At 43.6% G+C, this 72,089-nt stretch overlaps 1 protein-coding gene across 1 annotated transcript; it reads right to left on the reverse strand.

The window, feature by feature from the left end:
• Positions 1 to 16,295: 16,295 nt before the first annotated feature.
• On the reverse strand, positions 16,296 to 42,618 carry ISX (intestine specific homeobox). The gene is made up of 5 exons (XM_075161269.1): positions 42,447 to 42,618; positions 34,495 to 34,737; positions 21,826 to 21,977; positions 17,193 to 17,309; positions 16,296 to 16,532 (listed from the first exon to the last, which is right to left on the reverse strand). Exons 1-5 carry the CDS (start codon positions 42,616 to 42,618, stop codon positions 16,296 to 16,298), a joined length of 921 nt encoding a protein of 306 aa, XP_075017370.1.
• Between the last annotated feature and the right edge of the window lie 29,471 nt (positions 42,619 to 72,089).

The following is a 72,089-nucleotide window of genomic DNA, read 5'->3' on the forward strand; positions in this document are numbered from 1 at the left end:
GGAACAACTCCACTCTCTAAGCACTGCTGCGTGAGGCAACTGGGTCAAAACAACTCCTGCAGCTTCATAAACAGCCAAGAAGAAGCACCACACGCACGATGGCTCATGCACTCAGGGCAAATGTTTATAGAACAAATTTAGCACCGACTCAAGCAGATTAACAATTGGTTGCAGCATTTTATCCACATCCTCGTTGTCCCCCAGGACATGAGCCAGTGAGCGAGCTGTTGACAGCACAAGAGATCAGACCTTACGAGCTCAGCAGTAGCTTTTACCACTGTGGACGTCAGAACCTGCAGGTGGAGATTGGCGGTATGCACGAGGGCAACCAGCGTTGTTGTAAGGGCTTGTGGGGGCTTTAACTCCTAGCCTGGCAGATGTCATATACAGGGGGACAACATACTGGCAAGGAGAAAACAAGAAAGTGTTACATGGGTGGGAGAGCAGATATCTAATCCCTTCGTCTGCGAGGCTCTTGGTGGTGGATTCCCAAGGAAGCAATTTGCGATAGGTCAGTTTAGCCTACAAAAATTAGCTCCCCCTGCAATCAGAAAAGACTCTATATGGGGTGGTTTAAAGCAACTAAAATGGAGCCCATGTCTTTGCAAGACCTGTTGAGAGAGCCTGAAGTTGTATCTAATATGTGAGGTTAAGTGCCAGCCACAGCACCTCCACGGGTCCTGGTGTCCCGATACTTTAAAAATACTAGGTAGATGAATGCAAATAGCATCACACTTATAGCAAATGCTAGGAATGCACAGTGCTGCTTCTTAGGGAATTGAAAAAATTACCTCTTTCTTCATTAAGGAAGACAAGAAAACTTTTCTTCATAGACATGGAAGCAGAAGTTGGAAAAGTTGGTCAGCTGCTTATGCTATATTCTTTGGTCTGGAAAGGAGATGGTAAGTGGGGTAACGTTTCTCATTTATCCCTGAAATAGTAGAGCAGTGGTTCCCATTGAGGCACTTGAGGGTTAAACCTTTTTATGGGCCACTTTATTTTTCCTTATTTAGCTCCATGCTCCATTTCAGCCCTGCCAACACCCTGACTGGTTTACGACCTCCCTCAAATAATGTCTTGGAACTCTGGAGCTATTAGGAACCGTGGTATAATTGTAAATGAGTTAAGCTAGTCGGGAGCCTAATTGCTGCTAAATGACTCGATTGTCTCATACAGATAGCAGGAAGGTCTCTCTGCTCCCATCCCACGTGTACAGTGCAGGACTGGGGTCATGTAGCAGGTGACTGATAAAAAAAAATAATGCAAAGGCCACTGGCCTGCCTTGTCAGTCAGATACCTGTTTCCAGTCTATGGAGCTAACCGGCCTTCTTGAGCTTTTTAATAGGTTGATGCTGCTCAGTAGGTTTGGGAGGCGCTTACCTTCGGGAGCAGGGCATGGACGCCAAGCACTCCCTCCAGCTCGGCCACGCTCCCCACCCTCTGTGGAAATCCACATTATTTGTATTTTGCAACCTTTGTTTCCTGATACCCTGGCACTGCCAAGGAGCTTTAAGTGCAGCTCCATGTGGAGTGTGTGGCACGTGCAGGTCATTGTTAAATTGCACTTTCTAATTAGCATCTGCTCTGCTGGCTGGGCTGGGAGGGAGCTGGGATCCTCCCAGGGAGTAAAGCCTGTGCAACGAGCAATTTGACGAAATGAGCTCCCTGTCCCCCATTTTCTCACCTAATGGGCAGAGCTGGGTAATGCTGTCAGCTACAGGAGCGGACACCTCCCGGGGAAGCAGTGGGCCAACTAGCTGTCCAGCTCCATGCATTGACCTGTGTATCTACCCTTCACACTACAGGGAAATGGTAAAAAATTGCAAGAGTGAAGCCAGGCTCTAAGGTAGGGTCACAGCTTGTAAGTGGTGCTGCTCAGGGAATGTAAAAGCAAGGAGCGGAGGGGTGTCTATCACACATAATGCAGTTCCTGGCAGTGCTCAGGGTGTGTGACTTTGCACCAAAATTCCCCAATGACTGCCAGTCCCCTATAAGTGTTCTGCCTCACCAGCTAAGATATTTAGGAACAGCATCTTTCGAGAGGTAGGATCACTCTGGGCCAGGCTGTGTTTGGCATGTTTCTTGGTAAGTGAGGAGACACAGATGTATCGCATACAACTTCTGCTTCCACTGAGGGGCAAATACCAGACTGAATGGTCTTTCAGATGGCAGGAAACTCAAGTTGTGGGGCAACACATGGTAAAGTATTTATTTTGCAAAAGAAAACTCCAACGCTCAGAAGACCATGGTTTTGTTTTATTTCTCCATGGCATTTTTGACTGGCATGTGAGCATTGCCACTCTGGTGGGCAATGCAACCATTGCTTAGAGCAAGTGTTAAAGTTATTGGGGTTTTTAGTTGAATCTTGTCTCAAAGGGAAAAAAAAAGTGATGTAAAAAGTAAGATAAAACTTTAGTCTATAATAGGATAAATGGGGCAATGCTTAGATGAAATCATATTACCGAAGCAGCATTGATTCTGGGTGGGAGAACTGCATGCAGTTGCAGAGCTCAGCAATAGGAAGGCAGCTGTGATGCCTTCGGTTAATGAACACCATTCCTGCTGTCACCAGCCCAGGCACTGCCTTTACACTACCCAACTAATAAGGGAGAACAAGGTTGCTTTGAGTTTTTAATATAGTTCCTACCTAATATGTTGCTTCCATCTGAGTTTGGCTTTGAGAGTCAGGTATTTTTCTAGCCTCGGAAGAAAACTCTGAGGTTTTGAAGCCGTTCCTGCTGGGGGAAAAGAAGCCATTAGCGGAGCCTCGTGCGGGAGCTAGCATTCACACAGGGTGGTGGCATTCTGCTCATTGTGATGCTGCGAGATGTGGCAAGATAAATCATTTTAATCACAGAGCCAGCAGAGAACGTTGCTTTCTCCCCTCAGATTTCCAGATGACCCAGGTGTAACAATGAAAGAAATAATCCCTTGAAAGGACTTGTAGCTGCTTCAGCAGCAAGATTTAATACACCGTAGGATGGAAATATATGGGAAGCATCTGTCAATGTGTCGGTGTTTTAAAATAAGGAGAGGAAAAAAAATAAAAAACAACCAACAAAGAAACCCCAAAGTGGACAAAATGGAGTCTGGCTGAGAAAGACCATCCAGAAAGGACATTGCTTTGCTTTTGCTTAGATTTCTCAAGCCATAAACTTGCTTTGGTGTCCCCGTGTTCTGTGCTAACTCCTCAGTGCTCCCAGGAGACTCTGCCTGAAACATCAGAGGTCAATTTACAGCAGGGCAATTCCAGAAGGCTTTGTAGGAAACCCTGAAAGTGCCCTGGTGGGTTTCAGGTACTTTGATTATTTTCGTAGGTGAGGCAGCTCTCTGTGGAGAAAAGCTGAGCTGAAGCAGTGCTGTGTAAGAAGGCACAGAGGGGTGGGTGGTAGTCCACGGCCAATGTGCCATGGATCTCTGGGGAGCCCAGGCGCTTGGCAAATGCTGTCCCGCATTTTCAAGGATCCTTGCCCATGTAGTGGTGCCAGAGTGAGATCGCCGGGAAGGGAACCCAGCATCCAAATTGTGTAAAAGTCTTCCAAATCTGTGTAGGTGGTTGACTTTCTTGGTGAATATGCCTTTCTGTAGGAAAGAGCTGGTGGGGGGAAACTCTTCCCAACATGCCCACCAGTCCCTCTCCCAGCCTGGAGCTTGGCTCTCTGGTGGAAGGCTTCCTTGATCAAGGGGATGATGTCCCATGAAAGCGAATACAAACCTGTTAAGAAGTAGTAGTTAACAGACCAGAGTACAGCCAGTTACCTCTCCTTGGAGTACATGCAGAGTAACTTGTAACCCTGAAATATCTATATACTCATCTCTTGGGCACGGTGGTTGCTGGCATTTCTGGAAAAATGTTCCTTTTCCTAAGCTTATCTAGATGATTTCTTCTGAATCTTCACCCGTGAGCAGGATGCAGGTGACCAGCCTGGGGGCTGAGAAACAAGATCATTTGAGGATCGGCCAAGGAAAAAGACTTTGGTTTCTGTTCAGAAGTTAGTGTGGTCTGGACACCACCAGAAGGTTTTCTGCTTGCATTATATTAAGCAGCGAAACTCATCATCGTCAACAGAGAAACTCCGAGGCCTGCCTGACCTTCCCAGAGTTTTGTCAAGTCGATCTTCACTGGCACATGTATCTCAAAATTGGCCTGTGCCGGGAGAGATTTTATTCAGTTCAAGTACAGGCGGGAGGGGAGTCAGAAAGGACGAATGTGTGACACAGGCACAGGCAGGCAGCCGTCTGTGGGCCACCTGAGCCGAGGGGAGGATACCTTTGCTCAGGTGCAGCTCCTGGGCGAGTGTGCCTCAGTAGCTTGCAGGCTGAACCTGGCTGGTGTCTCGCCAGGTTATTGCTCTGCGTTGGCCAAAACTAAGCATACCTCGACTGTCACACCAGCTTACTGTGAGGTGACATTTAGCACGACCGGTGCCTGTGCTCCATGCTGCGTAAAAATGTTGGCATGCCATTTGCCTATTTCGGAGCTGGAGGAACAGGTCCTATCCCTGGGAGATGTAATCTATTTGATTTATTTAGCACCTGCGCTCCTGCTTTTAATTTTTTTACACTGGGAACTTGTAATGAGTTTAGTGAGTTAAAATCAGATTTTCAAGGGTGCTCTTCACTGCCAGCAAAAGAGAAAAAAATTCATCAAGAGTTTCTTGTCTACTGCTAGAAAATACTTTCCATCACCCCTAGGGAACTGTACCTACTGGAGACTGTGAGTGATTCTGGAAGCAGCAGGCAGGCAAATCACTTATTTTATTAGCTATATTTTGCAGCCCAGTATGTTTGTACAGTAAATAACATTTTGCATAAAGTCAATGGCTGATGCTGTGCTTTTTATCATGGACTGCTATTTTTTACAGCTGCTCTTTTAAGTGTCAGCACTGAGCATTTGTTGGTGTCATCATCTGCACTTTACATTGCTATGTGCAGCGATATAACTGTTCCAAAGCTTTGTACTGTGACAGGGGTGTCACAGTTATTTGGGAGAGATGGAACCACACTTTGAACATTTTTCACTCTTTGCATGACCACATTTATGGCATTTGTAAAATTCTGTGAGATTTTATGGCATTTGTAAAATAGCGTAATTTTATGGCTGTTGGGAAGTGCTGTAACTTCAATGAAAAATGGACTACACTGGTTTCAGTGGGGGAGTTTTCCAATGCCACCAAGGGATAAAAAACACACCCAAACTTTCTGAGCATAGCAGAAAACTCTTTTGAGGATAGCAGCAATTAAAGTGTTTTCTGCCTTTGGCATGTAAGTGATTATTCTTTTTGTGGTAAACAGTATTTGCTGCTTTGCATGATACGTATGAGAAAAGAGTGCAGCAAGAAAACCTCTGTAGTTAAGAATTTAATAAAGCAGAACCTTAAGGAAATTCTATATTTATAGTCACACACATACGTAAAGGAGTAATCATGTTTGAAGGCTGCCAAGTCCCTTACGTCGATAATGGTAAAATCTAGCTCTGTGCAAAGGGCCGGAGAAGGTGCTTTGGGGCTTGTCTCTGCTTAGTATCCTCCATGTTAATTTGTCCCTATTTGCAGGGTGTTAATGCTCCTGTTTGTCAGAATTAAACAGGAGTGTCATTAAATACTGCAGTCATTTTTATTCTTTGCAGCTGTGTAACCTTCAATAACTGTGGACAACTCCCCCCACCTCACCTCCCCTTCTTGCAGGCTTTGCTCTTAGCCATAATTGGACAAAAATCCGGAGAGGGGCTGGAGGTGAGGTTTGTTAGAGCTGCTAATTAGCTGATGCCATCACATCAGAATTACAATCCAATTCCTTGGAGGACTCCAGAGCCTCTTCTCCCCAGCTCTGAGACACATGCTGAATTTACCCTCAAAAAACAGGGGCAGATGACTAGTGCTGACACCCTCCAGTTCCCTCACTGAACAGCCTGGCACAAGGTCATTGGTATAAGGGCCTTGGCTGGAGTTAAAGAGTTTTCTTTCAAGTTTTTTTTGGTTTTTTTTTTTGTTGTTGTTTTTTGTTGTTGTTTTGGTTTTTTTTATTAAAAAGATTCCCAGACTAATTCAACTGATTGTGAAATTTGATGAGGGAAATTTCCTCTCCACAGCTTCTAATTTTGGGAGGAAGGGAAAAACAACAGCAGCTCTGCTGATGGTAAAATTCAATTAGAGTTCCACTACCGTTGATTGTTTTGATTTAATTTGTGTTTATCTTTTAATTAAGCTATCCTCATCTGATTTTTAATTTTTTTAAAAAGATTTTTTTGTCCTCTTTCTTTACATGTGATTCAGGAGCAGGTGATTTGTGAGCCTGAATGAAAAGGTATAGTGCTGCATTCCTTATTTACCATGCTGGATGGTGAAGACAACCTTCTAAGAAGATAAGTATTGTTAAGATATATATGTTATCTTGAGGACAGTATCCAGACCATGCCTGATATAGCCATTGCGGAGCCATAGTTTTGTGGCCACTTCTGGGATGCCTCAATTAGGTAGTCTCCCTATAGACTCTATGGAAAGATTTAGGCATGCTTGAAGTCCAGAAGCCCCGGCCACTTGGTACATGGTACATGATCCGTCTCAGAGGTGGGAGCAGCCAGCATCGCTGAGGGTATCTGCCACCACCAGCACTGAGGATGTGATCTTTGCCACTGCTGCAATTCCCAGGCAAAAAGCCACGGCTGGACCTCAGACCTATTGATTACAGCTTTTATTCACCAGGATGTGTGCCCTAATTTTCTCTGCTGGAGGAAGATGGGATGCACAGCTCTGGTATGGGGGAAGAGGGTAATCCCTTTTCAGGCTGGGTCATGGTGCAGGCAGGAGTGCAAAGGCTGTGGGGCCAGAGGGAGAGCAAACATCAAAGAGCCCAGCCAGGACCTAGTGGTCAGGGTAGTCTGCTGGGAGAAGCAGGACCGGGGTTTGTCTCCCTGATCAGCATCCTCCTCTTGGAAAACAAAGGCACAAGATTAATTTTGTTTCTAGTAAATACTTATACTGAGTAAGAACCAGTTATTGCATAACAGTGCAATAAAACATTTCCTGGGCTAGTGCTGTGTGCTGCAACAGATCCTACAAGAGCTGAGACGACTTGGCTTCCCAGAAGAGGAGGAACTAATTTTCATAGCTCCTTCAGCACTATCGTTCATTGTAACATGAGTACAAATTTAACTTTATTAAAGCAGCATTTCTAAGGTAGCTCAGCTAAGCACAGAAAATAGGAGACGCCACCACATGCTGTTGTTTTCATAAGGACAGCAGCTTTAATATTGGAGAGCAATAAATTGCCTGGAATGATATTAAGTCCTGGAACGCTGTGCTAATGCTGGTCTGCACTTGAGTAACTCCCAGTGCAACATCAATGGGCCTCCGGCTGTAGTTTTGTTTCGTGAGTAGGTGTTAGCGGTTTTTTTTTCCAGCATACACCAATCTCTGGTTCTGCCAAAGATGATGGATGTTTTCCTGTTTTCCTGTTGATGATAACAACAGGGACTGAACCAGACTCCCACAGCCAGACTCACCATCCTTCCTGGAGCCCAGTTACAAAGAGCTGAACAGCAGATTTTTACAAGGTATGGATCAGAAGGCAATGTTTGCCACATAGCACCTTACTTGTTTTGTGACTGGTCATAGGAAAATCACTTATATGTAGTTTGGGGGTTTCAAGAGTCAGCAAAGGCTCGTGACACCTGGGGACCATTTTGGATATTTGGGGGTTGAAAATGGATCTGCTTTTTGCATAAGATACCTTGCATCCACCTCAGACTTCAGTCAGTCCTCAAAGAGTCTGAGTGAAAAGTGGGTGGACTCTGACTACCCTGGGTACTCTGTGACTACCCAGGAAGGCAGGTGCTTGTGCAGGTTGAGGAGATATTCTGATTTTTTGTTCTGAAATAGACATAGGGAGGAGGCTGTGACTGAGTGTTTTGCACAGAGGAGGAAAAGGATAGTCTCGGTCATGGAGGGTTTCTGGTGGCTGGGGAGACACCACAACTGTCTCACTTGACACAACTCTCACAACTTGATGTCACAAGATGATGCCAAGGACAGAGAGGCTGCCATTGAGAAATGACAGCATGGCGGGTTGTTTGCTTGAGCTGGATGAATGCACAGGAGTAACCTGATGCACACAACACAATCTGGAATAGCACATGCTGAAAGCATCCAGTGCTGATCATCTGAGCACTCTTTGGTACTGGGCTGGGTGTTCATTTGATCCAGTGTGGCTGTTTTTGTGTTCTTTTGCTCCCAGTTTCTGTAAAATAAGCAGTTTTATCAGTGGAGTTTATCTTTTGGCCCAGTAGACTCTAAACAGTTTCATTCAAGAAATTCACACATACATATACATCCACATTTAAAAACACACATACTTTCATCAGATATAGCTATATTGTTGTATTGCTGCCTTTTAGTAACGTATGATATAATTAGATAATAAAATACCTACTAGTCTGGTCAAGTTTTTTCCATCAGTCAACGAGAGTTTATAGCTCTCTGCTCTGCACGGCACAAAGGATTCTCACCCTCCTCACCATTCACACCTCTCCAGTGATGCTCCGCACAACACAGGCAAAAGCTGAGTAAAGAAAAAGCTATCAAGGTAGCTAAATCAGGCACTGAAAAGTGTAGGAAACCCCAAGAGGGTGGAGTGAATCCTCAGCTCTGCCCCCTTTTGTGCTTGCATTGTGACAGAGTCCTTAATTAAACGATTGTACAATGCTTTTTTCCCTGCGGGATCAGACTTCATTGAATGCACAGGATGGAAGGACTTACTGAAAAACAGGTCTTAGGTAGGACTTGTTTTATTCTCTTCATTATTAATTGTGAGCTTTCAGACCTTAGCTGCTGCCTGCTCTGGTGCTAGAAGTATTCTCAGCCCAGCGGGCTCTCTGCACTGCTCCACCTTGGGGGTGTCTGAGCCCCACAGACTCATGACTTGCAAGGGTGTGCAATCCCTATATTGCAGACAGGAACTGGGGCACAGGCTGGCAAAGGCTGGGAGCACTCCTGAGCTTGGCATGCTACTGTCAGATTTTGGGGATCTTATTTTTGTAGGCAGACAGTGCCGAATAGTGCTGTATTGTAATCCAGCCAAGCCAGGCATGTGGAAAAGGAGCCTTGCATGAGTGAAACCTGCAGCTCAGGCCACTAGCTGAGCATTCCATAGGAACAGGTAGGGCCAAACCTGCCCCTCACCCCACCTCAGATAAGCTCTTTGTCCCTATGCAGTCCACACACCCATCCTGGCTCCATGAACCCACTGGCATCACCTCTGGTGGCACCTCCCTGGCTCCCCAACAGAGTCTCCTCGCCCAGCCAGCCTCTTCTGCCTATGCCAGTCCTTGTCCTGTTTTACCTCTCCAGCTACAACCCCTCCCTGCCATCCCACCTCCCTTGGGGGACGTGTTCCTGCTATTAGGCTTGAGGAGGTTGCTCCACCGTCCTGATCCAGCGATTGAGGTGGTGGGGCATTCAAAAACCAGGGGAAAAGGGCTCTGGTAGCTATCATGATAGTCTGGGCCACATGTTGTTCACGGCAAGCCAAGAACTGAGCTTGTGGGGGAAGTCGTGCTGAGCCATCAGAATAAGCATTGCTAGGGAGCATCGATTCCACAAGGAATGTAATTGCTATAATCTGAAGAACACAGAATATACCTGTGCAAACTGATATTTTGGCCAGGCAACAGTAGTTGATGATAATGATGACAAAGAGCACAATTAACAGAAAAGGCCACCTCCATGCCAGATTTCAAGGTCCTGCTTCAAGTGCTGTCCTCAAAAGGGTACCAGAATTTTGTCACCATGAGCAAAAGAGCGCACTTTCCCCAGCCTCAAGGGCTGAATTGCTTAGATTTAAGACATGGGCCTGAGGCAGACAGATAACACAGAAAAACATTAAATTTTGAAAGTTAAAATTTGGTAAAATTCAAAGCATCTGAGAGCAGGGGAATTGCACTGAGGAGTGCTGTAAAATGCCATCAATAAAAGATTGCCCAAACACCTGTGATGCGGGCTTAGATTTAAGACCCCTTGGTGGGGACCTGCTTTTCCTTAACTATAAGGATAACCCTGGGAATCATATGAACACCGGACACCTACCTACTCCTCCTCCAGGCAAACGAAGGATAAAGCCGCTCCTGAGTAGCTCCCTACGCCAGCAACCATTTCATGGCAGTGAGGAGGTGCTTTGCGCTGCCTGGTGCCCCTAAAAGAGTGCGCACTTATTTCTGCCTGGGAAATCCTGGCAGCATTGTATGGGACAGCCCTACGTTCAGAGCAGCAAAAAGAGATTAACCGAGGGAATAAAGCAAAAGTAGCAGTAGCATTTGTTCTGTTAATGCGTGGGGGAGACAAAAGAAAGGAGAGGGGGAATAGCAAAGCTTCAGAGAGTGGAAAATCAGTGACAGGCAAGGTTGATATTGCTGAGAGCCCTAACAGTTTTTCTAGCTTCAGCAGACACAAACAAAGCAAAGGGTACCATCCCAGAGTCAGGAACATGCTTCCTGCAGAGAAAGAAAGAAAAGTGTTAAATTGGCTTTTCCTATTGTTGAGGAGCAGACGAAATGGCTCTTTTCTGCTATTGGAAGCATTTGAAACCATTAAAAGCTGACAAGGCCCAGGGTCTGTAAGGCTGTAAATAGCAGCATCTATATTTAATCAAAGATGATGAAGGATTCAGTGAATTTCTGTCCTGTAAGCTCGACATCAGCTGTGTGACAAAGACGAGGAATGCAATGGCAAAGAATGTGACTATGAGAGTTTTGAAATGCAGAAAAAGGGGCAGCTGCTATGAATTCCTGGCACGCGGTTGCTGGCTGGTACTCTTTAATTCTTTAAAAGGCTACAGATTGTTCAGGTGGCCAATACGTACCACTTGATATGCCAGTCCCAGAAAGGGTCGCAGTGCCAATGCAAGGTACCCCATGAGGGGGCATCCTCTCCTTCAAATGCCTATGAAAATGGCTGTTGGAGTAATGAATCATTTGCTACTTTGAGACACAGATACTTTTTTTCTTTGAGCTGATTAAAAAAAAAAATCTGTTTGGGTTTCCTTTTAAAGCATTTAATTTAAACCCACCTTGTGGCTTTGACACCAGGTTCATTTTTGATCAAACTCCAGAGTCCTTTCAGAAGCTCCAGCTCTGAAGAGCTGGAATGAAAGGCATTTTCCCTTCCCGCCCTCTCCATTCTGCTGGTCTTCAGGAGGTCAGCGGGTGAGTTTTTATTGCTAGCCACTTGAAAATAAAATTAGTCTGTGCAAGTATCTTTGGATAGACACTGTAAATGGTGGATTTCAGCAAAAGCAAGAACATGTCATGGAAGTGGGGTAAAAACTGGCCCAGGAACAGAGCAGGTTTGCATGAACACACAATCAAGGAGGAAGTGCCACAAGAGGCCTTCTTGGAAGAGCTCTTCCAAGTGGCTACACTTGAATTATTTCACCGACCATTATATTTTGAATTAAGCCCTTATTTACACCCAGTCTTTTTGGTTGATCTCCCTCAGATGCACAGATGTGGGCTCATTTGGTCTCTGAGCTGGAAGTGATAGCATTTTCTCATAACACAAAAATACACCAAACTACCAAGGGGCAAAAAGGGAGCAGAGCAAGAAAATAGAAGTAGGCACTTAGGCGAGACCTGTAGTCCAGGCTAAGGGGAGACATGAGGTAACGGAGGAAGGACACTTTGCAGTCATTTAGCAAAGTCAGGTCAGAGCACAGAGCAGGAAAAGGACGGAGAGCTTGTTCAACAAGCATGAAAAACCAGATGTTCGGCTGCTTTAAATCACAGCTTTTTTTGACCCAAGGTCTAGTGCCTACCTGTTTGGAATTGCAGAGCAGGCAGCACCCTCTCTGCATGCTCTCTTTCTGACTGTGATCACAGTCAGATCATGTGGTAATCACAGGGGAAAAAAAAAAGAAAAAAGAAACCTTTAAAAGTAAACAACCCCTTCAAACCCCAGCTCTCTTTTCTAGCCACCCTCACAAAACAACAGCAGCAACAATAACAGAAAAGCTTTCTAGAGGCCCCTGGGCTCTCTTACTGTGGTACAGTTAAAAGCCATCCAATCTGGAAACTCCAGTTAAGAGTAAAAAAAAAACCCCAAATGAGCTTTTGATCAGAAGAGCAATCATTGCACACGTGTCTTCTTGCTCTGCCCACTGGTGTACATTTCAGTCTGATATGCAGCAAGTTTTCCACACTAAATTGTCTGAGTAAGAGTCAAGTAGCCTCATCATCCATTTTTTATGTGGGCTCTTTTTTAAGCCCAGATTTCCTCCTGTACAATCATGCCCTCTTCCCCTTCAGCAGCACAGGGCCCCTTCTACCATGTAGCTGATACGTGAGCAAAGCTGGCCAACTTGCCGCGCTCCCCATCCCCTTCTCCCTGATGCATATTTACTACCCCCTTTGGACTTTGTCCCAGTCTCCGCCCTCTTGATTGGTGCTAATTTACATTGGTTCTCGAACCTTGGTCATCCATCTAATTGTTTTCAATCCAATGGAGAATTTTGCCCTCAATATCTCTGTCCCAGAAGGATTTACAAGGAAAGATTAAGGACACCAGATAGCTAGGTGAGCTAGAGAACAAGCCAGGGTGGTCTGAGGGCTCAGAGGTGTCTGCGGTGTGCAAACATCATTGGCAGGATCGTGTCTTCCTCGTGCTGAAGAGGACTAATTTCCCTGAAATCGATGGCCTGGCTCACTTAGAAAAGTCAGTGTAAAAATGGAAATCAGGGCCATAAGCTGGGGGGAGGAATTGTTCAGGTTACGAGGGGTTTTATGGGGGATTAAAAGATGAAACTGTCATATGGAAAATGTAAGCGGAATGTCATGGAGAGCTGTGAGACTGCAGAGGGGTCTCCCCCACGGGGGCTGTAAGCCCTGTCGTTTGAGTCACTTGAAATCAGGTGGGGCAAAACCTCTAAGCATCTACCATAAATAATGGCCCTTCATTTTTACCAGGGACTAGGACAAGACGAGGCTGTCCTGTCACTTGTTTCTGAGATGCTAATGTGACCTGATCCAGCGGACTGCGGCAACAGCCTTCCAGGATGTCCATCGACGGGGAGCGTGTAGCTCCACACTGTCACCTCTCATTGCCGTTGCCTTGGAGAAGTGACTCAGATTCGCCGAGGGAACAAAATGTTATCATGACTGGATTTGAGCCCGAGCTCTCTGCCAGGCCCTTTGGATAGAGATGACAACCACACATTTTTGTTTGAGAAGTGGGATGAGTCTGCTGAGAGTTGGTCAGGGTGTTTCTGGCTGGGACAAGTGTAGCACATGGGCTGAGAGATCAGATTGATTGGTTCAATCCGAGGCAGCACAGCCGGAGCCATACACTGGCGGTGAGAAATCTGATTCCTTTTTTTACCAGCCACCTACCCAGGGAATACCACAGACTATTACTCTGAAGTTAGGATGAAACTACGACTGCATTTCTATACACAGGTCTTGCTAGCGTGTGGTCAGCTTCCTTGGATGACTTGTTCCTCTAGCAACCCTTTGGCAGATTTAAGATACATTTATGCCCAAAACAATCCTATATATCTGAAGGACTGTGGAGTTTAGGTGTCCCAAACACTGGGTGTGCCCAACCTGGCATTTTTGGGAAACATCAGAGTATAAAACAACGCAAAAATAGCATCCTGGGGAGCAGCACAGCCATGAAACAAGTGGACTTTCTTACTTCTTGCTTTGAAGATAGGTAGGGGGTGCAGAGGAAGGGAAAGATGACACTAATAGATGAGACAGGATGAAAACTAACCCCATTGTAGAAGGCCACCAAATTTGTCAGGCCACCATTTGCCCTTAGTGAAGCCAAGTGTAGCCATCAGGAGATGCTACACATATCCTGAAACCCAAATTTGCTGTTCAGTGGGAAATTCTGAAACTTCATAAATAAAGAAGAAAGCCCAAGCAAAATTGTTCTGCATCAAAACAAACCCTCCAAGTACTGAACCCACTAGCAAAAACGGAATTATAAGGCTTTGATTTTTCAAGATTAAGTTGAAGTTTGCTCAGCAGCTCTGCTTCTCACCTCTCTGCTCCAAAAGAGGGATTCTACAGGACCTCTGAGACATGAAGCAGAGCTTCCAGATTCTGGGCAGGCATCATGATGCGTAGGAACCCTGGCCCTGGGGTTATCAGACAGACAAGTGGAGTGGACAGAAAGTAAACAATGACCCTGGAAAGCTGCTTGGTTTCTATTAAAAAACTTGTGAAATTCAAACACTCTGTATCCTCACCAAGAAAAATTGTCACGTTATGATCATCCCAGAACCTCCTCTATGCTACACAAATATTTCCCCAGGATAAGCTGTCCCAACGCAGCCCTGGTCTACTTGTGCAAAGAGTGATGCTCCCTTAGCTCTAGATGATTGCAATGCCAGTGTCTATATTCAAGCTAATCATTGCGTAGAGAGAATTCACACTCTGGAAACTGCACTAATGCGTGGACTTCGCCTAACCTAGAAACCTCAGTGTGATCACTTTTTCTTCTTTAAAGTGAGCCCAGGGTGCTTAATTCAGGTGTGTGTGGCTGCAATGCAGTCACCTAAAGTTGCATGAGGTGAACACCATAGCTAATTCCCGTTGATTTTAATTAGTTAGCTGCTTAAGCCCCTTTGTTGGAGCTGAAGTTTAGTCCTGTATCTGACTGGACTGTCCTTCAGATGACAGATAAGATGCCAGGGATGACGAGGATATAGAGTAAAGATCCAAGCAAGTGTGGGAAAAAGGTCTTGTGTAAGACCTATAGGAGGAAGGACACAGTATATCTGACTTCTGCTGAATAGTTGTGGCCTGGAGAAATGAAACCCATATAGGGTAGGATTTATCTTTTTCCCTGCAACAATCAGCTACTCCCTAGCTTACAGGTCTCCCAAACCTGAAGTACATGGAAAGCTGGTACCAGCCAGACAACAAGAAAGCTATTGACTCACTGTGATCCACTATGTAACTAACAATTAGCAGCCAGAAGAAGGCTGAAGATCTGGCAGCTGCAGTCTGGCCAGAGGGATTTCTTAAGTAAGCAACCTATTCAGAGTCATTAACCTATCTGTACTCCCATGTGCACAGGACAGCATCCCCATCAAGCCTTTGGGTCATGATTTGCTTTGCTTTTAGACTGTGTCACGAATGGCCACCCTTACAAGTGATATGTCTGGGAGGGACACCACATTTTAATGGCTTTGCTCAGTAGCTTCCCCTGTCAATGTGCAATATGTGCTGTGGCTGCAAGAGAGATGATGGTGCAACCCTTTAAACAGTGCTTTCCAACAGCCCTTCCTGTGAAACTGGAGACATCAGTGGAAACAGGATTGGACCCTGAATAAGCAGGGGGAAAAAGCACCATATGTTGGAAGGAGATTAATATTATGTAAATAATAAGGCGTACAAACATTTTGTAAGTGGGCAGGCCGGTCTTATTATTGATCTACAATTAAATGAAACTGTGGGGTTATACCAACCTATTATGTCTAGCAGATTAAACTCAGTTAGGCTGTCTCTTTTCGTTATTGTTTGTTGATGGAGTTTTAGAGCTTTCTTAATTCAGGTCAAAAAATGAGAGGCTTCCTCATAAGCATTTTAATTAACCAGCTTAAGAATTCTCTTGCCCCCAGAGACTCATGGTAGCAAATCCAGAGCTCAGCACTGCTGGCCCCCTCAGACTGTCATATTTAAGCTCAAATTGTGTTTCTGGCCCTTTATTCAAGTCAAAACCACAGACAGCAAATCAAACCCACCCCCCTCCCTCATTGACTACTTGGAAAAAAAAAAGGTATCTTGAAAGTTTCATTTTTGACCTAATCACGTTCTTTGTCCCCCGAGCGCATGAGGACCAGAATATATGAAGAAAGAGACCTACACCTGAGGAGGAAAGCTCTTTTGGCTGGACTCTCAAACACATATGTGCTACACACACCTCATCGCAAGCATCTTGCCTGCCTCAAGCACAACAGGGTCATCCAGTGTTGTCTCATGGCTGAGTAAAACCCCAGTCCTTTTGCAGGGCCACTCGGTGCACTGTCCCCCCAGGGACAGGCTCTCAGTTGAGCAGTTGGGTTTCTATAGAGTATGCTGCTCCTCAGGTCGACCGGGAGCTCCTTCCAGGTTCATGGTGGCTCATGCCCATGTTCGCTAGGCTGTGGCGACTTGTGGTGGCACTTCTGCAGCAAGCTGACCTTGTGTCACAGGCCATCATCCTGGCAAGCTTGTTCAAGGAAAGGAACCGCACACCTCCAAAATGGTCATGGGCAAGAAAAGCATGTCCCCAAAGTCCCCCACTCCCCCGTATCCTCCTCTACGTGGAGCTTGCGCAGATACTGCTCCTTTCCAACTTGTGGGGTAGTGGTGCACCGTAAGGAGGGAGGACGTTGAAGAGCAAGTATGGTTTTGGGAAGGGCAGCAGCTCCATGTGGTGGGGGATGAAGGAGAGTGTGCTGGGCAGCCAGGCAGTTGTCAGCTGCCCTTGCAGCGGTGAGTAGTATCCCATGGCAGGGATGGTAGCAGCAAGCTTTCTTGGCATCAAGCTAGGAGCCTTTCAAGAATAAAAATGCAGTCTCAGGTAAATCAATACAGACTTTTAGTTAGATACAATTTACGATCAACCTTAGTTGTTTCTCTGGTGCTCAGTAATTAAGAAGAAAAGTTTAGAAGAATAGACTCTCTAAAATCCAGTGAGCAAGGCAAAATACCCTTTGTTCTAGCTATGGAAAAACTCCTGACAGGGAAAGAGCCTGTGTGCAAGCCTAGATAATATTAACTCTCCTGGACTTAGCAAGGACGTGGGTTAACGGCAAAAAGCACTGGTCAGCCTAACAAGGGTGGACGTTGTAAAGAGATACTATCTATAAAGAAACAGGGCTTTCTGGCTGCATATGTCATATTTCTTCCTGTTCAGGAAATTTCAGATGGTAAAGATATTTTGATCCGAAGTATAATTTACAGGGAAGTGATTTAGAAGTAAAATGGGGAACGATCATCTGCAAAAGACACCTCATGGCATATTTACAAAACAAGTTTCATTTCATGAAGAAATGTGTTATTTGACCATATTTGCTGGGATTTGTCTTCATCATATTGCTGTTTTTGTCTTTTCCAGTCCTCCTTGTCTGGGATAGTCTCATGTGAAGAGGTGACCTGGTGAAGGATAGCTATCTCTCCCTCAGTGGCTTTAAACATAGCCTCTGATACTCACTGTGATATCTGACCTGGGAGCAGGAATGAAATCAACTTCTGTCACATGCTGAAGGCCACCAAAGTTGCCAAATTTTTCATGTTTCCTCCACTTTGCTCGCTGGTTCTGGAACCAGATCTGGATACAGGCAAGAAAGAAAAGGCACAGAAATGAACAGGAGGTGCAGAAGGAATGGCTCACATCCAACTGCTTTCCCTACTCTCTAAATGAGCGTCAGAAAACATTGACCTGCAGCTCAGCAGAACCAGGGGCTGAACCTAAAGGAAAATATTGGGTTCGACACAGCACCTTTCACACTTTGTATAGCATGTGGGATCTCTGGACTATCATGACAACCTCTTTTCTCTCGCAGCTCACAGAAAAGCTAGGATGTCCCTCTTCGAGGAAAGACAGTGTCACAGGGTACAGCAGGTCTTCCAGGGTTCTCCTCAGAAAGCAGATCCTTTTGTGGTCAAAGCTTTGCAGGCCCACGGCACTCTGTTTTCTCTAGGAGGTGCGATTTGTTGCATGACAGGGCTTTTTCACCCTGTTCCCAAGTAAACAGACTGGGAAAAGACCCACCTAGATATTTTGCTGGGCTGCAATAAAAATGTGTCACCAGTGTAGACGTAGTAACAGGGTTCTTCCTATATTTAGCTGGTAACATTTTGAAATTCTTGTAAGGGACCTAAGCAAAAGACCCAAGGGTATACTACCTTCTAAATCACTCAGCAATCTGAGTATGTTATCAGCCATCTCTTTTGCACTGGAAAAACAGACAACTAATTTTCTCAAGGGAGTTTCTTTCATCTGTCAGCTGATTTGACCTGTCTGGCTTCTGGCTGAGGCACACAAGTATTTATTGTGCAGCCACAGTAGTGCATCTTATTGCATTGCTGTGGAAAGCTGAATCCCCCTTTCATTGTAGTTTCTAGCTGACTTAGGAAATTGCTGTTTGAATGTAAACATTTTTTTCTAGGCAAGTGATTCACATGAACACAAGGTGTTAGTGATCAAAACCAGATGCTGCTGGATCTAAATATGTATGTGTTTTAAACCAAATAATGAGCAGCTCAATTATTTCTGCACCTCTTGCCCAGGAAGTAATGGGAATGTCAGGAGCCCTCTGTTATATTGCTGATAGTTATCAGTATCTGAGGTTACTGAAAGGACAATCCTGTTTATCTGGGTTTGCATGTGTTTGAGAACTGCTTAGTCTCTATGAACTGCTCCATTCCCTTTCTACCATGCAAGAGTTATGTGGTGAAACAGCACCATAAAAATGACTCCTCTTTAACAGTGACAAAGTGATTGAGGGCAGAGGGGGGACTGAAGCCAAAATTCAACCTCTGAAGTGCTCCTTCCAAAGTCTGCACATGGGATAAAGTCCTCAGTTCAGGTATTTTTTTTTTTTTTTAAATAAAGGCAAAGCTGTGTTCACACACCGAACTGCTCTCTTTTTTTGCCCAAACAGCTCTCCAACACCCTTACCCCTAAAATGATTTCTCAGTGCCCACCCTGGGATTTAAACCTATTCCTCCATGCTCTGTCTACAACAGATATCAAGCTACTGATATCATTTGTTCTCTGCACGCTACTAACCTTCATTTTTCCAGTGTTCCTCAGCTATGGCACTGAGACAGAGCACAGTATTCCCATGTGTGTTCACGAAAGTCACACCATGTGCCTGAGATTTCACAAGACTCATTTGCCCTTGCAGTGGTCAGCAGGTTGTCCAAGGAAACAAGGACTAAAAACAGAGTGCAGAGGGAGGGTTGCGTGCCCCATGTTGTAGGAATGGCCTCCGTTTGTTGCTTTGTAAGATTGTCTCTTTGTTGTTCTCTTGCAGACCCATGACCAAAGATCCGGAGCTTGCTGTACTAAAGAATCAGCCTTTTCATTATTTTCCAGTCTCCTAATCGTCTTACCATTTCATAGCACTATCATTAAAGATTTTATTGATTATGTAGTTCAAATTCACGTTTGTGTCAGTAAAAGGTTCCTACGAGAGACCACCTTTGAAATGTCCTCATTTGCAGTCGGGCACCTGTTGCAGACATAGCTTTTTGTCTACTAGCACATGCCATTTGATCTGCTGTTTTCTTAATCCAAGCAGAGTGTAGGACCAAGGCAAGGTCCTTACAGTGACATGCCATCAATGTTATTACCTTTATCAACCAAACACATAGAATCATAGAACCATGGAACCATAGACTAATTCGGGTTGGAAGGGACCTTTTAAAGGTGATCTAGTCCAACCCCCCTGCTGTGGGAAGGGACATCTTTCACTAGGTCAGGTTGCTCAAAGCCCTGTCCAACCTGACTTTGAACACTTCTAATGATGGGACATCCACAACTTCTCTGGGCACCCTCATCTTGCCAGTGTCTTGCCACCCTCATCGTAAAGGATTTCTTCCTTATATCCAATTTAAATGTACCCTCTTTCAGTTTAAAACTGTCACCAATAATCTCATCATAAAAAGATGAGTTTGACAACATCTATTTTCCATAAACCAATGTTGATAAGCATTAAATATATTACCCTTTCTTTAATTCTTCATTAACAGAGACTCACATTGGCTTTATCACTGTTTTGCCAAAAATCAATGTTTGGCTGACAGGCCAATCATTATCTTGTTGTCCTGTTTACCCTTTAAATACTGACACAACATTAGATTTCTTCAAGGCTCCTGGAATGTCTCTTGTGCTCCAGGACTGATTAAATATCAACACTGATGACCCAAAGTGCTTCTCAAGCAGCTTTTTAAGAACTACTGGTGGTAAGTCACCTAGATGTCTGGATTTAAAAATATCTGCCTGTAGCAGCTGCTGTTCCACATTGTCCTTATGGAAAGTGTTTCATCATCATCATCGTGTGATACTACCACCTTACCTGACATATTTCCAAGGATAAAGCAGAAATTATGACTGAACATCTTTGCCATTTCTGCATTATCCTTGACAGTCCCACTGTTTCTATAAAGTAACGGATCAATATAATTGATCACTTTTTTGTTTGTTTGTTCTTAATGGACTTTTATTGAGTTTCTGATAATCCTTAATTTTTCTGACCAAAGCTTTGGCCTGTATCCTTCTGCTTTGCTTATTCATTTTTTTAAAATTTCTTGTTTCTAATGCTTACTCATCCAGCATCCTTCATTTTGTGTTGCATGTAGGCATGCACACATGCAGGGATATAATTCCATATATCCACTTAAACTGTTTCACAGCATGCATACCTTTGTTTCTTGATTGGAATGTTTCACTTGGTCACCCAATGGTTGCTCACTTTTTTTTTTCCCAGTTAAATTATCTCTGAGGTGATTTGACTTATACTCCTTTTAGCTTTGTCAAAACTATTATTTCAAAGTACCAAGAGCATATATGAATTCTCTGCACTCTATTTTGTTTATATGTGACAAATGCAATCAATCAAAATTATAACAACTTGTAACTTGCATCTAAATTACTACTAATTTTTAGTTCTGTGGCCGATTTCCCTTTATCAGCCAAGATGAGGTCAAACGCAGAATTCCTGTGTCATGTGTAACACTGTCTGAATTGGGAATTTGCCATCTGCAATTCATACATGAGGGGCTTTTTACTTCTTTCGTGTACATCTCAGATTGATGTTTCCCATGATAACTTCCCCCCCCCCCCCCAGATTATAAATAATTTTTAAACAGGAGATTGTCTTGTTCTTTCATGTGATTTGCTGTTCTGTTGGGAACATGGACTAGTAGTCCAGCTCGTGCTTTATACCATTGGAAATGGTATTGTGGGTGCACTGTTATCGCTAATGGGCATATTATGCTGTTCCAAGTCTCCCTGCCACCTAACTATGAAATAATATCATCATGGTTAATCAATAGTCCCAGGCATGTCATAGTAAATAAACTGCTCCGTGTTGAACTTTGATTGTTAGAGTGGGATATGTGCATAGAAGTACACTGATGATTCTAGCATTATGGCAAGTACAGAAACTGCCTCGTGCAAAAATCATCACAACAGTGCCTAGTAAACAACACCAAATTCCAACAGTGGTATATATATTTTAATGTAGCAGATTTCATAAAGCAGTAAACATTTGGGGTCAATTTTGAGCTCAGTCAGCAAGACTACATTACAGCTGGGGGGAACTGCATTAGTTTCCATGTACTGAAATTACAGCCAGGGCGTTTATAGCCTGTGATATCAAAATACAGAACAGTAAGATAGCATTTTCATTTGGGCAGTTATTTTCACTTTTTTTGAGACCCTGTAGAAGATGGATATGGATGACAGTTTGTACTGGATGTACATTAGTCTATAAAAGGTTGATAAATGATTAATAAATATTTTCATAAATGGCTGCTCTGTCTCTACGGAGTCCAACAGGTTGCTCATAACCATCTGTAACTCCTATTTGCTATGCATTTAGTATGCTTAGAGCTCCTGTTAACCCTTTGATTAATCCCATTTGGTTAGTCCCAGCTGGGTGACAAATACTTTTTTCCCTATTTGTAAAAGGAGAACAGTGATACTGGCCTCCTCTGTAAGGTAACAGAGAGGTCACGTATTTCATTAGCGTTGTCACCCAGGCATAAACTATTAAGAACGTACTCTGAATAAAGAATTGGTGCAGTGAGCATAGCCTTTTGGAGACACAATGTACCTGAACTCTGGCTTCTGGGAGGTTTATCTTTGCTGCCAGTTGATTGCGAATATGGACATCTGGGTAGTGAGTCACTTGGAAAATCTTCTCCAGTTCCTGGAGCTGCTCAGCTGTGAACGTTGTCCGGATTCTCCGTTTCCCTTTCCTCTCAACTGTGCAAACAAGGAAAGGTGTATCGCATTTTATAGGAAAAGGCCACAGGGCCACAAGAAGATTCAGAGATCCAGCAATTTCTGTAAATTGCTGTGCAGCTGGGATGGCATCTCCAACACCTTATAGAGATCTACTTACCATAGGTGACTGTCTCCTGACCCACCCAGCACTGAATGTGAATGAACTTCTTTATCATTCAAGGAGTGAGTCAAAAATACCCATTTGTAGTGCTAATTCCATTGTCCATTGTCAACAGCTACAAAACCCTATGTATTTTAACCACACTAGCCCTGCTATGGGTTTGTCATCGAAGTCCTTTAGTGTTGGACCAACCTTTGACCCGTTTTTGCTCCTGTCTGTCACATGCACACATCTATTGCTAATTTATAATCCCTTACTAACTCTTTGTGAACAAACCCTTAGTGTAAACAGAATGAAAGAGTGGATACTCCATTTTGTCTTGGTGCTCTTCTCATGTCTGTAACGAATCACCATCTTTCTTTTAGCTCATAAATTTTCCATCCCTATCTTTTCCTGTCATACTCGTCTTACTAAACTTTCCTCAAGCTCTGAGGTATTATTTTATTCCATTGTCACTCTATCAATTTTGATGAATTTACTCCTCCCGTATGCCAGTAAGATCAAAGAGTACCCAAAATGCGTGAACGCTGTGGAGGGAAGTCAACCATTCCAGATTGAACGACCGCTGCTCTCTTCCCATACCATTTCTTTGGCAGTATTTAGGAATAGCTAGCAGTTTTACTGCAGTGTGACAGTGGCATTAAAAATGTTACCTTACAAAGAAAAGTCATGGTATTCTCCTGACTGGACCGTTGTTGTGTGGGGACTTTCTAAACAAGCTTAACCTTAAGAACTACAAGGCCTTAAAACCCATGGAGCAGCATATGGGGAACTTTGGGTGCTGTGAATTCCTAAGGAGACTCTTAGACTGCTCCATTCCTTTGCCTGCTGTGGTGTGACCACACTAAAGACTTCCCTCAGCACTCTTACACTGTTTTGAAAATGCCCTCCTACACCGGAGTATTTTATTTAGATCATGAACTCTGTATGCCGCTCGGTGTAAGTTAGATTAAGGTCTAGGTTGCTCTGAAATTATGCTGAAGGGCTGATGTCTTGCCAGGAGGAAGAGAAGGGAGCAGCAGAAGTGAGCTCTAAGGCAGCTGATCTGCAGAACGTGGAGTTCAGCCTCGTCCCAAGGCTGGATTCCTCTCTGATGCACAAATGGAGTATCTTCCAGCTGACATTGAACGACCAGCACAAAAAGCCATGGCCCAAGCATTGTGAGTCACAGGGTTTTTTCTACTGAGCTTGGAAAACTGCAGCCTGATAGGAGCATAAAAATTCTAATATCACTAGTGACTATGATGAGCTTGCTACTCGGTGACCTGAAGTAATTGTCAATGACACCATATTGCTCAAGAAAATGACCTTTTTGAATAACTGCTTTGGGTCTTCCATGGTCTGATGACAACTACCAATTCATACTATGTAACTAGATGCATACACTTCCTAATGGGAACAGTTAACCGGAGAAGGTTAGTCTCTTCAAAGAGACTTTGTACTTTTTTTTCCCCTTTTGTTCAACCATTAGCATAAACTTTTCCTTTCGGGGGCTAAAGCAGTGAAAAGGGTAACTAAATGCCTTTGCCAATATAATTTGGTCTCTGTGCCAACCAGAAAATGACATTTTTTGTTCTGTAATCAAAACTTCATTGTGACTGTTGACACAGAAAAAAAATTCTGTCCACTGACTTGGTAGGAAGGTGCCTAGGACACGGTATCTGGGGACCAGTAAGTGAATATATTCCATTGTGAATATTTCATCTTTTCTAAACCTTTCGGGTACTTTGAAAGGAAATCAGTCATGCAAGAATAACTGAGGAGCATCGTTTATCATAAACACTGTCAATACTCCCATATCTCAGAAACAGCCTAATAAAGCTGATGTCCAACACAGTTAAATCCGTTTCATTAGACATTTCACTGGCCTATCAAAGTAATACTCATTAGACTGCAGTGCTGGCTTCAGCCCCAAGGGAAAAATGTTATTTACATTGAATCTTGCTGGCACTACTGGGGCAGAGATCTGAAATGAGAAATATTTTTGTGCGTTTATGCTGAAGATAGCAATGGGCACTCCCTCCTAAGAAGCCCTGATTACAAAGTTGCATCTACTTGAACCTTCCCAAAAGATGGCTGTAAGGGGGATTTATTCCTATATGGATTAAAAGGGAAATATCAGTGCTGCGAATATGAATTTCAGGACACTACGTGCCCTGTAGGTATGATAGAGCTAACAGTTCATAATGGTATCTCTTGTCTGGAGGACTTTCACCTCACACCTCTCTGCGGGGACTGGCCTCCATATCCTCCTGGGAGATACTGCAGACAGGTAAGATTGAGTAGCAGGTGATATTTTGTCAAGCACATTGTGTTCTGTCATACAGTAATGAATCTTTCTGCTATATTTGTATCATTGCAACGTATGGTATTTATATTTCTCTAGCACAGGGCAATTCATATAGCAGATCCTGACAAGAAGTGAAGTTTGCCCTGACCTTGTCATGGTCTCAGAAATTTGAGGCCTCCCTGAAATGCCCTGTATGTCTCCCTGAACACTGACCTGAGCTCCTGCCTCTATCCAGGGTAGAAGACTGGCTCCACAAACCTGGGAGAAGCTGCAATCTACCTCCAACATTTCCTGAGTGGAGCGAGAGATCCGAGCTCGACCTGTGACCACATCCTTGTTCCTGTGGTCCCAACTGTACATAAACATCTGGGACGCTGGCAGGGTTCTTGTCCTGCCAGGTTTTGTAAGCCCAGACACTCTATGTACCTTCTAGCAATCAGAAAGCCTTCAGGAGAGAGAGAACAAACCTGCCTACCTCCTGGAAAATTTCTGAATTAGCAAAAAAAGCCCCTTTTTTTTTCTTTTCAAAAATGTATTAGATTAATGAACTGAATATAATTTCATGACTATGCAAAGCAAGAAAGAAACTGTCTATATTTTAAAATCTAAGATGTCACGTCAGATAAAAAAAAGTATATTTTATTATTCCAGCAGAATACAGCAAATAATGATTTAGCCCAGTATAAACCCTTCTGCCTCATACATTAACTAGACTCTATAGAAATAGGATGACTGAAGTGGACCATGATGGGATTGAAGTGAATGCGAAAGACCAGCTGGACCAGATGTCATTACAGTGGGCACCATACAAACAGCAATCATTAGTTCTTGCCTGTAAGCACAGATCATGACTGCTATCACCTCCTCTTCATAATGTAGAATCAAAGCTAAGGCCAAGAATTTTTAGTGCCAGAGAATACTACCTGGGTTAGAAAGGAATGGTTTACATTATTCGGCAGTTAGCTGCAGGACTTCTCCATAGAGAGTATGTTCATGCACACCAAAGACAGAGATGATAACGTGGATATCTATCCTTGGCTACCAGCTTAACTAGTTGTGGGTGCTGTCAGGACGCTTGGTGCAGAGTCCATTGGATTAGGCAGCCTAGACAGACTCAAGAAATCAGCTGTTACACCACCATCTCTACAGGGCCAGGGTGTGGAACAAACTCAGTAGTCAAGATCATGAGTCTAGAAGGAGCTGCAAACTATCATACAAAGAATATATAAGAATGAGAAGACAAAGGCTGTGCACAGCTGGTGTAAGTTTGGGAAGAAACTTTTAGTTGAGCTGGGACATCTTACGGTACCTGACAGCCGGACCCATAGCCGTGTGGTTCAACCACACAGTATTTTAAATTGTGCTGGAGATGGGATGGGGAATGGATCTGCCAGATAATCTCTTACTGTACTCTGCCCCACTAGCAGCTAAGAAGTGTCCAGGATTAGAGAGCATGGCTTCAGAAAGAATAGGCTTGTGAGCTTCTGGTATCTCATGTCAGCTTCTTTGGTATGAAAGTAACCCAGATATAACTTGGTGTCTGACAAAAGAAACTCCCTATCAGTTCATGCTTACATCCTCCACTTTTTTCCTTCTTGAAAGGTGAACTGTTTTACAGTCAAGACTCTTATGTAAGGGAAGGATCTACACAGTGCTCAGAACTGTCAATCCTACTGAAACCAGAATTTTCAAAGCTGAAACTCATCAGAGTAAACAAAATACAATAACATGAGGTCAGCTATGGGCCAGTAGAGACTGAAGGACAGGCTTTCATTTCAACTGGAAATGAAATTAAATTGCTAACAAAATAGACTCCTGTGAACTAATCAAGGCTTTTGCCAGTAGGAAATCTAGAAAAGTGCATTTTTTTCTATAAGTAATCAGTCATTCTATTTTTGTGTTTAAAAAAAAAACCTATGAAAAAATACAAAAAAATCTAGGACTGTACGTTAACATTTTCCTTTGCAAGATGAAACTTTCTCTGACTGTAGCTTTGATACTTCCCTTTGCCTAGGGATCGTAGCTTAGAGATCCCATAGCAAACAACAGCATTCAGAATTACAGTCTAATAAAGAATGTGGATAGAAGATATAAGACTAGAAATTGTTGGAACTGTAACATCGGCTTTACAAATGTGGCTCTAGAGTCTCTGGGGAAATAAGACTCTGTCTGAGTTTCCTGAGCTATTTTCTATGTAAAAGCTGGGGATATTCAAGTGTGCTTTTATGCTCTGTGAAAGTCATTTGCAGGTTAGCTGACTGCTAAAACCTAGCCTGAAAATGCCAGGCAGCTAAATATGTCAGCATTTGCAAATGTTTAGAGATATGGTTGTCTATACATTGCCTTACTGTTGACATCAGAAGGGCCAGATTCTCCACGCTGATAAAGCAGTATAGCTCCTTTAAATTCAGTAACAGACTCCATTTGTTCTCTGCAGATCTGGCTTTATTAGTAGGTCAGACTCGGAGCAAGTTGAAACATTTGAACTTTGTAGAAATACAGATTCTTCTTGAAGGCGCACAGTGAAAGGATGAGATCAATGAGTACAAGTTGCAGCAAGGAAAATTCTGATTACATAATAGGAAAAAATGTTTTCACCATGAAGGTAGTCTAACGTGGGCCTGGAGAGGCTGTGAAGTCTCCATCCTTGGAGATATTCTAAACTTGACTGGACAAAGGCCTAAGCAACCTGATTTAAGCTGGCCCTGCTTGGAGTTGGGGTTGGACAAGATGGTCTCTAGAGGTCCCTCCTAACTTACTTTATTATGTGATCTCTGACCTCCAAATATCCACATGGTCTGAAACCTCCCCATCATTCCTTTCCTAGAAAGTAAGGGAATTTAAGCTCAAGGAGTCTGATTTGCAATTGCTTGTTTACACAGTTTTAGCTTAGTGCATTATGGCTTATTTTCACTGTCCAGTATAACACAGTTACAAAATATTAGAGGTGTGAGCAAATTAACACCAAAGACTACCGCTTGTACCTGAGTTTCCTAAAGAAAAGATATGCAGCTGCAGCAATGCCATACTTGGGCAAATTCATTCTGGACTGTAGCCTGTAGTAGGCAAATAGCCTATGGTACACCTCGCCCTGCTGCCTCTCAGCTGCCCTGCGTACCTGAACCAGCTAGATAAATGCTACCTCAGGGTGATCTCTGCAATTGCATCTCCCATTTGCACTTAGCCCATTAGCAGGCTAAGACTGTATCAAGCCTACTTGGTCTCATTACAAGGGTGCATACACTGGAGGGATAAAGAACTAAAAACCCAAGAAGTCAGTGCTGGCACATCTTTGCTTTGGAGTATGTAATCTAGGTAGGTGAAAACTGGTGGGATCAGTTTATCTTGCTGCAATCCTCTTTGTCATTTCTGGACAGACGCCCTCTCATGGCATGCAATAACCAGATCCAAAGAGTTTGCTTCTTTGACAAGAAGAGAGAAAGCAGTCACATAAGCAAGCAAGTGGCTTTAGCTATATATCCTCAGAAATGTATTTTTCTCTGTGTAACAAAGCTGACTGTATCATTTGTTTCTCGGAAAGAAACTTAGGAGAATTGAAAAAGAGCCTCATTATACCTGGTTAAGTTCTGCTTTTCCCTTTTACCCTCTTTAAAAGAAGCTCCTCTCTCTCTTCTTTTTAATTCAACCAATTACAGATACGTGGGTCTCCCTGTGGCTTTTCTGAACATTATTCTCTTGTGGTGACATTCTGCTCATGGCAGCCAAGCCCACAGCAAAAAGAATTGCAACTCTACCAAAGAATTACTATAGAGTGCTGATGGCATCAGGACAAACTGTGCTTGTTTGTGTGCAGAGATGTGCCCGTGGCAGTCCCTCTCCTACTTAAAGAGGTGGCTCATGACTTTCAAAAGAGCTTGCGCTCCAATATTTAGGTGGGAGTATGGCAGTGTGGCTAATCTTTATTAAAGAGCCAGCCTTTGTTAAGAAGGACTGCCATAGCCACTGAGACTGATCCTAATTGCACAGGTACAATGTGCTCCGGATAGAACCTCCTGCTAGTGAAACGCAGCATTTAGCATCCAGCTGCTGGCCATTCAGGCATTGCAGAAGTTAAGACAGAGTAGCACGACTTGAACTTTTAAAGGCTTGACTTCCCTCCCTTCTGTCCAAAACTCCTTGATGGAGAGTTGCTTCCACCCTGGTGCAGAGTACAGTGCCTAATCACCTGACAGCAAGGCTGAAATGCAGACAGGTACAGACTTCAGGCAGTGTGAGCAGGAATGCTAAAAACACCAGGTCAGAAATCTGTTTAAGCAAGCTGCATGGCAGTGGCCAAGGGAGTTTCTTAGTCTGCTTGTCAGAGGAGTTGGCAAGGAGTAGACAGTACGTATGAAACCGTTCATGTGGATAGTCCGTTGTAGAGGATGGTGCTCACCATCAACCTGAGCCCCTGGTGAATTTAACTCTTCCCATCTGCCAGCAAAGAGATGACGGTGTTTACAGACGCTGCTGCCCTGAGATGGTCTTGTGCGTAACTCTGGCACAGCTGGTGGTCAGCCAAATATCTGGAGGGAGCATGCAGCCTATGGCTTGAGGGACCCCAAATGACATGGGCTTGTGTTAATTTCCAACACCTGATATCAGTTCTGTACCCAGCCTAAATGACCTACACCTTCATGAACTCCTTCAGGTCAAAGTGGATTTGGGGTAGATTGATTCATGTGTAGTTTCCCCATTCAGTTAAATCTCAGGCTTGAAACATACTTTCTCTGAATGTTCAGCCATTGCCAAGCTTCACCTTAAAGATAGACAGCAGTGACCAGCCTAATCCAATAATTGTTTCCACTGAGGAAAATAGGTTCCCCACCGCTCTCCCCACACTCTCTGGTCAACCACCTTTATCAGAAATAAGCCATTTGCCTATGCAGAAAGCTGAGCTTACTGCAGGTTGCACAGACAGCCTGTTTACTAATTTATTCCTGTTCTTTGTGGTTATTTGTACCTGCAAACATCTAGACATCAATCAGGCATGCCTGTTTACATCCCTGCCTCAGAGTCTGCTCTCCCTCCAGGAAAGCTTCTTCCATCATTATTTTAGTGTGTAGTCTCTGCTGTTTCCCATTTCAGCATAAAGCACTTGCTAATACAGTAGGTAAAAGGCCTGGCCTTGATTTTAAAGAACAGTAATTAAAAGCACCAAACCCCGGGAGATGTAATGAAAAGTTCTCAGACAATTTAGGAGAAGCCAATAAGTACTTCTAAGACTTTTGAAATAAACTTATCAAGATGTGCCATCAACTTTACAAGTGGTCACATTACACAGATTTAACTAGCAGGAACAAATTAACCTCTGGGTCCTGTGTAATGTATCCTTTGGAACCAAAATTCCCAGGAAAGAAGGGGCTGCTGGAGGAAAGCATTAAATGCTAACATTTGCTTTAACTAAAAAAAAAACCCAAACCCAAAAAACATGAAGAAACAACACAAACAGAATTTATGATAGTCCCCAACTGCTGACAGCTTTGCTTTCTTCAGTGCTTACTTGTACCAGTGAGACTTGTGACTTGTGCACATACTCTGAAGGGTGGGAGTAAAGGATTCAGGTTTCATGCCTTTCATTTAATATCCAGGGTGTGATTATAAACAGTTAGTCTTCAAAGAGGGAGAAAAACAAAGAACCAGCCTTCAACAATGCCTCAGGTAAACCCACCAAAACAAGGTCAATGGTGTGTTGCATTTCTAAATGTATATAGGAATACTGTACTTCAGAGACACGGGGCTGCAGGGACTATTCAAACTGACAAACAGAAGACTGGTAAGACAGCTAATGGCAGCAAAATTATATATATAGGCATTTATTTTTTCCTCCTGCTTTTCCTTTTCATTTAGAATTGCTTCCTTTTGTTCTGCAGGACAATGGGATGCTTGTGCCCTTTCTCGCAGTCCCATTGGCATATTCTGGGCAGCAGATATTTATCTGGGATTGTGATTATACAGTGCTTCATTGTCTCTTGGGTGTTTTATAAATGCATTAAGATAAGTCAGCATATTGGGGGAAAGACTGTTCTGTGAGAGATAAACCATGCTGTTTCACAGGAGTACATGGATTTGACCATATTGTCCATAAATGAACAGTACAAGTGAATTTATGGCTTCAGAGTAAACATAAACACTAAGCTGAAGATGCCTGCAACTGGCATCAATACAGAGAGGATATGACTTATACTGGAAGTTCTCCTGAACTGAGATCATCTCTATATTTCCTGTTGTCTTTGTGATAATTGCCACCAGAATTTGTCAATATGCTTTAGGATCAAAGATGCTACCATAATAATAAAACTATTAGATTAATAACAAGATCCTTGAGCTCCCAGTCAGCAATGTGCAGAGGATTTCTGCTATGGAAGTATTTCGATGATGTTGACTCATTAAGGCAGCCTCCTCCATAGTGAATAATGAAGACATGAGCTGCAGGAAATAACATTGTCCAGTCGTTCCCATGGCCTGAAACCCCCACTTTCTGGTGGAATTAGGAGCCAACTCCATTTATTGAAGCTTGATCTACCTTGTATTTGAATTATTGCCCAGAGAAGTAATCCCACAAGACCAGGCCAGTGTCTTAAGGTGATGCTGCTATCCGGCTTCTCCAAGGCACTGACTGCTCCCTTGCTGGAGCAGAGGACTGGAACCATTACCCATGTGCAATGCTGGGCACACTCATCCACCGCCTTTGGATGTAAATAGTTACAGCGCACACACACAAATGTATACAATCAGACTCAGCATGTGTAAAAGCCATTGCAAAAGAACTGCATGTGAGGATCTGAACTAGGCTGGGATCTTGTACGTGGCAGTCTCCAGCAGGAGCGGCAATAGGTCAGGCAGGCATGGGGTCAGTTAATCCTCTCAGGCTCCAGTGCTCGGCTGTCGTGAACTGGTCAAGTCTCAAGGGTGTCACACAGAGCAGAGAGAAGGAATTAAAAGGAAAGTGAGAGCTCAGAATTTAACTTGGGCGTTTACATGGACATGTTGCTATGATGCTGACTGACAGCCACAAGAGTTTGCCCTGCTTGTTCTTAAGTTTTGAAGACCCTGGCAGCAATGGTGGTTGCACATAGCAAAATTGCAGCAATTAATCATTTCACAGAGAGCTGGCCCAAGCAGGGTGTGTACCCACGGCTCCAAAGTAAGGCCTCTCTCAGAATGGTCTCCTTCTAAAACGGGTTTTATCAGTGCTGCTTCCCAGGAACCAGGTTTTCCGAAAAAGTTCTGCTGAGCTTTTCGTGCAGAAGGCCACAGGTGAAAGCACCTGACATTCAGAATGAAGGCTTCCAAATTCAAATGAGGGCTTAGCAAAACTAAATGCCACTGCCAGCCTATCTCTAGCATATGAGGGCTTCTCTCTTTTTTTGCTTACAATGCAGCCTCTAAGTTCAAAGTGCAAGAGGCATTGCTTCCTGTAAATGGTTTGTGATAAGGGCATAAATATATTTAGTTTAAATGACACTGCATTTCTAAACCGCTTAGTCGCAGAAGTCATTTTGCGGGAAAAGCAAATTTTTAGGAATGCTACAGTGTTACAGGGTTTCCTGGAAACATGCTCCAAATTCATACTCAGGGTCACAGTCGGGGTGCTCTTGCTATCTCAGACCACTTGCCCTTGAAGGGCATATTGTCATAGCCTCCTCATCATCTTTCTCCTCCTATCCAAAAAAGCACCAGACAAACCCCAGCCCTCCTACCTCCAAGGTGATTGTATAGCACGCTTGATTTCTTCTGCTCCCTGACAACTGTGCAGATGTGTATGTTTAATGAGAGCCTAGTGCCCTTCCTCACAAAGTATGCAGGTGTTTTATATAGATAGAGGCGGGCTGTGAGAAAGGGGTGACGGAATGTCCAGCGAAGGACTTCTGATGTCTTTCACATCAGAAAGCTCTCCCGCTGCTGAGGTTGGTGCCGTTCCCCTGGCCGCTTGTAGGCATCCTCGGTGTGGGTGTGAGGGAGGTCCTGGGGACGTCTCCATAGCATATGCTATGGGCATTTGGCATTGCCCGGGTGCCTTGTTAGAAGACCCGTAACTGGCCTATAGCTACCATGCCAAAAGCGCGCCTGAAGCACCGCAGAGTCGATAGGCATGGAAACAGAAGTTAATTTGCTATCAGCTTGAGCTGTAAGGATTATAGACTGCTCCCATGGATGGTGCCAGTCTACTTCTTCTGCAGGCGCTGCTGCCAACCTCATCTGGGAAAGGTGACTCCAGCCACAGCCAGAGGCAGGAGAAAAAGAGACGCCAGCTCTTCCCCTCTAACGTAAAGAGACGAAGGAGGCTGAAGCTTATGATGCTGGAAAGGATTTTAAACCCAGGCCTCCATCTCTCTGCTAAGAATGACATAGTGCGTAAATGGGATCCGAAACGTCATTGTTTGTGCACTGCAGGGAAAATGCCAGTCCAGTGCTTTGGGATCCTCCCCCCTCCTTCAGCCAGTTTCTATCAAAGGCTCAGTGACTGTGGGAACCAGTAGCCTAGAAAATGGCAGATCATTAAACCTCTGCTGGGTTTCAAAACCCCACTGCCACCAGGGAACAGAGGGATTTTGTTTAAAATGCCTTTAAAATATAAGCTGTCATTGAAAGGGCCTGCTCAGCTCAGCTCAGTTTTGTGCAGATAATTACATGCTTCCCCCCCTAATTTCCTGATGAGGCTGGTACCGACCACTGTGCTGTTCAATGAGGCTAAGTGCTGAGTTGGGACACTCGCCTCCCTCCTCTGTCACCCTGGGAAAGCCACCTTCCAGGTCCGGTGTGATCCCTGTGACTGGAGACTCCCTCCGGCATGAAATATGCTCCTTTTTAGCACTCACAGGCAGCTCTGAGTACCAGACACATATTGCCCTGGCTCTTCTGTGAGGAGGCAACGTGATATTGCCCAGCTGCCATCAGCTGCCTGCAGCTTACAGGGCAGAGGTAGGCTAAAATATCTGGTTATCTTACAACGCTTCGCTCTGCATCAAGACAGACATCGCCTCGTGCAGGAGGAGGAGGTGACAGCAGCTTGTCACAAGACTCATGTATACCATAGCAGCAGCAGCAGCAGAAACAAGGCTTTTCTTTCAAATGTATTTCACAGAAAGAAATATTTCCTCTGCCAACTTGCAGAGTATGGGCTGAGGAAGATGTGCGGATCTCAGTGAAGCCAGCTGAGTAACCCTGCCTCTGTGGTCACATGAGCCCATTAGAAGTCTTTAATGGGACTTAATTGAAATAGCTTTTTTTTTCTTTCAGAAAGGAGTGAATAACAAACTATGCAGGAAACACCTTACTGCTGCTACTGAGAACCTGTGTAGTTTTGGAGTGTAGTATGATCGTCTGTAGTAACCTTTCCTAAAACTCAAAGAACTTAAAGCAGTTTTTGTCACTTGCTACTAATAAATTGCAGTCTGTCTGTTAGGAACTTGTCTTGTTCAGGTACCATGCATCCTGCTTAGCTTAAAGTCTCTGTGCAACATATTGGCAAAGTATATTTGTATTGTCCTTTGCTTTGGCTAAGTGATAGACTGCTGTTTACCAGTGCTTACAGCTAATGAAATTAGCAGACCTACCAACATGGCCAGGCTTGAAAACTGTGCCTGACACATCCTGTGTGCCAGACCTATTGCACACCGACAGTTTGCCTGTGCGCATGCTGATGACCTCTTCATCACCTGTGCAGTGGGTCGAAGGTGTACAGAACGCATCGAGCCGATTCAGCATGTTCAGCAGCCTCGCGCCCCACGTTGTGCAATGCCCATTTACCAGGAAACGGGCGTTGCATGACCCGGGGAGTGAGGCTGCTGAACATGGTAACTCTGTAGATTGCCACCCCAAGAGGAGGGCAATAAACACCCAAAGCAGTCCCTATCACTAAAATTGGTACGGTTGGCAGGCTGAGCTAGATCTTTAGCTCAAAGGGTGGGTCTCCATGTTTTCGATGGAGAGACTAAGAACCATCCCTGTGACTCAGCCAGGAGCTTAGCACTAGAAATATTTGTGACGTCTGTTGCTAGGTATTGCCATGTACATCATTGTAAGATAACAGCTGTGTTATTGGGTACTTTGGGAGAAATTTTGGATATAGAGGCACTCACTATGAAGTGGATGGTCCACTGGGAAATCGCATAGCTGATCTTCCTCTTCCTCATGTTTTCTTTTGCCTTCCAGGTGTTCACGTCCTGTGTCCTCACCCAAGAGGGAAGCTGGGCTGTCAGTACGTCTCCTGCAGTGAGCTGCCTGCACTTTCTTTGCCCTGCCCATGGGTGTAGCACACGTGGCAGGGAGGAGCATTTTGGCTGAAGGTAAGTCACAGTCTAACTGACTGCTGCTGCTGGAATCTGTGAAGGACACAGCACAAGACATCTTTGAATAAAGCAACCGTCATTTAGCGCACCTTCCAGTTTGTGTGAAAAAAAGAAGCATGGCTGTGGTCTAGATACTTCACCATTCAACCTGATCATATTTAAAATGGCTTTAATCCTTCTGTGCTGTACATCAATGCCAGGATGACCCCGTGTTGCAGGGGCATGATCCCCAAAATCTAGCCTGTTCTCTGCTTCCTTCCACCTTAAACTTTTCAACAGTCTTTGTGGGAGATTTTCAGAAAAGAACTGTAGAAGTAAGGAGACACAACCAAATGATCAAGAAAGCTCAGCTTCCCTGTCAGTATCCAAATCAGTGGCTGCCTTTTCTGAAGAACTCAGAAGTACAGTAGATGCGGAGCTGCTCTCTGCTCTGAAAATCTGTCAGCCGTGGATCGCCGTGGAATTTGCTGGATGCCAAATGCTTTCAAAAATCTAGTCCTTTCTTAAATGTCCCTGTAGGTACATCTATGCTATAGGAAGATGGGCCAGAGAATAGGCTAAAGGTCAGTGTCTTCCCCAGTTCAGGTGCATTTGTCCTTTCTTCTACATCTGGGCTGCCTGTCGCTCAGATTTAGGCACTGGATCATTCTAAAGGCAGCCTTTGCCCAGGCTGCCAACATTTCCCATCTGCCTTTGTGACAGGTGACACTGGTGATACCTAGGAAGGTACTGTCAGCCAACTCATCTTCATGAAATCACGGTCTTGTTGACAGGACAAACATCAGAGAAGCATATATTGGCCCGTTTTCATGAAGTGCAACCATAAGATTAGCTTAGACTTGAGCACAGGCGTTATGAACAGTCTCAGTGGGAGCTGAAGGTAACCTCAGCAGTAACAAGTGGTGACATGTGCTAGGACACCTGACCCCGAGTGGTGATGAAATTGGTCACAGAAGCCATGACCTTTCTTCTGCCATAGTGTTGCCTTAGTATTACTAACACCATCATCTCTGCATGTAGCAGGGGCACTGCAAAGATTTTTCAGATTAGTTTTCTGCCCTCATGAATGTAGTATGAGTCCTTACTCTTCCTTATAAAGGTAAGCAGACCTTGCAAAGCCATGCACTGAAATATAACATGCTGGGAAGCCTTGTGGTGCAAGGCAGTGGCCTGTCGGTGGCTGTTAACATCCCGAGAGAGGTATACCAAATACTCCCATTCTCTTACGTGCTCTTTTCTACATTAAAGCCTCACCATAAGCCCCAATTCTGTGTCCTTTATGCGCTGCCTTTGGTAGGTGCAATCAAGGCTCAGGCTTGACTCTTCAGAGACAAGTTAACTGTCTGAGCTGCTTTAATGGCAAACGTAGAATTTGATCTAGTTTTCCTTTATGCCTGCATTTCTTTGCATGGAAAAGCAGGGTAAGAAGCAACACATAAGCATAATGAACCCATTGGGGAATTTAGGTTTCATGGTTAGCATGACCATGAATCGAATGTGACAGCACAAGTTTGTCTGCTATTACCACCAAAGAACGTTAAAATCTTAATGCAATAATGGACTGCACTCCTGAGCAGTCACCCACACCTAGGCTCTGGGCTTTGCAGTACATGTGGCTGTTCCCCTTTCCCCTCTCATATCTGAATAGGAGGAGGTGTGAGCCCCAACAGGTTGTACTGGAAGAAACTCCATTTTTAATATATATTTTACTTCTGGTGCAGTATCTAGCACTGGCAAAACATCTAACCTTTTAGACTTGTCAGAGTTTCATTTTCTGAACAAATAACAAGTTCTATTTGTAACCAGCCTTGGAGCAATGATAATTATAACATCTGGAGACAAAGTGCCCAATTCTGCCCTCAGTAAAAGCCCACATAATAGGAATTTTACAGAGAACTGACACTGACATGAAGAAAATGCAGTTACAAGACCTCTGGAAATTAGCCAAAGCCTCATGTCAATAAAGGATGGTTGTTCAAATGTTATCTTTTCAAATTATCACCAATCTCTGGGTAAACTTCTAAACACAATTGCATGTGTCCAGCCATGCTGACCTTAAAAACCTGGTATGAGGTCCACCTTTGTGTTTGAGGCATATTGTGCAAAATGGGACTCCTTTAATTCCTTTAAGATCAATTAGGTTTGAGTTTTCTGGTGAGAAAACAGGTGGTGAGGTTTTGAACAATATTTGTGGGATAAAGAAGGATAGACCTGGGAGTGGTCACCAGCATGGGGCTTAAATGATTTGCTCAAGAACTCAGAGGATATCAGTGTTGGCATAGGTTCTTAGCCCAGGATTTCTATTTCTATCCCCCATCCCTAAATTAAGGACTAGTTGCACTCCTTTGCTAGATGGGATGCTGCGAAGATGAATATGTTACAGAATTCATGGTGCTTATATCCTACACTAATGAAGAACATAAGGGTACCTGAGCAAGGTGCTCTTATGGGCACTGATTAAAGCTTTCTAAGAATGACACTAGCATTTTCTAAATTATAGAAGACTTTTCACATGTCTTCATGCTTCATACACAACTTTCCTCCCCAAAATTTTTCTCCAAGATGGTCACATACCCCAGTGATGAGCATGACTTATGTATGAGCATGGATAGAATAATTATAGGCTGAAGAAGAGAAAACAAGGAGGGAATGGAAGACTGTCCTAGGCAGATGCGAAAATACCAATGTCTCGGTGAACTGGTGAAAAGGAGTGGGAGGATCTGTTGTTTGAGATCAAAGAAGCAAATTAGAGTGGCATGAACCTTAAAAAGAGGCTAGAAAAATCAAAGAGGTTTTCTGGAGGATAAGGTTGAAGGTAGATGATACCGAGTTTAAAGCACAATCTGACAGTTAGGAGCCCCAAGGCCTAGCCCTGTTTGCATTGCAACCTTCTCTGGTGCCTACTGACCTGAACAAGCAAGGAGACTGTCTGAAGTGGTAGCTCTTTAGGCCAGCCAGTATTTTTTGGTGCATATTCATGTGACTTCAGCAGAGACCTCTGAAAAATACCTATGAATTGGCATGAGGTAAAATTTCCTCCAGGGAATGCAGTTTTCTTTTCTTTTTTTTTTTGCAGGGATGGCAATGACATTTCAGCCTGGCACAACGTGAGATATTTGTTACTGTCATGCACAGAAATGACTTTGACTTGTGGCTCAAAATGGTCTTTTTGGCTTGACTTTCAATTGCGTAGGAAAGGATGGGAAATTTCAGGCAAGATAGTAAGATTTCTTTTTGGAAGCAGGAGGTTATTTCAGATGGCCTAAGTTCCATTTAAGCCTTTTTGTGTAATCACTGGAGAGAGACAGACCTGTTGTAGGCATAAGGCTTATGATTTTAGGGTCTTACTAAGGCTGTGAACAGGGAAGAGTCTGTCACTGAGAAGTGCAAGAAGCTTTTTATTGTGCTGTTTTTCTCTTGCTTCTATACCTTTTTTCTTTTTTTTTTTTTTTTACGTGGATTGTTTTCCCTTGTAATAGGTGGGGTGAATTGGTGATACCAGCCAGGTGCTATCTGTTAAGTTATATTCCTTCAGGTGTTTCCTCTTTTGCAATAAAGCTGGGTGGAGTGTTGCTAAGGGTGAAGTAAACAATCACCATTGACATTTGGTGTGAAGCGGCAGTTGTATTCCTATTAATTTGCATATCCTTAACATAATGGTGCATAACACGGGCAGAATGACAAAATTACTGTATCTGTTACTGCTTTTACTATTAATTTCCCAGGTGTAACATCCTCATCCCAAGCTCTCCTTGACTTGATAAAGGACCTTCTGTTGGTGAACATCACTGGCAGAAATTGGAGGAGTAATGAACAATTATTTCAGATGTACTTTTGAGCACATTAAAATCAAGTTCCCAGGGATTTCAGAAGAAGGATTTCTTCTGAAATAGGCCTGCTAATCTTCTCTGTTTAAAATGAAAGAGTGGGCACTAGGGAGGAGGTCAGCTCTTGCTGAGTGTTTATTTGTGTCCCTTGCAAAGGCCATGGTTACTCTTCCTAGGCATTGTGACAAAAAGAAGAGAGGGAAAGCATAGACTGAATACTAAAATGTCTTCTTGTTCACTATTCCATTTTTAACTTGGTAAGACTCTTTCAAAAATTCAAAAATTCCAGTAGACTTCAGATCAACAGCTGCAGTTCCAGGTCATCTAGTAGTTGTGTTTGTGCAGTAAACTTACAAATGGCTAATACTGCAACTGAAGACTTGCACACTCCTGAGAAGACTGCACACTCCTTATTCCAAGTCCCACTGGAATTACACTCACAAAAACCTGTGAACTTAAGAGTCAGGCCCAGAAATCTTCTCATACATCATCAAGTCCTGCCCCAGCTTTCCATGAGAGGCTGGCACTGTACATCACAACATTTTTTTTGTCAAAGAATCAGAATAATTTAGGTTAGAAGCAACTTCTAGAAGTCATCTGATCCAGCACCCCTGGGTTTTCTCGGGAAAGGACTCCAGGGTAAGCTTTGTCTATGTCCTTCATTTCTGACATTCTGCATCTTCTTTTCCTCTGGTCCTACCCATCTCCTCAGCTCCTAATGGCTAGATTTAGACTTCAGGACAAGCATGATCTTGGTACCTAGACTGCCTAGATCAGCAGACAAGCTGGATGATAATTTCTGGCCTGGGTATTTACCTTATGGTAGCCACGAGTATGTGTGTGGTGCCAGGTCTTGCTCTCATATGGATCATGGCTTGGCTCAGATACATACCATATGGGATGTGGGAAATGTTCTTAAAATCGATATTAAGATATAACTCAACTTTGACCTGTAGTACTTCCTTTTTTGCTGCTGCTAACTGTTCTGGGAAAGTAGCTGGATTTGTGTCCCATCCTGGAATTTCCAACAAGTTCCCTAGCTCATTTCAGTTCCCTAACCTTGGCCAGCACGGAGCCAAATTAGATATGGCTGACTATTTACACAACTTGTTTAATGCCAGAGTTATATGGCATGAAGTTGAATGACTTTGATGAAATACAGCAATTATCCCAAGATGTACAGCAAAGGGTATTGCACTTCTGAAATAAATAAACCTTATCTGCAAAAATCGGCAGTTCTGCTGGGAAAGCAAAGGGTAATAAGCTTAGATGTCTCTTTGGTGTCAGTAAGAAACCAACAGTGAAAATGCTTCATTTTCATTCTCTTTTTTTAAACATTCTTGATCAATTGCAAAAGCAATGTACAACAACGTTTTGGAATATCTCTACAGCTTTCCTGTTTTCCCAGCTCCAGTGACAGTTAAGTGAATCTTCATGTGTATATACTATTTTCACTAGTTAACATTTTACATTGCCTTAAGTATATTAATCCAACCTTCCTTTCTAGCAGGGAAGAGAAGAGTCACTGTATTCTCTTGCTACAGCTACAGTCTCTCAGGCTAGGCGATGAAGTGAAGTCAAAGGCAAGGCCTGACTGTTCTGCCTGCATTGCTTTCAAGGTGAAAAGCTGACTGTACTCTCAGGTGGAGCAATTTGGGATGAGACAGTACTGGCAGTGCAGTAATGCAATCCCAGGAACCCACCACGTCCTGCATACAGATTTGTCAGACCTTGTGCTTGGAGCGGCACGCTTAGCCAAGACACGCAGTGAAACAGGGCTTCAACATATTGATCGCGAAACAGACTTAATATAAAAAGGTCCTGTCTCTGCCACGCTTCTCTGTTCCCAGAGAAGAGTTTCCTGTTGTTAAAATGCAGTTCTATGGTCCATGTTATGAACTTCATTTTCAGTGGTGTTATCTGTCTCACTTTGGATCCAGTGGCACAAAGTGACTGCCGTGGGCCCTCTGGAAAGGACTTTCAGCTCACAAAAGCTCACTCCCACAGGGCTCAGGCCAGCATTTCCCCCTGCCTTGGCAACCTGGCACCTGGGCTCCTTCGGCACATGGGCCCAATTATGCTTGCACCAGCATCAGCTATGTCCTTGTCCACCCCTACAAATTACCAAGCTCTTGCTTGTTTCAGGACCGTATTTAAAACGTAGCCTGGGTCTGCTGTTGTTCAGGTCGGATCTGCACTGGCAGCTTTAGGAAACCTCTAAATGCTACACTACCAGTGGTGAAACAGCCAAGCAACACTAGCCGTGGCCTTCAGCAGCTTTCTCTGTCTTTGAAACTGCCCTTTCTTTGAGCAGCAGGCTGGACTTCCAGATGACCTCGAGAGGTCCCATCCAACCTCAGTTATCCTATGGTTCTGTGAAAATTCAGCAGCACACTATCCCTCTCCCCAGGTTTCCGTGGAAAGTTGCAGGTACTGGCACAAAGGCAGCGGTTGTGTACTCAGCCCCAATGCTTGGGGCTCCCACGGCTGTGAGATGTGTTGTGGGCTGGCTTTGCCCCACGGTCAGGAAACAAGCTCTCTACAGAGACAGAGGCCTTACCCTGTGTCTGAGGTGAACAAGAAAGTGCAAATCTTGTGCAACGCATGGCTGAGAGGCAGCATGAGTGGGACTGGGCTCAAGCCTAACTGGTGACTAACGTTACACTAGTGAGTGTGGTGCTCACTTCACCGTAGTTTCCTTCCCGATTTAGGTCTTGTTTGCTTTCCAGTCCAGGTCAGTATCCAGTTTGGACATAAAAAGAGCTGAAACTATGCGAATAAGCAATGGTTACTTGGACTGCCAGGTTTTTGGAAAAAGACTCTCTCCCTTACTACTTGGTGGTTCATCCGGTGTCCTAGGAAATGGGGTCCTGACCCATGAAAGGATCTCTCTGTGCTACAAAAAATAAAGTGTAGCATTAAACTTTTTTGAAAGCAGTTGAGCGAGAGGTGAGTGAAAATTTTCTGTCAAAACTACAGGTCATTTTTCAGTTAAGTGGATGTTTTTGTATACATAAAACATCTCCTTTTCATGGAAGATGTAGATTAAAAAAGGAGAAGAAGTCCTAAATCCAGAAAATGTTGTCCATTCATGTTTGTTTAAGGGAAAAAAGAGACAAGTTCACTCAAGGCCAAAGTAACTAAACTGAGGAAACTAAGTCAAAAAGGCTAATGCACTTGCTGGTTTGCTAAGATCGAAGCCATGCTAGTTTTCTACTAGCTGGTTTTATTTAGTTCATGAAAGGACCTAGTGTCCATGATGATAAGGAGAGATGATTAAACACAAATGCTTTCTCTTTTCTTGTTCCAGCAATTGAGTTCTAACACTCCTTAGCTACCATTACCCTTACAGACCATTTCTCCTGCTTGAGGATGAGTGGACAGATTTATCAGAAAATGGTACTGATATGAGATTTGGCTGTAATTCCAGACAACAGTCAGCTCTTGACATAAGTGAAACTCCAATAACTTCATTAAGTTGCAGTAGTTTTAGCTAGCTTTCTGAGTTTGAATGCCTGTCCTTCTTTATGACAGGTGATTCTTTTTTTTTTTTTTTAATAACAGAGTATTGTTTTTTAAAGGAAAAGATGCTAGGATGTTGTATTTGTTTACAATAAGAGAGCTACCTGCAATAACTGTTCAGGTTGCAAACTCACTTTTCCAATGAGGCTGGGGCTTCATAATGTACAAAATCCCACCAAAGACTGGCAGCAGAGCCCAGTCTACTGCGAGGTTGAAAGCAAATTATTTTTTAAAGATTATTTCTGTATATATAATGAATGATTTGTACCTGATTAGGAAAATCCCAGATTCCTACAAAAGCTAAAGAATAAAAATTCTACATAATCAAATGGGATAGCTTTAGCAGTTAAAAAGAAAGGAGCATTTTCATTAAGTGTTATAACTGGTACTTACCAAAGGCCAGTGGTGACCCTCCTTTTAGGGCTGGAGGTCTCCCAGCGTAGTTAGTTCTGTTCCTGGCATCACTGCTTAGGGCGGTGCTGGCAGAAGGTTTCTTTAAGATTTCCTCAATGGAAAAGGACAGGCTGGGCTTCCCCTGGCCGGCACATACTCGGGGGTCCATCATCTTCCTGCCAAAGTGGCCACGGGGCAGACAGTCCTCTCCTGCTCTCCCGGCTGTCGGTGCACCCCGAGAAACATGCAGCTGGGAAGTGCTCGTCTCTCCCCAGCCGTGCCTGGCCGACCTGCAGGAGCACCGGGAGGAGAAACAAAGGTGACCCACGAGTCAGCACACGTGTCTGCTCCTCTCTGCTGATCAGCTTGGGACCAAGACCTGTGCTCCCGTATCTGGGGAAGACAGCGTTAAAAGTGGGGGTGAAAGGTCTTACCAACCCCACCCGCTGCCGAACATCCCCCAGCCAGCGCGGATTTACAGAGCTCTGAACATTCACATGGCCATCCCAGGAGGAAGTGTGCTCCTCGCAGACCAGGGTGAAAAATGCCCTGGGAAGGGTTGCTTCTTGTTGGTAAATCCTGTTTGTGGGGCAGTTATCCTCCTTTTCTGCTTTCAGGCTGAAATCTGTGACAAGCCCACTGGATTTGTACTATTATGGAGTTAAGAAAATAATCGGCAGGATGAATACTTGTCCCTCGTGCCATTTACTAGCAAGAAAGACACCCTGTAAATTTCTCTCGCATACGAGGGGGTGTCACACATGGAAACCTCCCTCACCAGCAATTCCCAGGTTATCCTTAAGCTGTCCCCCACCCCCACCCCGGGCCATCAGCTTTGGTTCAGATTGTCTTTTCTTCTACTTTGGAAACTCTTTGAACTTTCGAAACAGGTGCTTTTCAACATCATCCCATCTTATCAATCACAAGAGAAAAAGAGATGGCCCTTGCAACATGCTTAGGAAATAGAATTAGTGCTCTCTACCCCCCACCTATACTCCTAAAGATAAAACATTATTTTCTTTCTCTCCTGAGCTATGAGGCAAGCCAACTTGATAATCATCCCACCAGTCGCTTGCGCCTCCCATCAGGCGTCCACCGCAGGGGGAGAAGATTTCCCAGATAATGCGGATGAATGCCAGCAATTCCTCTCCTGAGCCACTTCAATCTTCTTGTTAGTTTTTATTTTGAGAAGAATGTGTGGTTAGATACACTCCCGTTCCTTCCCTCTCCCTGCCCCCACTAGCATTTTTTGCCTTCTTCTGCGATTGCCCCTCACCTTTTAAATTGCTATGGTTGTGTCTCCCTCTCCTGCTGGTTCTCCTCTGCGCCTTCCTTATCGGGCTCTTATAATTGTATTGGCAGGCCCTGCCTTATTTGTCCAATGAACTGACAATTCTTGAGCTGATATCCCATCATATGACCTCTTCATGGAGCGGAGACCAAAATTACTGTGTAACCAGGGGGCAATAAACCACACCTGATAAGATGAAAGGCTTTTGGCTTTTTCCAGATTTGAGATACTGGAAAAGCTGTGGGGGTGGTGGGGAAAAGAACAATGAAAGAGGTAAAAAATGGTGCAGCCAGTCGTGATGAAGAATATTTAATTATCTGATTTTATTAATCAAGCTTCTCCCCAGGCGACAGGGTAGACAAGCGAGTGTCTTTCACACTGATGAAACGCACGGGGTAGAGAGGGGGAAGTGCTTTTCTTTGTTCCCTTTGCATCCCTCTGCCCAGTGGCTCAATGGAGCCGTTTGTGTAAAGGAGGATCTCGTGCCTTCGTGTTGTGTGATGAGGTGGCAGCTGTTGCGTGGGTGCAAAACGTCTTGTGGTCCTCTCCATAAGCAGAGGACACCTTGCCCTTTCAATCGATGTGCGCAGGGGGATGCCGCTCTGGCCAAGCCATCCTCTCCTGCTTTGCTGCCGGTGCCTGTAATTCTGGCTCGGCGCACAGAGGGATGTCTTCCCCTTCTCTGCTTAGGCAGAATGAGAGAGTGGGTAATTTACGGGCTGAGAAGAGGTGAGCGTGTCATCTGTGTGCAGAGGGAAGGGAAAGAAAGATGCTCTGAATCTACACCCCGGATGAAAAACTGCCTATTTAACAACAGGGTTCCCCTTTTTCCCCGTGATTCCTGATTCAAAACCCATGAAAAATCACCAAGAAACCTGGTGCATTCTTTTACAAATGCCTTACTTTCCCTACTCATCTTGCCTAAGGCACTAAAAAAGGGGCTACTCTTCTTGCTTTTACTGGCTTCCTTTAGAGCAATGGCTTCAAATCTTACCCACTTCCCAGATGTCATGAGTTGAATATCCTCGACCCAGCCTTCAGTGTATTAATTTAGCATATATGACAGCGTCTGGACTCTCTGATGTTTACTGTGCTACCTTTTATCTGAAAGCTTTCAGGCACAGGGCAACCACTCTAGGGACCAGAAGCCTCTATTTTTTAAGCCTCCCCTGCTGTCCATTTTTCCAAAGGCTCTATGTAGGTGCAGGAGGGAAGCCCATGGATTTGCCTGCTTCAGTTGCCAAGTGAAGCCCAAGAAAGACACATTTTCCTTTGCTGTGGAAAGCTTTGGCTTTGGTTTGTTATTAAAGCCTCTTTGTGTTCAAGGGGCTAATTTCTTGCTGTAGGGGGAGGAGGAGGAGGATTTCACGGGAAAGTCTGATAAGTCTCAACACTCCTTATGAGAGGACTCAAATCTTTGGAGGTCACTGGCTGGGTAAATTAGCCTAGAGACTCTCAGGGCAAAAAGTACACCTCCTATCCCTCCTCTTTGCTCCAGTTCCATTTTTGCTGAGTTAAATACACACTGTTTTGAAAGGAAGAAATGTAGCCTTCTGGCAGTTATGTCTCTATGAACGCTCACACCAGCTCCCAAAGAAATACATGTGCCTCCGTGTTAAAAATTTTCTGAAGAAAAGAGAGCTGAGACAGGCACACTCCAAGTTTTCATCTCAGAGAAATACCTTTATTCAGTGATCACGCTGACAACATGTACCAAGTGAAACCAGAGTATCTCTGTATTCAGAGAGTACACGCTGCCTGTCTCCACCACCACCAACTCACTCTGGGTAGCCACCTGCTGAGACAACGCTGTAGCCCCATGTCACAAAATGAAACTGTGCATGTTTGTATAACTACTCTGTCGTAGTCTGCAACTTTAAACCTCCCTGCTGCTCACAGGGACAAGTTGATTTTCTGTGTGCGTTTAAATGAGATGCGCACATGCAAATTTACAACTTGAAAGCTTCCTTGTGAAGGCTTTATTTTTGTTCTGTCTTATTGTATTGTTCTTTTTATTAAAACTGAAGGCAATGCCAGCTAAGAAATATATTTTCATTCTTCTATATAGAAAAACACAACAAGCACTACAGTAGCAAATAGGATGAATAAGTGACAGCTCTTGAAGGGGGATTAGAAAGCAGCAGTGTAATGATGCATAAATCCCATGTTTTGTGTACAAATGTTTCTTCAGAAAAAAATGCAATTTGATATCAAAATGTTTAAGTCATACCAAAAGACTTGAACATTTTAATATTCTTTAATACAAAAATGGAAGTATATTGATAAATACTGTTTCATTAACTCAGAAAATGAAATACTTTCTTTGGAATGACTGCTAGTTTGGAATTTCTTTGCTTTGTGTTATGTTAAAATAAAGATGAGTGGCAAAAAATAGAAGCTTGAAATGCAAATGAACATTTTCCAAATTAAAATAGTTCAGTTGACCCCCTTTTTCAAATGATTGAGTTGCTGAAATGCAACAAATTATTTATGTTCAAAACAAGAAATTATTTATTTTTAAATTACCAAAGAATGAAGAAGTTATTTTTCTGCCAAGTTCTAATATGATGGCTTTTGTAGGGTATTTTGGGGATATTTTTACATTTCTGCTTGACCTGGAAATGCAGATGACTCTCATTTGTTACAATTATTGTGCTACCTGTCTAATTTAGTCTATAAATTCCTTGAGGCAGGAAACTCATCTTCCCCTGGGGTTGCTGAGCTCTGAAGGCAACTCTTTACACCAGAAGGCAGCTGTCTAGAACAGAATCATGCCGTGCTGATTTTCTTAACTCGTCCTGCTTGTGCCAGGCAAATCTAGAGGTCCACAAAACTTGTGAGTTTTTTAAAATATGGTTTGCTTTCAGAAAGTGAAAAATCCTGGATGTGCGGACTTGAAATCAACTTGGGATCAATACTTGGGAGTTTTTTGTCCTATATTGCCTATCTTGAAGAGGAAGAAGAATTGTATTTATGCTGTCAGTCAGGAAGCATGACCATTCCTGCCTCACTGGTCTCTTCCTCTGGATAAAGACGATAACGGCATGATATTCCACCCGACGCCTCTGAAACATCTCCTTTAAGCTCCCACTTTTGTATGTGACTCAGAGTCAGAGCTGTCCAGTGTTTATGCACAGCATGGATGCTGCAGCTCACAACACCTCATCTCCAAGGGCTTGTGCTCAGTCAGCTGTTCAGAGCAAGTCTACGAGCTCAGGCAGTCAGAAGTACTGGTGCATAGGTACACTGGCAGTTGCCTGCGACGGTGCAGCTGTAAATTGCCCACGTCACCTCTGGAGTCTCATGTCCTTGTAGGTTGTCTTCCATCCTTTACGCCTTACTGGACTCTGACAACTTCCCCAGTGACAGCTGAGCTGCTCTGATCTTCTCAAAGTTCAACAGCTGGCAATGATCTAGCAGCAAGCCCACGCAGCCTGCCTTCTGGAGTCCTTTTAACCTCAGATTTATTAGCCCTCTTGTCTCCGTAGATTTCTCAACAAGCTCATAAATTAGAAATATTAATAAAAGGGACACTGTAGGTTTAAACTGATAACATTTATTATGCTTTTTTAATGGCACAATTATTATCAATTGACATTTAAAATGGCATCATAATCCATCAAGGTGAAATGGACTCAGAAAGATATTTCTCCCAGGCCAAAAATAATAACAGCAGCAGCAGCAGGACTGCAAGAGAGGAAGCACACAAACAGTTTGAGTCCAGGTCACTGATTACATAGTTTGGAGGTGGTTTTTAGCAACTTCACCCTCTGTTTAATCCATTCTTGTATTTCATAATGCTTCTTCTCCCCTGCCAGGCCCCTCGAGCCCTTTGTAGAGGTTTTTCTATCAAAAATCTTTAGTTAATCCATGATGGGGAGCCTGGCTCTTTGCTTCGAATGGAACAGTAGCTGTTATATGTGGGAAGGGCTGGAGGGATCAAAGGTTGTGCTTTTCATAGCAATTCAGGCTTCTGAGCAGCAATTGCCGTGGAGAACTGTCCAGCATGGCTATAAACTGGCTTTGATCTGTCCGATGTTTGGCTGACGGAAAGTTAAAAATAAAGAAGGAATGTGCTTAATGTAGCCCATCCTTGCAAACATGGGAAGAACAACAATTATCTCCCCATCTGCTGAAGAAGGCTACAGAGGCTACATGCACAGAAATAAAAACAATTCTCTAGGGGAAAAAAAAAAAGCTCCAGGGATCGATAACAGAGTGAAAAAAAAAAGTCCATGACCTCTAGCTCATTATTTCAAATTGGTTGTAGTTTGGTAGTGAATAAATGTCCATAGTGATGCATGAAAATGAACTTCCCATGTCCCAGAATGCTTCTTCATCACCCAGATGTAGAGAAGGCACTGAATTCTCCCATGAATCACTAGCACTATGCTGGACTGCTCTTGTTTTGTAGTGGTATCTGCAATTAAAGAATTAGGCCTTCACTGCATTTTCCATTATGGAGATGCCCAGCAGAAGATAATCTTTCAAACAGTGCCACGGCAAGCTGTCTTGTTTGCCAGTGGGGAGGAAACTGGCACTTCCAAATGGGCAGTTCAAGCTATCCTCAGGTAAATGCCTGAGAGGGGTGTTCCTAACCTCCCTCAGGAGGCACTTGTCTCTCCACATTTTCAAGAGAGAAAGCCTCAGGAAGTAGTTTAGATTCATTACCTAAAAGTTAGGTGCCTAGAGTACAGTAACACCCCTGCCGCCCCTAATCTTCAAATCGACCATGCAATGCACAGATTGGGAGTGTGAGACTGACCTTTTTTGTCCTGTGTTCTTAACCACGTGGGCACTGGACTGTTTTTTTTTGGTAGACAGCTTTTTTCGGCGTGCTTATGTGAACAAAAGCGCACACAAACAAAGTGAGCCTAGCACTAGGCAGAAGTCAGTGAGGTTGAGCTGACCATCAGTGTCTTGGCTGTATGGGAAACGTTTATGCTATACTAATGGGGTGGAGCTGCCAATTATTGTCTCATTCCTGAGAAGACTGGTCTAGAGTCATTCACCTCTTGGGTACAGTTTCATGGGAAGTAGCCTTCTCGTGCTGGGAGTATTTTAAGATTTCAAGAGATGCTCCTACATCAAATCAGAACAAAAAGTCAAACTCTCAAGGACTCAAAAAAAAAGGTTTTTTTCAGTTCATTAGCCTCAGCTCAATAAAAACTTTTCATTTTGATCATAATAAAATGTTTTGTCTTGCTGTTGAACTTTCAATTATTTTTTCACCACAATTAATTTACTTTTAAATAAAGAAGTATTCTCAAACATGGAAAAACAACCTTTTAAAAACTATTGGAACAACATGTTTCAAGAATTTGAAGAACTTTCATAATCTTTTTTTTTTTTTTTTAAATGAGTAATGAATCCAAACAACACCAGCCTGGTGGTGTAGTGCTCTGTGTGTGCAGAACAAATGCATGTGTTTGCTGCTGACCCAGTTTCCTGGTCTCCTAGATGCAACTGGAAAATCAGCTGTTTGCCAAAAAAAATTCAGGAAAAGTTTTATTATGTATGCTTTTCCCAAGGCTGCTCTCTGTCCTCATTAAGAGGAGGCACAGTTAACTACCTAGTCATATGATATTGTTAAACCACTTTTTTCAAAGGCTTTTCCTCTATTTTCATAGCTTTTTTTTCAAATACAGCAATCCAGTCTGTGAGATATCTGGAAAGCAGTTATTGCATAGAAAATTTATGTGGGAATAAAGAAATTCTATATTGCATGCATAACAGGGCTTTTATCTGTCTGGGATGGTCACAGATTTCAGCGTGTACAAGTTTGCCAACTTTACCTTTCTCTAAAATTGCTTTGATTTCCACACGGAAAAAACGTTACTGTGTCATCAAGTTCCCAACTGGCTCTGACACCCTGCATGGATTTTAACAAGTCAACACTTTTCACGCAATAGGCTTTGCAAACAATATTGTGAAACAGTTCTTTAGTTACCAGTAATTAATTCGATGTTCAGGCTGACAGAGCCAGTATGAGGTGATCACTGCTTGAACCATTTCTGCCTCTCAAAGCCAAACAGGAGAGGGCAGCGTGTCCTGTGGGACAGCACAGGCGGGGAAGTGAAAATTGTCTTACATCCTTGTCTTCCATTTTAAGTCGAGTCATCCCCGTGGTGAAAAGATGTCACAGAATGTGAAGTGATACTCTTATCCACCCAACTTCCATGCAAAGATTCTCGTGCAGTTTCCTGACACAGTATACCCCATGATTTACAAGCCAAGAACAACCATCATTTTTTACATATATGGGCTTCTGCAGCTTTGCAGGGTGGGAAAGAATTACAAGAATAGAATAGAATAGAGTAGAATAGAATAGAACAGAACAGAACAGAACAGAATAGAATAGAATAGAATAGAATAGAATAGAATAGACTATTTTAGTTGGAAAAGACCTACAACGATCATCTAGTCCATCCGCCTGACCAATTCAGGGCTGACCAAGTTAAAGCATGTTATTAAGGGCATCGTCCAAATGCCTCTTAAACACTGACAGGGTTGGGGCATCAACCCCCTCTCTAGGAATCCTGTTACAGTGTTTGACCACCTTCTCGGTAAAGAAATGCTTCCTAATGTCCAGTCTAAACCTCCCCTGGCCCAGCTTTGAACCATTCCTGCACGTCCTATCACTGGATACCGAGGAGAAGAGATCAGCAGCTCCCTCTCCACTTCACCTCTTCAGGAATCTGTAGAGAGCATACATCTATAAAGCAAGCCAGTAAATTAAAATCAGTTAAAGGCTGGTCACTAAAGCCCCTTTTTTCAGGTGACTTATTCTAGAAAGCACAAGAGAAGCTGAGAGTTGTCCTGTCTTCTTTAAACTTCAGACTTCCCAGCACCTAGACATGCAGTTTTAAAGAAATTAATAATGGGAAAAGTGACAATCATTCATGCTTTTTCCTGTTGAATACCCCAAACCCTACTTATCCCACAAAGTGTAGGGAGTGAACTGATCCCGATCCAGGCCTTGCTGGGCCAAACAGCCTCTTGCCTGACGAGACCTTAAGTATTATTTCAGGGTGAGCTGGGAGCTGGGATGGTTTGTATTATTGAATTTCTCTGTAGGTCCTGAACAGGAATGGCAGGAGGGCATAAAGATGTGTCCTCAGAGCCATAGAAAGGAAGTCCCAAGAGGAGAATAAACTCTTTGTTGACAGAGGATTGGAAGCAGTAGACAAAAATGTCTTGATAGCAGGAGAAGATACTGGGCAGGAACAAGATACATCAGGAGAGTGGACTGGGAGATATTATCCTTGCAACCTGTGCTGTCAACACATCATCTTCGTCAGTGCTAAAATTCAGGTCAAACTCCATGAAGAGAGAGTAAAAGAGATTGCACTGTAGTGATTCATCAGTTCTGCTTACAAAACCTGGGGAAAATGTCACATCCAAATTTAGACAATACATCAAAATTTCAACCTCTGCCAGGGACAGTCGTGTCAGGCTGGCCAGATGGCAGAATGGCAATACAAGCAAACAGTCCACTGAGGCCCTGCAAAATCTTGGGAGAGCACAAGATATCTGTGTACAGACTAGAGAAGGAAAAATATCACCTGCAGGCACACAAAGGACACGTTCATCCACTTACTGAGGAGATATGAACCCCTCTCGCCTGGCAGTGCTCTTTCCTCCTGAGCCAGCCCTCTCCCAGGCTCTTTCCCTCCACTTTGCATTGCAACTTTCCCCGTCCTCTCCCTGGGGATCCTGAGAAAACGATGAAGTGCGCAATATTCCTAGACTTTAAGCATTTTGTTTTGTTTAATGGGCTCCGGTGGGAGCTCCTATTAATCCACTCTAGAGAGAAGAGCTTTTTTTGTTGTTGTTGCTGCTGTTGTTGTTTGCCCCCTTCTGCCTGCGGCAGGTCATGAATTATGTGCCTGATGTTCTTCCTCACTCCTGGACTTCCCTGTGATGTCCCACGGGGGCCCGCTAAGAGCTTTCTTGCTGCATCTCTCCAAAGAAAGGCCAAGTGCTGAAGTGGCAGAGGCAGGGGAGAAGAGAGCTCTTGTGGGTCAAGGAGTTACTTGGATCTTTGGAGGGGAGCAGCAAGTCACTGTTAGGGTTTGGATAAGGGCAGGACGTCTCCAAAGCTACATGGTATGTGGGGGTCTGCTGGGGCGTTGAGTTGCATACTGGAATAAATTGTCCGATCACAGGACAAAAGTATGGTTTGGGTGTTTTTCCTTCTTAAGTTGCTCTCCAAGACATGGTATTTCCACTCATGTAGTGGCACGAGAACTCAGACTTCAGGGAAATGGACACTTCTGACCTGCAGCTGACTGCAAATCCTTCTGTGGTCTGGCCCACAAACTACACACACTCAAGCCAAAGTTTAGCTCCAGCTGCTAAAGTTGCCTATGCCTTTGGGGCAGAAAAGCCCTAGTTTGGTTCCCTTGGGTGACACCTAACATAGCTACTTTCATGCATTTCAGATAAATTTCCTACAAGAAGCCATCCCATGTTTTTATAACCACAGACATTTTAAACGTATTTCTGTGTTTTCTGATGTGCCACTGCCACAGGCTATGAAAATTGTTTGGGTTATATAGTTGTTTTTTTTCTTTTTTCCCTTGCAGTTTGTAGTAGGAAAGCAATCCTTCTGTAGTTGTGTGCCAATCTGGCCTCTCTTCAAGTGCGCTGTCTGCTTTTTATCCATAAAATCACATACCGGAAAGTCTGTCCAAAGAACATTATTAGCTGAGGCTGCAGAGTCAAGTGCTGGAAAGCTAAGGCAATGCCAGACTTGAGATTGCTTCTGCTCATACATTAAGAAACAGATGCATTAGGACATACTAAAGCTTTTGTAGATGGTTGGACTCCTGCAGAAGGTGGGAGGATCTGTCTCACAGGCGGGACTGATGAATTACTTGCAAAGTGACTAATTTGCATGAACTCTTTCTTCCTCAGCCGTGGCCCCCAACTCCCTTCCCTCTGCTCATTTTTGTCCATTCTCTGTGTCCTCTGCAACTCCCAGTAGGTACTAAAACCACAGTGGCTGTGGGACACACCATGGCACTCTGCTGCAGACAGGGGAAGAGGAGGAGGAGGAGGCAGATGAGGATTGCCTGGTTCAGACAACCTCTGAGAGGGATGAAAGGGCATTTTTCATCCCAGAAGGCAAGAGAGGGTTTTGAGGCTAATACTTCTATTCAGGAGCTGCTAGGTAGATCGCTCCTCTCTGTGGTTTGTTCCTGGCTCATTCAGCCTCCTTTGGTGATGAGCTGTCAGTCACTGCTGGCAAGGCACTGAAAAAGGGCTACAAAGTAGTGCTATTTTCTGATTCAGTAAATGTTTCCACGGCCCGCACTGAGGAGAAAACGAAAATTTACCCCCCCACCTCAACAGAGTGCAGAGCAGCGGAGCTGTGCATGGCCAAAGCAAGGCACTGAGAAGTCCCCTTGCATAGCCAAAGAGAAATCTGGTCAAGGATGGGTGAGGGTTGTTAGGGGCAGCTGGTGCAGGGTCTCTCCCCCTCCCCCTACCCCTGATACACTGGTGGTAATGTAACAGGGCAGTGAGTTTCCTTTCTGACTGAATACAGAAGCTTATTCGCAGTTTAGGTTGCCAAAAATAAAACTAATTGGCTGAAATGTTCCATTTAGTTGTATTATTATGGGAGTAAGTTTTGAAAAATGAAAACATTTTCAGATTGTCAGTGCTCTTTTTATGAAATTAATGAAAAACAGCATTTTTAAAAATGAAAATTATTTTCTGTCTTCTTTATTTATTTAGGGAAAAAAAAAAGTCTCTGTAATTTCCCTCTAGCTTTAGGTACAGCCCTTCCCTCTGCTGGACACTGACAGCAGATTCAAGCAGATGTTGCTCTATTTGTGACATGCAGGTTGCCGTTTCCAGCTTTCCTTCATGGCCAGGAGGGCTAAAAGCATTTCTCAATAATGAAAACAGAGATGATGTTGTCATCAAAGCAGAGCTGGAGCCCCCGGCACATGCCTGTGCATTAATCTGTCCTGAGCATCATGTAGATTTGTTCCTCTGGCTCTGCAAAGGCAGGTACAGCTTGTATGTGCTTTATCCACAGGAAATTCCCTGCAGACACCACATACTAATTGCCATCCCTATACAACCTATCCCGGTTGACATGACCGGGTGAATACACAAGACAGTCACTGTCAGCTTTAGTGGGTTTTTTTTGTAAATACTTTTCTAAATTTCGTTTACACCAATGTTAGAGGTGAGAAGAGGTTAAGAATCAGTTTATAATTACCTATCACTTCCTATTTTAAATAATAATTTCCTTTTACTCCTTTGAGGAACTATGAAGGATATGGAGTGCAAACTCACATTATTTTTACTTCTCCAAATCTGTCACCTTTAAATCAGTGCTTACTTAACAATACCTGTAATCTGTCACTTGACTAACAATAGTGACACAGGAAGTATGTCTAGATCCCATTTAATATTCTGGCATGGATTATTTAGAAATTGTACTAAATAAACAAAACTCTACTGCCAAGGAATTTGGATGCCGCATTCAAGCATCCTCCTGCTTATACCTGAAGATCTATAGTTTCACTTAAACATTTTAAAAACGTTGTGTGTTCAGGGCCCAACTTGGCTCCCATAAAAATAAAAATAAAACAAAAAGTTTCTTTGATTGAAATGGTGGCTGGATCAAGCTTGCAGCATGTCTGTGCTTTTTCATTAATACCCAAGTGTTAGAACTACCAAATGCATCTGAAATATTAATTTTCTGAGACTGTATTTTGAATTCAAGAGTTCTGAAGATGCACATTTTGGACTTGGGGCTTATAGTTTATAATAGAAATATCACATTCCAATAAAAATCCACCTCAGGCATGACAAGCTAAATGGCTAAATATTCAGTTGGCTCCACCTTAATACATCACAGCTACGCAGCAGTAAAAAAATTGCATACACACATAAACACAGGGTCATGCATAGCCAAGGACTGTTTTCTCTTGGTAATGCAAGGTAATAGCGATACAGATGGCATAACACAATTCACAAAAAGCAGTAAGACAGCTGCCACTGAATGCATTTGAAATAGGGTAGAGAGCATAGAGGGAGGATGCAATAGAGAAGAGAATGTGGTGAGAGACCATGTCAGTGCAGACATGTTCAAGCCGATGTCCAGCAGAGACAATATCCCACTTGGGACTGCGTAGTACCATGCAGATGTCCTCTTTGGATGTAGAAATAGCGTAGCTGTTCATGTGGAACATCCACAGGTCACTCTGCACAGTTAATATCCAGCCTGGATAATGGGCATACAGAGAATCAAGGAGAGCTGCAGCATAATCTTTTTATTTCCTGCTTCACCCTCAGAAAAGACAGTCTCTGCCTTCCACAAAAATCTTTCCATTAAGAACTTTTCACCTTGTGTAACTGAGCTAATCAAATCCAGGATCCTTCAGTCCAAAGAGAGTGCAAGGGTCCTTAGCCTGTGGACCCTGCCAGGCTCCACTTTTTTTATAGCAAAGATTAATCCAGCTTGCATATCTCTTCTATTTGCAGCTGGAGCAGGGAGAAAGATGGGCAAACAAGTCTTAAACCTTATGTCCCAGCTGGTTGCTTAACCTGACTCGTGCCTGCCCAGTTTGCAGTTGCTCTTCAGTGCTAATGGCCAGCTTCTCCTCCCCCTTTTGTCTCCACATTGTTGACAAATCTTTCTGGTGACCTTTTAGAAGACCAATACATAGAGAGTGTTTTAAAGACACAGAGAGAGTGAGAGAGAGTTTGCACAGGCTTGTGTCTGTGATGAGGAAGCTGTGATGAGTGCAGCTTGAGAGGATTTTTATTTGCTTCCTGAGAGAGAAAGAGAGAAAGAGAATGACAACAAGCATTTGCTTAGCGACCTTCTGCATGACAAAACATGACCAAGAAATGATCTGTGTACTTTTTCTGTCCATGCAGCCAAGATTCCTGCCTGGGGTGCTGGCTGAGTATCCCTGGACCACAGCTCAAGTACTGGACCTCAAGTGCACTCTCTGCATGTTCATGGCTGAGAAAAGCACTAGAGTTTGGCTCGTATTAATACAGTGCAGTGGGAACATTTGGAGGAACACAGACAAAAGGAGTGAAGCCATTTGCAATTTGTGCGATGTACCTGTTTCATGTGTTGGCTGGCCTGGAATATTGATCAGGTGAGGTTTTGCTTTTTGGCTTACAGTTACAACTGTTACAAACCTTTCTGACTGAGGATAATTTAATGCCTCATTTGGCACCTGAGGTTTCACCCAGGCCAAAGAGCACATGTACTAGCGGAACATGTCAGAGGAAAAGGGAATGGCTCTGTATCTTCACAGGCCCTCCTTCACATCATGGCTGCATTCAACCTTGCAGTGGGTCCTCTCTATGCAGAGTCCAAACATGTAGCCTTCAGACCAATAGCCTGCAGTCACAAATAAATGTTGGAAGCTGTGGGCTTGGAAACATGCTCCAAATTGATGCGATTTTCTACTGATGTGAGGACTGTAGTCATATTATTCACTGATCTTGCAGTCTGTGTTTGTTTAATTCTCCTAAATTTAGCTTCCACCTGGACTTCTCAAGGCACTAGACTGAGTTTACAGATCACCTCTCCTTTAGCACCTAAGAACCCCCTTGTGCTAGGTGCTGTAAAAGTATAGAACAAGGAGACACTTCTGAGTGTAAGATGAGAGGTGCCCAATTAACGCAGTGAGCTTATGAAAACAAAAATGTTACAAAAATCTTGTTATGTCTTTGGGCTGCCCTTGGTGGAATGGGCTGCATTAAGATGAGCTAAACCATGGCTGTGGTTTGGGTATTTGTATCTGAACTTCCTTCTAGGTGCATCAGGGCATGTCAGCACCATGCCATGCAGAGATGTACGGGCTAGTTTAAAACACGCTGGTTTTTCCAGGTGGGATTGTGCTGAACTTTGCCGTACTGAGATGCTGCTTCTAAGACCCATGGAACTAATCTGGGTTAGCACAGAGTCCCAAACAGGCTACTTAGTCCTGTTTTGTAGAGTGAACCTGGTGAAAGAGTTATCTTTTACAGCAATGGCTTTTGCATGAACACACAGGGCTGCCCAGAGTCAGGGAGATGAACCCTCCATTCTCAGTGCCCTCTCTCTGAGCAAGTGAAGAATTAACTAGAAAGCTGCTTCTTTCTCAGCTTCTCTCAGTCTGCACTGTACAGCAGTCTGCCAGCAGTTAGCAGCATGCTAACAAAAACACTGAGCTCTGAGTTACAGCAGATAAGTTCCCAGATGAAAAGTACTACCCCGGCAGGGTCCTGGGCTCCCTGTTCATTAGCTATTCCTCTTCAAGAGCTTCAGTTTAATTTTCTTCTCCCACCTCTCTTTGGGGAAGATGTGAACAGAACACCATACAGGATTTTTTTTTTTTTTTTTACCCTGTAAAAGCATTCATCTCCCACCGTTGCAGGGACGCACATAAATTCTAAAGTGCTGTGACAGTGCCATGGCTTGGGAAGGACTATGGCAGCAAGTGCAGCAGGGAATGACTGGCACTGCTAGCAGGGATTGGGGACTGTAGCACTAACAAACACCTTCAAACTTCAAGCTCCGGAGTGCTTCCTGCACTGCCCGTGCAATCTTGGAGGTTTACCTCGCAGCCATTTCTCAGCCGCAGGCCTGGAAGCCTCTCTGCCTCCTTCCTGCCGAGTAGGCTGTTTCTTGCTCGCTCCGTGCGTAAGCAACGCCGAGACGCCGTGGTGGTGCCCATGCCGACCCGAGCCATGCCGGTCGGCCGCCGCCAGAGGGAGCCGTGCGCACGGCCGGGCCGCCGCTCTGCTGATGGGCTGGTTCGCGCCATGCCGCGCCGACAAGAGCACCGGGGGCTCGGTGGGCGCGGGGGGCTGCGCCCGCGCCCGGGGAGGGAGGAGCTTCTTCGAGGGGCCTGGGATGGAAGCGAACTATAACTATGCTCCTTGCCTCCTCCCGCCGGGCTGGGACCAGGAGGCCTGGCTCTAGGAATGGACAAAGGGAGTTTTAGTGTGGGAAGGTGTGGATAAGCATGGGTCTCTAGAAGGAGCAGGGGAAAGCCATATGGCCTGGGTACCCCAGAGATACAGGGCAGTATAGGGAATGTCAGGGCACCCTGGTGCTTTAACAGCTTAGAAGGTAGGGGCAGTTTCACAGAAGAGGGAGGTTGTTGGTGTGGTTCCACAGGCACAGCATGCCCCCTAAATACTCTCTTTGGAAAAGAGGTGAATATTGAATTGGCATAGCGAGCTGCTGACATCACATTATTTACAGCAGTCAAAGCTAAAACTGTTTGTGAAGGCTTGCAGAAGGAGCTTGAGAAACTGAGTGATTGGGTAATAAAATGGCAGATGAAATTCAGTGTCAATAAATGCAAAGTAATGCACATGGAGGAAAACAACCTTAACTATACGTTCACAGTGATGGACTCTAAATGAGCTATTACCACTCAGAAGACAAATTTGGGAATCATTACATATAATTCTTCAAAAACATCAGCTCAAGGCTAGCAGTGGTCAAAAAGACAAATGGAATATTAGAAATTATTAAGAAAGAAATAGAAAACATGATAAAAGACATACTTTTTGTTACCATGCAAACCTATGCTGTGCTCACATCTTGAATGCTATCTGCAGTTCTGGTCTCCTGGCAGAATAAAAAAAAGTATGAGGTAGGTGTGGAAAATATAGAACTAGAAACCTCATGAAGAAGATTTCAGGGTTCACTGGAGAGAGGGAACAATTTATTAAACAGCAGCTTTAAAAGAAGAAATGTATTCAATGGCACTGTGGAACTCATTGCCACAGGAAATTTTGAAAGCCCAAATGTAATGAAATTAAAACAACAACAACTAACTGAAGCTGTTGACATTAGCCCAAAAAAAAGGCTGTATTTTTTGAGTGATGTAGACACAACTACAAGCTCAGGAAATAATGTAGTTTCCAGCTGCTGGAAAGGCATATGGGGATGGGGATAATCGCTCTTCCCCAGCCTTGCTTCTAACTTTTTTTTTTTTTTTAATCTGTTGGGCTGCACAGACCTTTGCTTTTAACCAGCAAGGCCATACATATATCATTATGCTAAAGATACGAAATATTTTGGTCCTAAGGAAAATCAATGGCAGCATTCATGGATTTAAAGAATAGGGAAATCAGTTCTGCCTCTAGCTGGGTCATGTCTCACTGTGCGGGGTGTTGCATTGATTGAAACGTGACTGCTGGCACAGCATGAGCAGCTTATAACAGGTAGCTTTGAGCTACCCAGAAAGTAGCAGTGACTACAAGTGGGATTCATTTCAGCTAACTTCAGCTGGTGTTGAGAACTGGGTGCTTATTCTTTAGGCAACTGAGGTACTTCTTCCTGTCACAGTGTTTCCACGGTACCAGGTTTGCCAGAGGAAACAAGGACAAAATACGTATCATGTTCCCAGGAAAAAAAGCAACTAAAACATAAGGAGCATAAGTCACCTTGCCTGCTTTTCACCACCTGAAATAGGAAATGAAGATAATGGTGTTTGGACACCTTGGGGTAAAGACATGAGCTGAGAACTTAATTTCCCTGGAAAATAAATGTGATACTGTTTGCCTTTGGGATGTAACAGAGTACCCATACTTTTCAGGTGTCTCAACGACAGAACAAGTGAGCAAAACCCAGAAATGGTATTTGCAGTAAAGGCATAAATATTTCTGTTTGTTGCAGGATTATTGAATAGGGATCCCACTTTAGGTCATTGGTGAACTGCTGCTAGAAGTTAGAAGAGCTCTAACTGCTTTTTCTAGCCAGGGTTTCATCTCCTTTTTTCCGAGAAAGACCTTCTGCCAGTGAGGAAGCATCACTCCTCAGAACTAGGTCCTGACTACTGGAGCAAGCATGTTTTAGATTAATAGTAGGCAAAACCAAAGCAGAATATTGCAGAAGGCAATACAAATGAAAGGATACTTTAAGCTGTATGTTTTAGGAAGGCAGGAAGGAGGGGACTAGGTTTGGGGGAATCCATTCCAGGGATGTAGATTATCTCTTTCTTTTCTTTTTTTTTTTTAATTTCTTACGTAGCAGCTGATCTCCAGTTCTTCCCCTTGCACTGAGTCTTCTTCTGTTTTTGAGAGAAAAGCTTGATGGATCAGAGACTTGAGCAGTAATGAAAACCTGGTATGTTTGTTCCAGAAATAATTAAAAAAATGGAAGACACCATTTTAAAATGCTGAAAATTTCATGGTTTAGGAACATTCATCTCATTCTCTCCAGATCTCAAGCCTTATTTACCTTATTTTTTAAATGGTCAATCACTGAAGTTTTTCTGTGAAAAGAAATATATATATGCACTTATGTATGTATTTATAAGCAGAGAGAAAAATAAAAGGGTAATAATCTTTTCAGAAGTGGGTACATAGGGCCTGCCAGTCAGCTGGTATATTTGGTATACACAATTAATTCATGTTAATTATCATGTATTGCAGTGGTGCTTAGCAGCTGCCACTGAAATTGAAGCTCCCTTGTACTGTATCTGTACAAACACTGAGGAAGAGTCCTAGCCTTGAAGCCATCAGTGCTTACCTAGACAAGAGAAGCCATGGCACGAAAGAGGAGACATGTCCTTCCCATTTAATTTCTTTGACTGTCCTCATAATTTGTAAAGGAACATCCACCCAAAGCAGTGCTTGGTTAGAGACCTCCAACCAAGCTAGTGCCTTGAAATGTCCCAGGGCAGTGCTGTGCAGAGACCCTAGAACAAGCCCTGGATCCAGAAAAGCCTCACAGATGGGGTGCTGTGCCTGTGCTGGAGTCCCTCCTCTGACCCAGGTCGCCGTGGGAGGGCTGACAGGCTGGCGCGGCTTCCACCTCCACAGCGAGTCTGTGGAGCGTTGGCAGAAGAGCCATCACTCATCTTGCCTTGAGTGACAAACACACCTAAAGTGGCTTAGCTGAGGGCACACAAAGGGGCAGCACTAGAATAAAGTTCAGACCTGCCTAAATCTTCCAGATGAAGAGCTCCCAGTCCAGTAAACCTTATCCACAAGTGTGGTCACATCTAACTCCATACTTTTTACTATACTGTGCATGGCACATCGTCTCTGGGAAGAAATCATACGTTTTTGCAGTGTACGTCAGTTTTGACTACACCTACTGTTTCAATATAGTTTATCTGGGTACTGCCTTTTATTTGTTAAAAAAAAAAGAGTTGCCATTAGCTCTCAGTGTTATTTCAATATGATGGTAATGCGTGCATTAAAAATGCATAGGCAGATTAGATATTTAACATTCAGCTGGGGTTCTGGCACAGTCTGAGGGCATGAACTGTAGCCAAGAATATATGGATTCTTAAAACTGTTTCCTGTGCTAAATCTCAGCATCAGCCTGTCCATAAGTAATGAGAAGAAGGATGATGTAAAATAATGGTATTGTTAAAATACTGTGACCTCTCCCTCCCCCACATTTTTTAAAGAAATATATTGCAAAAAATTCATAATGCACCTGGCCATCTTTCTCACGTCTGTCTTTCTTCCTCATCCTGATGGAATCAGTGCTCTATATTACTCCTTAGATTCAAGAGATTATGGCAATCTTCTCTGTTTTTTCATTAGTTGAGCTGATTCTGTGCAAAAGCTGTTTAAGATTCATGAGTAATTTTGCCTCTGAAAAGAATAGGAATGCAGCTGATGAAAAAAAAGAAAAAGGAGAGGTTTCCAATATCCTAATCTGACCATGGGATACTGATGAGAAATATGTACAATTAACTTGAAAGAAAATGCAGCCATTTCTTCCTTCAAGACTGTCCCACAAACTGTTGTGTGCCTAGCTCACTGCATCCAAACCATTTGCATCCTCCCTCTTGTGCAGACTGATGTTGCACAGACGTACTCCTGCTTTACTGGGTCTCTGCAGAGCCGTAAGCTCCCAACATTTACCACAGACTTTCCCCAATCCGGGAACCTTGAGGTCTGTGGTTTCTGTGGCCAGATCCCATTGCTTCAGGCCAAAGTTTCTTGTTTTCTCACACCAGAAGACTTGCAGACAGGGCAAATCAGATTCTGTTGGTCATTGATCCTGAGAAGCTGGAACGAGACGAATGCCCTCTCTGCCCACAGATAGCTACATATGCCATCGTGCCTGGGGCATGCTGTATGGATGCCTGAACAACCTGCCAGACCCTGGCAAAGGGTGAACTTGGGCTTAGATAATTCCTAGGCTCCACATCTGTCTGTAGTTCCCACTTCACATCTCTCAGTGCACGCAGAGACCATTTTAACCGAGTAATCTTAGGCTGATTGTCATAGATATTTCACAGGAAGAAAAGCAGAACTAGGGTCCCTGCGCCAGTGGGCTTATCATGCTTAGAGGTGCCAGTTACAGCAGTCCAATGTAGTGCAGTTCGGTACAATGGCTTTGTGCCTCCTGATCCTCAGGCAACTAAGGAGACCGATGTGAATGATTCACATACCCTCGGTCTGCTCAGGAGACCACCGCTCCAGATGCTGCGTAATGTCAGCTCTTCCACATTGGGATCTGTTTATCAAAAGTGTTTGCAAATAACACCCATCTCCCTCCCCTCCTGGCCTTTCCCATCCTGTTTCTGCAAGGTACTTGGAGCAGGAGCATGGCATTGAACAGGAGACAGTCTGAAGAATTACCTTCAGGCTTATGTTCAGGTACACGTGCTTCATTACCTTCTTGGATCAGGGCCTTAGCACCCTACAGTCACCAAATGAACAACCCTAATGTGAAACCAGTGCCAACTTTGAGTGGCTAAGCAACAGAACTGGCACGTTGTATTGATGCTATCATCTTCTTCATTAAGAAAGATGATTCGAATATCATTATTTCTTGAAAAGCATCCAGCCTGTGAAAAGATTCAGACACTGTTGATCAAGTTACCATGGATTTCTTTTGAGACATTCAAGCTATTAAGAGCAGGAATGTTTTGTCTGAAATGCTATACAGAAACCTACTGATAGAAATAATCACTTGCTAGCTGTTACCTTTCATCTTTTGTACACGAGTAGAAGTTTACCATGTTCCTAATTACAGTGAATTAGATGAATTTGTCGTAGCAAATCAGGCCATTCAGAGTGTGAATATTTTCTGGAAAGGGAAGAGCAAAAAAGACTTCAAACCGTGAGTCCAGAAGAAAAGAAGATAGGCAGACATGAGTCATAAAGGAGGGATACTGTAGGTGTCCTTCATACCTCTGCTTAATGTTTTTTCTTCTTGTACAAAGAAAATTAGTAACATTCTAACATTTAAGGACATAATTTATTGGAACTTCTTAAAGAACCACTCATTATTTTGTATAAAGGGGACAGAAGGCTTCAAGGCACCCTGGAAATGCAGGTTCTATCGACCACAAGAAGATAATTTCTGCTTTCTAATCCCTCTCTAGAAAGTTTCCCAGATGAACTCTGTAACACAACAAAAAAAAATTACAGAAATAATTTTTTTCACTACCTGTTGCAAAACAAAACAAAAGAGGGACTGATCTAAAAAAATGTATATGGCCTTTTGTTCTCATTTACAGAAAGTTCTTTTTACAAATTGTGGCAGTGTAGAGTTGAGTGGGATGTGACCACAATCTAAGGAAATGGGGAAGGAGAAGCAGCTGCTCCCCAACCTGTGGCTAAAAGTATACATGGCACCCAGTACATGCTGTAAGCAGAGCTATAGTCCCATTAACCCTCCTCTCTATAAGTCTATCCCTGATGTAACAGCAAGGAAAAATTGTGCAAAAATAATATTTACTTTCACTTTAAGGTCCCACTCCATTGTAAGGGCAGTGGAAATAAGAATCAGCATCTCTATACATAAAAGTGCTACTTGTTCTATAAGCCTTTGCCCTGTCTTCCTCAGGGAAGGCTGTGCCTAGTAGCAAAATTGCAGAATCTCTCTCTGAAGCCGTCTGAGGTTTCAAATTGTTTAAATTCTTCCCCAGGTTATGAGAAAAGTTAACACAAATATCTCCTCTTTAATTTTTAATCCAGAGGACACTGAAACTGAGAGAAGCCCAGATTTTGTTCACCTCTCTGAATGCAGCTAGCTCTGGGGCAGAATACAGTCACTTTTTAACAGTCTCTATCACAGCTGCATAATTGGCTGGGGCAGGACAGGAGGTGACTGAAACTGTAAGAATAACTCCTTGGTCGATGCTCCCTCCCCCTCTGTATACTAGGGAAGAATCTGTAAGTTCACTGCAATTCCTTGGGAATCAAACAGCTGCAGAGGAGAAGCTGAGGAGAAAGAGGTGTCACGTTCCTGTACCTCACAAAGGAGACTTTGGGATTCATTATTTAAGCTCCTATGTTCCCACTGGGAGTCGGGGAGGATTATGACCTGTCCTCACTAAGAGCAAGGTGACTTTAGTTAATACTTTCTTGATTTGGTTTCTCACGGACTGCACTCCCTCCCACACCCCTGCTCTCCAGCCTGGTCTGCTGATTTGGATGGGGATTCCCAATCTCTCTGCAGCTGAGCTTCACTTGATGAGAAGTTGCCAGTATGCTTCATGCCTCACTGGGCACAGCTCCTCAAAGACGGGGATGAGGAGACTGGGTGGTCTGTCGCACGGGGTGCTACTATTTTGACATGTCACCATTTTGACAGGTCACCATTTTGACATGTTAGTATTATTAGCAAATACCGCATGGCAGCATCTTCAAACAGCTGGGGTTGGGCAAAGGGTAGAGAGGAGAAAGTCAGCCTGAATCGTCTCCTAAGAAAGGAGAAAGGCTACAGGATTTGCTGTTCGGAGTCACTGACCAAAAGAGAACACGTGTTGCAGGTGCAAATGTTGGATCCCCAAACATAGGACAACCAGTGCTTTTGGGACCAGTCAAGCTTTCTGGGTTATGTGTGCCATCCAGGTAATGCTGCCACAATTCTGACTGGGATTTCCTGGACGGGATTGCACCACACATGAGGAGCTAGACACTGCCTGGTTGCATCACAGCTGCTAAGTGTGTATCTCGGAGGCAGGAAAGGCACTTCTTTCTGGACTGATTGTGCTAAGCAATGATACTTGACTAGCAATGTTTGTCTGAATCCCTGAAAAATATCAAAAACCCAAGGATCTCAAAGGTCACTGGTGCAGCATTTCCAGGCAGAGGACTAAAGGGTGTGCTCCAGGTACTGTGGGTGGATGGTAGTCATACACGAACAGTGTATTTCCATTCATGGCAGGTGAGACACTTCAGATCATGGGGGAAAATAAAAAACCAGATATACAGGACGGCATGAGATCAGCAGGTGAGACCTGCGGGAGTGACCAGTGCAGTGTCCTGCATTTTTTTTTCCCCAGCACCATGAAATGATGAATTAGGTCTGAACTGGCTTTTTGCCTTTGTTCTGCACCTGAGCTTTTTAGTCCTCTTCATCAGCTCCCAGGCTGCTGCCTGCTGGCCATTCATCTTTGCCTTGCTGGCCAAAGACTGGTGCCTCTCAGGGCTACACACTACTGCCACCTCCTATTTAAACCGATTAAACTAACCTGGGTGATTTTACTTGGCACAAATGAAGGAATGCTGGCACAAACCACTGTGTGGGCTGGTTCAAAAGAGTGCTTAATGTTAGGGGAGAGAAGAGGCAGGAGGAGGAGGACAGGGGACACAACAGATGAACAGCTGCAGTGGTAACATCCAGCAGCACAGCTGGATTTGAAGGAGGATATTTGTCCACAGCCTCTGAAAGCAATTAAACTGGAGCCTTGGGTGGTCTGGCACATCTGAGAATAAGTGCTACTTATTTCGTTAACTAAATAGGGATTTGGGTATTTGTCCTTATTTCCAGATCGTAACATTCATGGGCTTGTGTGTGTGTGTAACCATTGAAGATTTGGCTGCTTTAATTACTGGTAGCAGCTCCTCCATTAAATGCTGTGTATCACATGAGAAGACGATGGTGCTGATTTCTAAGGTGAAGTAGGGGGAAGGGTAGTTCTGCTGTGACTTCCATCAATCCACGAGGTGCCTTTTGTTCCAAATCAGGCTGTCTAAACTCAAAATGACACAAAATTTCTGAATAATTCAGCTTTGGAACCTATTTTTTTCTGGTTTCTTCATTATCCTTGCTTTCCTAAGGTGCCCTGTGACTGCTGTATTCAAGAAGACTCGTGTTAGGGCAACCTGGGACTGTATGAAGTGCAGCAGCCTAAGATAGTAGTCGTTCAAACACTTCTATACACATTGAACACTACTATGATGAATTATTTCTTCACCGTCTATGATACCTATTCCTTATCCAGGTTTAGGTATCATAAATTTTTTCATTATTTTCTTTTTATGTTATTTCCTTTAGGGAAATGCAAAAGTTTGGAAAATACTGCTCGGGACTGGAGAACATTACTTTGGCTTTTAGAAAATAATAATTTATCAAAATCAAAGCATTTTTTTAGGATGTATCAGTTTCATCTACATCACCTTGTGTGAAATTATTTCAGTCAGTATGATGGAAATATTTTGGCTCAGCATTATCAAAAGAACTTTCACTTCTACTCTAATAGCTGAGCTGCACCATTTTGGCTTTTCATATTGAAAGTTCATCTCAACCTGCCATACAAAATTGAAATGATATGGCCAAAATGGCACTATTTATGTAGAAATATGATCCTCTTTCAGTCTACCTGCAGCTGTGGTTACGCTGTCCAAGGTGGATCTGGACACACTTTTCCCAGAAGGGAATACTCAAAATAACTGCACTGAACATCCTGCCCCTGGTTTGAACTCTGATGTCAGACCCTGACCAATGGATCACATCTAAAATACACCAAACCAAGATATGCAAGACAATTACTTGCAGGTTCCTTAATAACCTTGGAAAGGGGATATTAATTTCCTGCTTGTCAATGCAGACATCTCTGCTGTTTCTTCAAAGTTGCTATCTATGATATGTTCAGCGTGGTGTCTGGTCCCCCTAAGATCCAGTTCTTCCACAGCTTCAGGCATGGTGGAGTGGGTAGCCTTTACCCAGCCCTGCAGGCATCCGTGGGAAGCTTGATTGGAAAGTGATTAAGCAGTCTTCTTACAGCACATAGCAAGACTTGCTGGAGGCCTGTAGAGAGCTTGACCATGCACAGAAACCTATCCTCCCACTGCCTCCAATGCCTGCGACCATTTCTGTCTTCCCTCAAGCACAAGGCCAAAGGCCAATGCTATACATCCTTTTTAAAATTAAAAATGGGCAATGTTATCTATAATTATAACATTCTAGGCCGTTTTTATCATTTACAATGCAGCTATAGTAAATGATTTAATTGTGTGGCACCTCTTTGCCCCTCACAGCAAGCACATAACACTTATTAGCTTCAATAGGAGTTATGTGCACATAACTATGCAAGAAATGAATATACCCCTTTGATTACAATAAGGTTATAAGCAGCAGGAGTCCATTATGATTAGCACTAAAATGAAGAATTTTTCATAAATCATAAATGTTACTTTATAACTTCCATTTCTCCTTATCCTTTTTCTCTGTGTGCGTTTACAAATTTATATTTTGTCCTAATTCAGGCACTTTGCAATCGTCCCAAAAGCTATTATTCATTATAACCCAAAATGAATTTGCCGAATCTTTCTTTTTTAATTTCCGAAGGATCAATTATACCAACAAGAAAAAAAAAAAAAAAGACTAAGAACAACAAATGTATTGAAATCACTCAATAATATTTGCCTGGATTGACTTTCTGCTTCTCTACCCTAGGGCTAGATCTGACTTGAATGTCACTTTGCATCCTTGCAAAATCTGCCACATCCTAAAGTCCTCATATTCCCAAATGGCAACAAAGGCGCCGTTAGTATCACCTTAGCCACTCCAAAGCAGTACAAGGTCTAGCGGGGAGGAAGAAAATGCTACTGGCAGCTGTACTGTTATGGCTGCTACCACAGTATCTGCCTAAGGTGGTACAGTGTGACATTTTTCCTTTTGGTGTGAACCTCTGTTCTGAAAAGGTGTTTTCCCTGCCATCCTGTTACCTAGCAGTGATTCTGGGTGGCCACGGTTTGCGCAACATAAACGAGGGAGCTCTCATGCAGGCAGGGTGTGAGACCCGCGGTACCCGTGAAAGCTTTGAGGCAGTGTTGGAAGAAAGGTGTAATAGTTCTGAGGTGAGGGACTGGGGCTGTCTTTTTAAATATAACTGTGCATCCATGGCTGTTGGAGGTAGGACAGTGGACTAGGTAGACTGCCACTCTACTGTGTCAGCTCCTGTATTTCACACATATCTGCATGAAATTACAACTCAGGCCAGTGCATATGCTGTGCAGATGGCCAAGAATTACATCCTTCTTTGACGTTACAGAAGACATTTATGCTGAGAGAACAGGGAATCAAAAATCAACAGAGAAAATCTTTGGCACTTCAGGTGGAGTTACGTATCTCAACAAAGAAGATAGCATTTCTCTCCTGACATACAAAGCAAATGAAGGTAAGTTGTGTTTCCCAGGAGCAGATTTAGAATTATATCCTCTGATACTGTGTACTGACCAGTCATTAGAAAGGACTGTTAAGCTTGTGGCCGTTTCTGTTATTTTTCCATAGCTGCTTTGGTCCTGGCTGAGAAATTGCATCTGGCAGAAGCCAGAGTTTGTGTGTGGTTCTGGAAAGTGGCCATCCTATGTTTCCAAAGGACCAAGCCTTCCTATGGAGCAGATCTGCTGCCACAAGGAATCACACTGTACCTTCCATTAAAAAATAAAAAAGAATTCCTACCAAATGCTGTATGGGTTCACAACAAGGAGCAGCCATAACATCAACTTGAAATAGGGGAGCTCTCACGACCAGAGGGCTAAAAGGCATGTTCAGCTACCATGTACACAGACATACAGGTATAACCTCAGGATACCACAGTGAGCCAAATCCTGCTGTGATTAACTGGGCTGTGACATGTGAAACCAACATATCTGTCCACATATTGCTGCCATTTTGCACTATTTATCCTATCCCTCCAAGCGTTCTCCATAAGATTGACCACTTCCCATTCAATTGGTAGGAGGTTTTCCACTGACTTCAGCAGGTGTTAATTAAGTCTTGTGACTAAAGAAAATAATTTACCTGGAACACTGCAGCATAAAAAAAAAAGATTTAATTCAGTTTGAGCACTAACCAGACGGAGTTCGGTGTGAGCATGAATATTTGCTTTCTGTGGTGGTGGTGGGCTTCTTTCTGAGAGGTGGAATGGTAGCTTTCCTTCTGGAGTTTAAGGCACTGGCTTTTTGCTTTGCTCTTAGAGTTGATCTTCCCAAGAAGCTTTTGGAACACAGCGGAGACGTGTGCCCAAGTTGAAGAATATGGTTTGTGATGATGGGGTCTCTTTTTTAATGTAGGAAAAGGCATGAGAAACTCCTTTGCATTTATCACTTCAGAATTCTTGCAAGATTATAGCAGAATGATCTCGCTGTAAAACCAAGTAAGCCAATGCCTTATCGGTTCTTCCAACACCTGCAAACACTAATACCTTTATGCTTCTTGTGCTTCAAAAGTGAATGGAAAAAAGCCCTGAATTTTTATCATGTTGCTTCATATTTGGTTACTTTTTTCTTCCTAGAAGTCTTAAAAGCCTAGAATCAAGGTACTAGATGCAAAATGATGTGTTATTTGCATATTTATAAAACCATATTACCAGGTATTAAAGTAAGTGACAACTAGCTCTATATTTAAGATGGTTTTTATTATAAAACTGTGTTTTCCAATAGTTGTAGCTTGTGAAACATCCACCTTCTAGGTTAGAATTTGCCATGCTTGGTGAATAGTTTTGAAAAGTTTACGTATAAAGTATTCAGACCATTTTCAAGTGAGAATGAGAAGCAGAATATATTTCTCCCATTGTATCTTGTGACCCTTTTCAACAACTCTTAGGGGCAAAATGGCTGACAGTTGAAAACTGTGATTTGCCATGGAAATAGCTATGCCTGTCGCAATGCCCAGCCTTATTATGAAGGAAATTAATTTTTATTTAACTGAGATATGAATGTTTGAAAATCCCATACCAACTATGCACTGTAAAGGCTGATCTTGGGAAGACTTACACAAATGCTTAACTTCGCATGCTCTGAGCAGTTCCCTTGGCTCCAACAGAATGACCACAATGCATACAGCCTGTGTGGGGAGCAGGTCTTTATAAAATAGCGTTACATGTCTATTTTTTTTATTACTGACATACCCTGTAACTAATCTCAATGCACAATGACATGGCTACATTTCAAATGCTTTAACGACTTAAAACAGGTTTGAAGGACCCAGACTCCCAGCAAAAGAAGCACTCTTCTTACGGCATATACACTTCCCTCCTACTGCTGTGATCTATAGAAACATACACAGAACAGGGAAGAAAAATACTCTTGAATTTTATTCTGATCTTTTTTTGTGATTGGACTTCATAGCCTTCTGCAATTTATGACCTCTGTTTGTTGCACTCTGAACAAGGGTGCAATCTAAAATGCAGGGGCTGGAAAGCTGTAGTTGAGGCTGCAGGCTGGCTTCACTAAGCAGCCATCCCTCTCCTTGTTCCTGAGGAAGCATTTGGCAGTTGATCAAATGATGAACATTTGCAATTCCTACGCTGAAGCTGGAACAGTGAGCTTTTGGCAAGCCTGGTTAAAACAGCAACAAAGGGGTCCAATCCCAACAGCTATTAAAGGTGATAGGGAAACCTCCTACTGCAGGAAAAAGGCTGGGAAAATCTTTCTACTGGGCATTGCCTTCCAGTCTCTGAGCAACTCTTGCAGGCATCTGCAAAAGGAGGTGGAGACAAGAGACAGTACGTTAGCAATAGACATTGAAATGTAGGTAGTAAGCAAGGATTTGCTTAACAGAGCACAGTTGAAGAGCTTATGGATGACATTAGTACATATTTTTTAGAAGAGCCCTAGAAGCATATACCAGAGGGTCTATCAGAGCACTGCCACTCACTCGGGGAATCTGAGCAAAGGGAAAGCACGTATGGTTTTCATACGTGCTCTGTCCTCTGCTGTTGTATGGCACTTCCCGTAACAACGGTGGACTTGCCTAGAGGCATCAGAGCCAGCCCTTTGCCATCTGGGTATCTCCACAATGTAGCAGTGCATTTGACATGCAAGCTCCAGTTTGAAGGCATTTGACTCATATTAATGTGACCAAACTAATAAACTCTGCCTCAGGGAATCGTTACCTAATGTTTCAACAACTGTTTAGGGTAAAACGCCAAACCCAGATATTCTCCCCACCCAGGCAAATGTTCTGATCAGTGGAGTAGAGAGCAATAGTCCCTCTTGCTCTCTTGCTGTCTGACCTGATGATTGACCATTCCCACCTGCCTCGTGGCCCATGTTGGATAAGGGCTGGGAAAGCCTAAACAACGGGCAGGTTGTTAAGTAATTGAAATGAGTGTTGCGAAAGGTAGGTATGAATCTGTCTTTACTGGGCAGGAAAGCAAACTCGGGTGTTCCACTAGAAAGAGAATGCCCCAAACCCACCACTGGATAGGGGCAAACATTTCACTCTCCATTCTTGGAAAGAGAGAATGGGAACATCTCCCTGTAGTGCTGAGGAGAGCACTCTACTCTCCCAGAAGACAGGAAACCCCAAGAGCTAAGCCCTGCTCAGCCACATGCTTCCTACATTGCTCAGTGCCGTATTCAGGCTGCTCTGACATACTGACCCCCTCTTCCCATGAACCATAGGGTTCATGGGCCCTTAGCACAGGTTCTGGATGCCAGTCTGAGCATCCCAGACCAAAAGTTCGGTGCTGCAGCTGCTATGACCTCTCCTGGTTCTGGCCTGTAGGTATATCAGAGCCACATGGCAAAGCTGAGCATGTGAGCTATTCCATCCCTGACTCACATAACAAATCCCAGGAAGGGAGGGAGGGAGATGGGCGGGGGTCTGAGGAGATGGAGTAGGTGCATGGTAGGACTGTGCTGGGCACAAATAAGGCACATTTTTCATGATTTGCAAATGGCCATTTGTGATGTATCTCTCAGCACTTAAGAGGAAGAAAAAGAGTGGGTGCATTACAGCATGTTGGCTCTCAGCTTGCAGTGGGGGCAAGTATCAAACCAATTCCTCCTTATTACAGGCAATCAGAGGGCTTACGAATAACAAAGCCAGCTTATCTAAATAAAGAGACAATTGTGTATCGCACACATATGATTTTATCTGGGGGCTATGATGACTCAAGCTTCCTTTCTTGCAGCTGATGGCATCATTAGAAGGTTTCTGCTCTGAATTAGAACAGGAACCCTTGAAGGAATAATAGCCTCATGATTCATAGCCTCCTGATATTTATTTGCTCTATAAATTACTTAATCCCATTGTAGAGAGATCAGGGTGAGGCTGGGTGAAGTGCAGGAGCTGCCAACAAGCGTTGAGGCCCGGGATGGTGGACTGGCAGGGGCTCAGGCATGAACACATGCGGGACTGCCTCTTTGGG

This window comes from Calonectris borealis, chromosome 1 (genome assembly GCF_964195595.1).
Source record: "Calonectris borealis chromosome 1, bCalBor7.hap1.2, whole genome shotgun sequence".
NCBI lineage: Eukaryota > Metazoa > Chordata > Aves > Procellariiformes > Procellariidae > Calonectris > Calonectris borealis.

What these genes read in the sequence shown, in the direction of transcription:
- ISX (XM_075161269.1), bottom strand. Translation starts at nt 42,618, where the DNA reads ATGATGGACCCCCGAGTATGTGCCGGCCAGGGGAAGCCCAGCCTGTCC. An exon ending in AGGGTCACCACTGGCCTTTG is followed by an intron (nt 34,738 to 42,446) that starts GTAAGTACCAGT and finishes TGTCCTTCACAG; the next exon opens with ATTCCAGCAGCAGCAGTCAG. An exon ending in CTCCCAGGTCAGATATCACA is followed by an intron (nt 16,533 to 17,192) that starts GTGAGTATCAGA and finishes TATTCTTGAAAG; the next exon opens with GCTCCTAGCTTGATGCCAAG.